The sequence below is a fragment of the Castanea sativa genome, chromosome 8 (genome assembly GCF_040712315.1).
Source record: "Castanea sativa cultivar Marrone di Chiusa Pesio chromosome 8, ASM4071231v1".
Taxonomy (NCBI): Eukaryota; Viridiplantae; Streptophyta; class Magnoliopsida; order Fagales; family Fagaceae; genus Castanea; species Castanea sativa.
Window position 1 is genome coordinate 30,443,649 of NC_134020.1, and position 61,276 is coordinate 30,504,924.

Below are 61,276 nucleotides of genomic sequence, written 5' to 3' on the forward strand. Positions count from 1 at the left end.
CAATAAAAACACCACAATAAAAAAGGTAATGTGAACACAAAATAAAAAATTACTTTTTTTAGCTCATGAACAGTACATCTATCTATAGATGTGCGTATGTGATAATTTAAAAAAATATAAATTTAAATTTCCACCGCGCTTCTTTTTGGTGTTTTGGTGGAGCTAAAATAGCTATATAGCTATTTAGCTCCACTGCTGCAAGTGCTCTAAGTAATGAGTTTGCACTTTGCACATATGCTTGTCCTTGCGCCATATTCCGTACAGGTGAGTTTTCATAAACTTGTCCTTGAAATCTTCTATACACTTACCTTACTAAAATATTAGTTCAAAGATACCGAAAAGAGGGATATGAACTTTGTACGACTCTTTTAGAAACTCCAAAACATGCTAGCTATAAGATTTTTAATGAACTATTAGTTACTTTTGATGTTTCTAAACTTTGAATCCATTGCGGTTGGATGTGAAACTCATATTCGTAAGTATTTTTCCGTTTCTTTTTGCTCAATACAAGCTTGCTTGGTATGAGATGCAGTGAAGCATTGCAGCACATGGATTGGGATCGAAGTCGAAGTGCATTTCAATGAACATGACAAAGGGGTTTTAGTTTTTGCGCGAGCAATAGTCCACCTATGGTGTCTTATTCTTCTCACTCACACTGCGCTGTCAATGAATCACAAAATCCAACATTGGAGCATTGGGTATCTCATTTTCATGTCATAAGGCCAGAATAAATTTATAGTCCAGACATAGTGCAATAATTAACAATATTAATCACACATTCAATGAGACTAAGAGTCCGTTTGGATAGAACTTATTGCTGAAAACTGAAAATTGAAAATACTGTACAAAAATAATTTTTTAATGTGTAAAAATTACTGTTCATCCCAAAAAGTACTGTTCATTGGCCTAAAATCACTGTTCATGGCCAATGAACAGTGACATATGCGCGTGGAAAAAAAAAAAAAAAAAAAACGGGTTGGACGTGGACGTGCTGTGCTATCCAAACGCATTCTAAGTGCTGGTTTGGATCCAGCTTATTAGTGCTGCGTCTGCGTTTTGCTTTTTTTTTTTTTTTTTTTACCCAGCCGTAAGGTTGGACTTTTCAGCCATGAACAGTGCACAAATGCACTGTTCATAGGTCCCACAAATTTTACTTTTCAGCAACTTTTTCATTAAAAATGGGTCCCACGGTACTATTCACACATTTAAAAATTATTTTACTACAGTGTTTTCAATTTTCAGTTTTCAGTTTCAGCAAAATAAGTTCTATCCAAACGGACCCTAAGTATACGTTTGAATACCACTTATTTTGCTGAAAATAATAAAAAAATATTTAAAAATTACTGTTCATGCTTGAAAGTACTGTTCATATGCATGCTTACACTGTTCATGTTCATGGACATGAACAGGGCAATAGGCGCTAGTTAAAAAAAAAAAGATCTTGAAATGTAAAACAAAGCAAACGCAAACGCAAACGCAAACATGGGTTAACCAAACAGACCTTAAGTGTTTGTTTGGCTAGTTTATTTTTTGCCAACTTATTTTGCTATGGGTCATGCTAACAAGTTTTGACACTACTTTTATGGAAAATGAAAAAAACTGTCAAAACATTAATTGTTGTTTTTTCTTTTATTATAAAAACATTCTTTAAATAGATTATTAACAAATGCCCTAAGGGCATCTATTAGCATTTCTCTTTTACTATCCAGTTTATTTTTGCTATTATTCATAGGTCCCACTATACTATTTAACATTTACTTTTATCTACAGTATTTTAAGCAAAAAGTTTTCACTTTCAACAGAATAAGCAGATTCTAAACAAATCCTAAGTCTATTTATTGCTCTATAATTTTTTATATGCACATGTTGATAGAATAACTTCATCACAAATCTACAAAACCAAAGTGGATAAGAGAATCTTTAAACTTTCTAGAAGCACTAGTGTGGGGGTCAAAAACACCCAAAAAGGGAACTATGATGAACTTAATTTATCTACATAAGTAATTTCTAAAAGATGGGAAAAAATCCATAATGGGAAGATCAAACAATAAGATAAAGATAGATGTAGATTGAATCAAGCTTTCATATATGAAGGAACAATGTTTTATGAGATACATGAGAATGATTTAAAGGGTAAAAACTCAGAAGAAAATCTCTCTTAACACTCTAGTTCTAGCTTAAACTTTCTCTCCTTCTTTTTGGACCCCCTCCCCTGTTGCCCTCCTCTTCCTTTTATAGTCACTTTCTCTTATCCTTTAGCTATCTAGCTCCTAGCTGGATTTGGGGATATTTGTCCCATCAAGATTCTATTCTGCCATTTCTTGATCATGAAAGCAGATTTTTGGGAGTATTTCCACTATTCAAGCCAGTCATTCAGTATTTAATGTAGCTAACATTAGGTAAGGGGTATCATTAATGAGAATATGACTGTTTCATTGGGTTCTACATTTTTTTCATCGCGTCCTTCTAGAGAAAGGTGGAAGGAGGATGGTCATATATGAGGAAAGGAGTTGTTATCCAAGATATCTTGATGACCTCGGGAAAAAGGTTCAAGGGGGTTACCTCGATTATGATCTCTGGAGGGTTACCATCCCAGATTTCCACAGTTGTGAATCTAATTGGTTTCTCTTGGTTAGTTTGACATTCCATTTGCAATCATACCTTAAGTTGGGCATGCTTCTCAGGTTTACCTCTTGGGCTTTTCCCTTGGAGTTAAATCAGAGTGGCTAATATTAGGTAAGGGGTATCATTAATGAGAAGATGACTGTTTCATTGGGTTCTGCATTTTTTTCATCACGTCCCTCTGGAGAAAGGTGGAAGAAGGATGGTCATATCTGAGGAAAGGAGTTGTTATCCAAGATATCTTGATGACCTTGGGAAAAAGGTTCAAAGGGGTTACCTCGATCATGATCTTTGGAGGGTTACCATCCCAGATTTCCACGGTTGTGAATCTAATTGGTTTCTCTTGGTTAGTTTGACATTCCATCTGCAATCATACCTTAAGCTGGGCATGCTTCTCAAGTTTACCTCTTGTGTTTTTCCCTTGGAGTTAAATCAAAGTACCCCCACCCCCGGCGGCCCCAACTAGCATAGATTTGTAACAAAATAAAACAGTAGATAAAACATTACACACCTGATTAGATACTAGAATAAGAGAGAAGTCCACAATTTCCAGTAACATTTGAGAATGGAATGTGTGTGAGAGAGGAAAATTAGTTACACCTCTTCCCTTGCAACTCTCTCTCTCCATATTTGGCCAAAACAGCCAATTGCCACACACGTTCGGGTCACACTCGAGACAAAAAAAAAAAAAAAATTGGTGTATATATGCAGGTGAGAGAGTTTTAGAGTGTCTTGGTTTTAATGGGCCAAACCAATACTTTAGCAAGTAGAGGATTGGGCCGTTTTTAATAACTAAAATTGCAAACTTATCTAATTAAAGGTTGTCTATGATATAGTAAAAATTCATACTATTAATTATAAGGTGCACTAGAAGGACCCAATATTAACAATGTGGTGATCGCTATCTAATATTGTGTCACTAAAATACACTCCAACCAATCCATGTTTTATTAAATACACAAGACAATGACTATTGTAGCCCACGACATTAAAAAACGCTAACACATTTGTCAACTTTCATAACACTGATGTGAAATGGATCCAGAGCTTAGAGTTTGCTGTAATGTTTACCAAACAATAAATGCCATCCTTCAGCAATAATCTCCTTTGTAGTTTCGTTCCTTATAACCACGACTGTTCCAAAGTAACCACCTCTCTGTCCCAAAGCCCTTGAGGTGATTTCTAACTCATCCTGAAATTTGCCATATAGGGAGATCAATTGCAAAAACAAATCTCAAGCCAAAGGCTGTGAAAATGCTCTCAATGTGAACTAAAAACCTTATTACTCTACTTTTTTTAGTTTTTCCTCTTCCAAGTTCCAACACTAGAAAAGCCAATAGGATTGCCAAATGATTCAATCTGTCCTTCATATTGAAAGGTAGAAAACTTGAGAATTGAATGTCGACACCTAGGGACCATATTCTAAACCAAAATTTTAATTTTTAAGAACATGCTTAAAAGGTTGAGATTGTGTCTAGTGCATCAGTGCACTTGACATGTTAGGATGTGGATACATGTCCAATTTTGGACATGTGTCCATATCTTAATACGTTTAGTTTTAAACATGTGTCGAGAGATGCATTGGACACAAGCCGTTTCCATGCTTAAATGCACATTTCCATGCTTAAATGCACATTTAAGGTAATGTATATGTTGGCTCATTAACATTGTTATTGTCTGGTTCTCTCACGATTGTTCACCAAATTGTAATAAAGCTAGAGATTGTTTTATGACAACACATGCACAGTGTAATTAAAAGACATATATATCAACCAAATACATGTTAAACACTTGAGGATGTTTTAAAATGAAAGCTAGCTTACATCAGGCCTCGCAGTTGAAAGAAATGAGATCGATATGTGCACTGAAACATTAAAGGGAAGACCCTCTACCTGGACTACACAACCGCCAGCTATATCTACAATATTTGCAATTGCACCTGAAGCCAACTTTCTGGTCCTATCCTGCAAATACCAATCCCATTATTAAAAAAATCATTTTTTATTGATTTTTTTTTTTGAGAAATTTTTTATTGATTCTGATCATTTAAAAGGGTATAAAAAATGTTTAATTACCATTTTGGTCTCTGGCATGTGTTTAGTAAATGTTTAGTCCCCAATCTTGTGGTATTATGCAAATTAATCTCAACTGTTAGATTGTAGAAGAAATATATTGACGTGACTAATAGTAATATTAATTTTGATCCAACATGGAATGTCATGTGGTCTTAATTTTCAAAATAAAATATTAAAAAAATAAATAAACATCAAATGACATGTGGCATTTATATATTTATTTATTTTTAGAAAATGAAAACCTGTTTAAAATAACTCACTGAAATTAGGATCACAAATCCCTAATCCTAGCTCCATCAAGACCACAAAACAACACTTCAAATCTCTTCCATCCTAAGACCCTAGTTTCATTTCTTTCCCTCTCTTTGTATCGATTTATCTTGTCGAGTAACAATTAATAGAGGAAAGAAGAAATTGCTCATCCAATGGTTTTTTTAGTAACATCATATTTTCTTTAAAACATAGACTATATAATTTCATATACAAAGACAGTAATAATATGTGCATAATACTAGAATATATAGTTTCATATATAAATAAAATCATAATAAATGTCTATTAATAATTAATACAATTATCAAATTCATATTTAGACAAAATAAATAAATAAATAATCATATCATGTTAAACTTTTCAATGTATTACACATGTTACTGACTCGTAATTATCAAAAACAAAGTGTTAAAAAAAATAGTCCAAGATAAAGGTTTGGCTTCAACAGTCCGACCACTAATAGGAAAATAGCATATATTCTGTCTTACGTAATGCACACAACTCACTTGAGTAGATGGGTCAAGTGAGTCATAGATACATATGTGTAATACCCCACATAATTTTTATTTAAGAGTTTTCTTTAAAATATAATTTGCTGCATAATGCGCTTTCTTTTAATCGTTATCATTAATTACCTACTAAGCCTTCACATCTTATAATACATGTTTCAGAATGTATGAAGAGATAGTCGTTTATTCTAAGAGCAAGAGGCTAAGAAGGTGTTTTCCTCGAGTTAGAAGACGTACAATCAAGAGACAATCAGATTATTCAAGGTAAGATTTCTCTCAATTAGAAACAAGAAAAAATTAGAATTTTATTAGGTTATTTAGAAATTTGATTTTGATCCTAAGATTTATATTCTAACGTTTAGATTTTCCGCTGGATTAGATATTAGATTTGAGTCAGTGGGATTTCACGAATCATTATTTTTGTTTAAGTCTTCCATTGGATTTATACATATAATCCTAGATTGAAGTCAAACAATTCGGCCATTCTTCTTCCATTGAATTGGTGTATATATATAATGGTTAAAGAAGAAGTCAAAGAAGGAGGGGCTACTGTCCTGTTGGATTTGTGTGTGTTTATATATAAAGGTTAAAGAAGAAGTCAAAGAAGGTGGCTATTGTGTTTTGCCTCTGAGACTTGCCTTGAGATTATGCTAGAAGTCAAATAATTCGGCTGTGGTTTCACTGCTTCTGGGACTATATATATGACTTGTTTGGGGTTATGTATATTAACTTAAACTCTAAAACATTAGCTGCTGCCTCTGCGTTCTGATAAATTCAAGGGAAAACACATATTTGTTTTGGGTAGAGATACTTTGCATTAGTGCTATCATTTAGTTCAGGAAAGTATTTTACTAGTGAGTCAGTTTTTATAGTTTAGTGAAATTTATATTTTGTAGAGGATATTGAGTAATTTCCATAATTGATTATAGGTTCGATTTAAGAGTGTCTTGAGGCTCTTTGGAGATTATTTTGGCTGGATTTTCAGAGTGATTCGAGTGTGGTAAGTAATTATGCATAATATGCACAAGTTTTGTTCTTTAGGTTCTTAGAAGTTAAAGATTTTCAAAGTTATATTTTTAAGCTTACATTTTTTAAAAGTTTATCAAAAAAAAGCATTTTTACACTATTGAAAGAGAAATTTTAATTGGCTTTTCAAATAATGTTTTAAAATAAATTTTGAATTTTAAATAACGTTTTGAATGTCTAAAACCCATTTAAAAGATGATTTTTAACTAAACTATTTTCTGAAAATAATTGAGTTTCAAAGTAAGTTTTCTAGAAAGATTTTTGTTCTTTAAATTGTTTCAAACCAAGTGATTTCGAAATCATATTCTTGTTTTTTTTCAAATGGTATTTAAGACGTTCCTTTTAGTAAACTGGATTTTCAAACTTATTCAAGAATTGTAAAAAAATACTTATATAAACTCTTCAGTTCCTATTCGTTCCCTAAGAGAGTCAAGCATCTTTTGATTTATGTTTCAATTTGATATTGTGATATTCAATATATCTTTATTGTTGGAACAATTGTTAATATTGAGAAAACTATTATATGCTGTATAAACTTTATTGTTTGTGATATGTGACTCAAAATGAGTGTTTTTAGAATTGATCAGATATATATGTGTAAATCCGCTCACAAGATCAGATGAGAATATGTGTTGATCCCTCACCAAGCAGTGCTGGTTAGATGTTGGTATCCGCTCACAGGATTGTATGTGAGAATATGTGATGTGTATATGTGACACTGTGCTCTGATCAATTATTTGTATGTGTTTCCAAAAGATTTTAAGATATGATTATATGTGTATTAAGTGATTCTTTACATGTTTTGAAAACTATATTGGATATTTTGAGTGTAATTGTGAAATTAAACTCGTGTCTTGCTTGACTCTATTCCGTTGTGTATTCTGTATAATTACTTACTAGATGTGTGGCTCACCCCATCAATTAATATTTTCAGATTAAAGTATAGTTGAGAATTAGAACCTTTGGACCGCTTGTGAGGTGCAAGGTAGAGCGTGGAAGTTGTAGGCGGCTTCAGTGTTACTTGAAGACTCATAAAATTTTAGTTACCTTTATTTTGTAGTTCACATTCAATTTGTGGAGTTTATTTTCAATTTGTGGAGTTTTGAAAAGATTATTAGTTATTATTATTTTTATTTTCCGCTTAGACTTCACAACTTTTTGGAGATTATTATAAATTGTGAATTTTAGTTATTATAAGAGGTTTATCAGAAGCATTGTTTATTTGGAGTTTTATTGAATTAAGTTTAAATAAATTATGTTTATTGAGCTAAGTAAGGTTAGCAAGTTAGTCAGGTATCTAAATTCATGTTTCATGGATTTGGGTCCTGACAATATGACAATAACTAATTAATGTCTTCTTATCATTGGTAGTTGGAGCCAAACTTAATCTATCCAAGAAATGAAATTCAAAATCAACAATAGGGAAAGTCAAAATTTGAAATGGCTCAAAAGAACAAGTCCTTAATATCAAAGACAAATCAAATTCATATTTGATATATGTGGCTGGGTACAAATTCACAATGGTAAAATTCAAGAAAGCAAAAGCTTTAGGAACTTTAGTATGGATCGCCATTTGGTCTCAACTAGAACCAAAAAAAAAAAATGAAATGGATATTATGTGGCGTTTGGTACGGGGAATCCACATTACTCCTGGCATTTAGATTCCCAGGAATGTAGCTATTCCTATGTTTGGTTTCATTGGGAGATTCCTAGGAATGTGAGATGATAATGTTTGGTGTATTCCCAGGAATCTTAAATGAATTATTTGTTTTTCTCATTTTGTCCTTAAATTTGAATGTGAAGTACCAAGCCCATTAAAAAAAAAAATCTTCCTTTAAATAAATAATGAAAAAATATATATAAACTATTAATTAGTCCTTTAAAAAAAATATCTTATTCTATATAGATAGATAAAAAAACATTATATAAACTATCAATTAGCAACACATTCATTAAAACTGTGATCTAACATTTCAAAATGACAAGAATAATACAAAAATAACTATTAGCAGAGTTATGTATCCTGTTTATGTTGTTTTGGCAGGAAAAGATAAAGACAAGAGAGAAGATATTGATAATTTGTTTTATAGTTTATCTTAATTGCTTAAATGATAAGGAAAAATGGTTAAAATTGTCAATTTATAAAAAATACAATTTCTTTTAAGTTTGAGAATCTGGATTCCCACCTGTTTGAGAATCTTAATTCCTACTGAGGGGGGTTTAAGGATTCCCTTGACATCTGATTCCATAGCGTAATTTGCAACCAAACATGGGAATCTTTAAACATTCCTGAAAATCCTAAAACATTACCCGTACCAAACGCCACCTTATTGTTTATCACGTTAGCTTTTATCATCCACCACCTAATGATATGGATCATTTTGAAATAATACCAAAACCTTTATGGACTAAAAAATACCACACATTTGAAATATTAAGGATCATTTTGACACATAACAAAAACATTAGGGATCAAAATAAAAATTAAACAAAAACAAAACATTTAAAAGCCTATAGTTTATAAGGTATAACTAAACAATTCCTTATTATTAAAAAAATAACAAATTAAATACTATAGTTTCAAAAGTAACCATAAAAATCAGTAAAAGAAGTAGAATTTAGTCATTTACAGCCCTTTGTAAAAATTGTGCCCAAAACTTTGAACGGTTAAAAGTTATATTTTTTAGCATATTTGTTGTGAGTGCTCTACTGATTATTTGATTAGAAGAAAAAAAAATTGATTATTTAAATAAAAGCAAAAAATGTGAAATGCAAGTGATTCGGCAAAGTGCGTTGAGTTGAGACTTGAGAGATATGATCTCTTATGGCCTGTTTGGAAGTTTAGAGAGGGAGGAGAGTAGATGAGAGGAGAGTAGTGGGGATGAGAGTAGAGTGAAATGATTACCCTCCATCTTGTTTGGATGTTTTTAAAATTAGTAAGGGGGAAGGGAGTAATTAGCCCTTCTCCTTGTTTGGATGTTTTTAAAATTGGGATGGAGAGGAGAGGAAATGATTAAATAGACAAATTTACCCATATTTGAAAATAAATTGCAACATTGGTCTATGATTAATTGGTTTGTAATTTTGTTAATTTAAAAAGGGTAAATTGGAGAATTCATTTGGTCAATAATTTATCTACTCTACTCTCTCTCCAAATCTCTCCAATTTGGGGGAATTAAAAATGAGGGGTTAAAGGTAGTTGAAACCCCCCCAAACCCCTCCAAATCCCTCCCCCTCCTTCCTTAAAAAACTTCCAAATAAGGGATTTAAATTACTCTCCCTCCCTCTACTCTACTCTCCCTTTTTTTTTAACATCCAAACAGGCCATTACAGTGAGGCGAGGAGGGACACTAAAAGTACTGGACACGAAGCCGGGTTCGACCTGGTCAACCCAGATGTCTCCGAGGGCAAAGTCCTCATAGAAACTGAACTCCTAGCCTGTTTGTTATCTTATTTTAAACTCACATTTTTATATTTTAAACAATTTTACACATATTTTTACATATTTTTCATCCACACAAATTTAAAAAATTTACAAAAATTTCGTCTCAAACTTCTTTACCAAATACCCGCTTCACTATCTTTATTTATTTGGTTTTTATTTTGTTTTTGGGTTCCCAATTCCAAGCTCTCTTTTTCATTTCCTAGGCTTCTCATTGGAACACCGCAATTAGAATATATATATAATATAGGGAGTAGGGTCCCAGCAATGATACACAAAATTCGACGGTTCTTTTGTTTTTGTCTCCATAGAATAGACTTTCTAATCACGCGGGTCACTAAAGTGAAAAACCTTTTTCTTTTCTTTATGGTCTCAACGTGTCTGATTTTGATTGCGGAGGGGTAAGTGTTACGTGAATCCAACGTTAAAGAAAAAGTGGTAGATTTATGTCAAAATAACTCATAAACATAACCAGTCAAAATCTATCATGCAAAATAATTAGATTGTTAGATTGTGGTGCTAATTAAAATTTGTCAAAAGTTTTAGCAAAGCAACAAGAAATTGATATATCATTGTCACTGGATGGATAAATAACAGAGTTTGACTTACTTCTAATATTTTTTTAGAGGGCAGAGCTTGTGTCTTGTGAAAATTTTCACTGAACACAGCAGAATTTGGACACATGTCCCTAATCCAACATGTCTAGTGAAAACTTTCACTGGACACATGGTACACAATTTTTGAGAAAGAATTTCTTTTTGTTTTAATGATATATTGCCACATTACCTACTAATTAAATAAAAGAAAATGTTAAATTTAAAAGGTATTAGAAGTAAGTCATACTCTAAATAGTAAATAGTGAGGTCCTGTGACTCCTACCACTACCACTAACATGAATGGACCTAGCTAGAACTCATAGGCTTGAAGTCTAAGTTATTTATTAATTCCTCTTGTCATACCTTACATTGTTCAAGCCAACCTGGTTGCTGCTTATTTTGATACTAAAATTATTAGTATAGAATGCTTCATCACGTGTCCAAATTTTCTGTAATACTCATCTTACTCTATTTTATATTCTACAAATTAAAAAATAACACCTGTCAAACTATTTAATAAATTTATATATTTTCTTATTTGCAATAGGACTAAACTCATTCCTCAGCTCTCTTCTCTAGTCAATCCCGTCCTCTCTTGCCATTCCATGTACCATAGGGTTTGGCAATGATGGTTGGCCATGATTGGAGGTGTTGATGGTGTCAATAAAATTGACACCAGTAGAGGTGGGTGGTGGTGATGTTGGTGGTAAATTGATGGGTGGTGGTGGTGAAATTGACACAAATTTAGCATTTAATTAAATAGGTCGACATGTGTCATATTATTATTTGTACTGCATAAAATGGTGCAAGGAAAGTAGTAAAAAAGATTTGGACTCACTACATGACATCCTAATTTGTGGGTCTAATTTCTATTTTTTAATAGTCTAAGAAGCTCAAGAGTTGAGGCAATAGTTATAAACCAGGCCTAGTCCAACTGTTCATTACCAATAACCAGTTGAATCAATACCTAAACCAATTTGGTTGTTTAGTTGGACCATTTATGCTATTGAATCGATAAAACACAGTCAGTCTTTTGCAACCCGTGCAATCCAAATAGGTTATTCTTGTATCTTTAGTCTTTACAAATGTAATTCCTGTATTGCTATATATGGAATCATATATTTTAGCATTAAGCATTTATTATGATTGTGCTGGTATATGGAACTATATATTTTACTATTTGAAGAAAATATAATATATACTAAGATTCTTATGGAGAGTTTAAATATAGAATAAAATTTAAATTTAATTTAAAATATATTAGAATAATAATGTGTAAAATTGTAATTTGTAAGGCTTTAAAAATTTATGTGACACAATATTATAAAGTCAACCAAACGAGTCCAAATTTTCTGTCTCACTTTTCTTACTCTACTCTATACTCCACCAATAAAAACTTGCCATGTGTTCACCTAATTAATTAAATACTATTATTATTGACTTATTAATGCTACATTTATTAATTAATAGTAGTATTTAATTAATTAGGTGAACACGTGACAAGTTTTTATTGGTGGAGTATAGAGTGGAATAGGAAAAATAGGACAGAAGATTTGGACTCCAACCAAACATCAAATGTCTTTGATTATATATATAAAATGTCTTTGACAACTTACGCTGAATTTGAAATTGCATTAAAAAACAAAACTATACATTTTTCATATCTATAAACCAAGAAAGGACTTACAATGGGCTTCTCCACTTGAGGAAGAAAGAAGAGAGTGACCATAGGGGTGTTGGCATAGTTTAAATTTACTAAGTTATCAATTAACTGCATGACAAGTAGCGCCACACACTATTTTCAAACCCAGACCAGACCAAGAGGTCAGACTATGAAAATCGAGAACCTTGATGAAAATCGATTTTTTAAGCATAAAGAACCGAATTTTTTTGTTAATTCTGTGAACCCCTAAAACCGAGATTGGACCGCACGAACCGGTGGCAAGAACCATGCAGTCCAACCCCTTATCAATTTTTTTTTAAAAAAAAAACAACTTAACACAATTTTATTCTATTTAATTAAATTATCCATCTCTTATAAGGAATAAAAAAAATTATAATTAAAATCCTTCAAAGATATTCAACTTTACTTCAAAAATTAATCATAAATTTTAATGTTTTCATGGTTATTATTTTATTTTATTAACTTTCTTATTTAATTATTAAATTATGCTTGAAAATCATTAAATTTTCCTCACATATATGGATATATTAGTCAATTTTGCTAGTTTTATGAATTTAATATCTATATTTAGGCTTTAATTAATTATGACATCATTACGGTTCGACCTCGACTCAACCTCGGTTCGACATCAAAAACCTTGAACCTCTCCCTTTTACGGTTCAATAAACAATCCAAGTTTCAAAACCACGCCACAAGGAGATTACATTTGTAAAGCTACAAGAACAAGTACATAAGGCAAATTTGCAAGTTCTCATGGCAGTCATTGGTGCACAAAATAAAGACAAGTTGCATGGTGGCGATTTTTCCAAAATATGAAATATTACAACAAGTGTCATAGAAGTCCAAAGGAAGGGGGAAAAGATCATCTCCATTTCAAATCTTGCCCATTTCACTTACCTGTTCCTAGAAATTGTTAACCTAGACCTTGAGTTTTTTTTTTTTTTAAAGTTATTTGCATCTATCTTTAGTTGTTATTTACATTTCCTCCATTCGAGCATTGAAAATCCTCTTAATTAGGACATTATTGAACCACATTTTCTTAACCACGAAGTCAAATAATTCACCCTAGTCCACAAAAGGTTATTTCGAAGTTTGTCATATGGCATTCAAACCACTTGTACGTCGAAAGAGTAAAAATTAAAATACTTGGAACCTCGAAGAAGTACAACCCATTGACTCCTTTAAGATAACTGGTTGCAGCACATTGTTGTGGACGTAGAACTGCATTTCAATGAACATGACAAAGAGGGCAGTAGTTGTTCTGTTTTTGCATGAACAATAACCCAGCTATGATGTCTTATTCGTCTCACTCACACTTCATTATGAATAATGAGTTTGCATATACGCTTGTCCTCGCACCAAATTTCGTACAGGTGAGTTTTCATAATCTTGTCTTTGAAAATCTTCTATACACTTATCTGACTAAAATTTTAATTCAAAGATATCAAAAAGAGAGATATGAACTTTGAACGTCTCCGTTTGAAACATCAAAACATGTTAATTAAGCTACAAGATTCTTAATGAGCTATCAGTTACTTTTGATGTTTCTAAACTTTGAAAATTACAGCTGTTCTCTTTTTGAATCCTTTGCGGCTGGATGTTCACTCATATTCGTAAGTATTTTTCCTTTTTTTTTTTTTTTTTTTTGGTTCAATACAAGCTTGCTTTGTATGAGATGCACTGACGCATTGCAGCACATGGTTGGGATCGAAGTCGAAGTGCATTTCAATGAACATGACAAAGGGGTTTTAGTTTTTGCCTGAGCACCAGTCCACCTATGGTGTTTTATTCTTCTCACTCACACTTTGCTGTCAATGAATCACAAATCCAACATTGGGGCATTGGGTATCTCTTTTTCAGGTCAAAAGGCCAGCATAAATATATAGTCTCCAGACATAGTGCAATAGAGTAATGCAATAACTAACAATCATATACTACATCAATCACACATTCAATAATATTAAGTCTATTTATTACTCCCTATAATTTTTTATATGCACATGTTGATAGAATAACTACATCAAAAATGTACAAAACCAAAGTGGATAAGAGAATCTTTAAACTCTCTAGAATCGCTAGTGTAAGGGTCAAAAACACCCAAAGAGGGAACTGTGATGGAAGTAATTGATTTACACAATTAATTTCTAAAAGATGGGAAAAAAAATCCACAATAGGAAGATCAAATAGTAAGATAAAGATAGATGTAGACTAAATCAAGCTTTCATATATGAAGGAACAATGTTCCTGAGATACATGAGAAGGATTTAAAGGGTAAAAACTTAGGTAAGAAATCTCATTAATGCGGAGGTGACTGTTTCATTGGGTTTAGCATTTTTTTCGTCGTGTCCCTTGAGAGAAAGGTGGAAAGAGGATGGTAATGTCTAAGGAAAGAAGCTGTTATCCAAGATACCTTGATGACCTCAAGAAGAAGGTTCAAGGAGGTTACCTTGGTTATGATCCATGGTTGTGAATCTAATTGGTTTCTATTAGTTAGTCTGACGTTCCATCTGCAATCATACCTTAGGCCGAGCACACTCCTCGAATTTACCCCTCAAGCTTTTCCCCTAGAGTTAAGTCAAAGTCCCAACCCACCCCACAACTACCATAGATTTGTAACAAAATAAAGAAATATTATTAGAAACTAGAATAAGAGAAGTCCACAAGTTCCAATAACATTGAGAATGGAGTGTGTGTGAGAGAGGAAAATTAGTTACACTCTTCCCTTGCAACCCTCTCTCCATATTGGCCCAAACAGCCAATTGCCACACACATTCGGGTCACACCTTAGACAAAAATAAAATAAAATGGTGTATATATACAAGTGAGAGAGTATTAGTGTCTTGGTTTTAATGGGCCAACCCAATACTTCAGCAAGTAGAGGATTGGGCTTTTTATTTTGAGAACTAAAATTGCAAACTCATCTAATTAATCTAATTGAAGGTTGTCTATAGTTAAATAAAAATTCATACTATTAATTATAAGGTGCACTAAAATGACTCAATATTTACAATGTAGTAATCGCTATCTATTATATTATTTTTTTTATGAGAAAAGATCGCCATCTATTATTGTGTCACTAAAATACACTCCAACTAATCCATGTTTTATTAAATACATAAGACAATGACAATGTTAGCCCACGACATAAAAAAACACTAAGACATTTGTCAACTTTCATAACACTGATGTGAAACGGATCTAGAGCTTAGAGTTTGCTGTAATGTTTACCAAACAATGAATGCCGCCCTTCAGCAATAATCTCCCCTGTAGTTTTGTTCCTTATAACCACGACTGTTCCAAAGTAACCACCTCTCTGTCCTAAAGCCCTTGAGGTAATTTCCAACTCATCCTGCAATTTGCCATATAGGGAGATCAATTGCAAAAACACAAATCTCAAGCCAAAGGCTGCGAAAATGCTCCCAATGTGAACTAAAAGCCTTACTATTTACTTTTTTTTAGTTTTTTCTCTTCCAAGTTCCAACACTAGAAGAGCCCATAGGATTGTCAAATTATTCAATTTGTCCTTCATATTGAAAGGTAGAATACTTGAGAATTGAATGTTCAGCACCTAGGGACCATATTCTACACCAAAATTTTAATTTTTAAGAACATGCTTAAATGTTGAGACAGTGTCCAGTGCATCAATGCACTTAACATGTTAGGATATGGACACGTGTCCATATCTTAATATGTTTAGTACACTGATGCTTGCACACAAGCCGTTTCCATGCTTGAATGCATATTTGAGGCAATGTATATATATGTTGGCTCATTAACATTGTTATTGTCTGGTTTTCTCACGATTGTTCACCAAATTGTAAGAAAAGCTAGAGATTGTTTTATGACAACACATGCACAGTCTAATTAAAAGATATATAAATCAACCAAATACATGTTAAACACTGGAAGATGTTTTAAAATGAAGGCTAGCTTACATCAGGCCTCGCAGTTGAAAGAAATGAGATCGATATGTCCACTGAAACATTCATGGGGAGACCCTCTACATGGACTATACAACCGCCAGCTATATCTACAATATTTGCAATTGCACCTGAAGCCAACTTTCCGGTCCTATCCTGCAAATACCAATCCCATACAAAAAAATTTTCATTTTTTATTTTATTTTTTTTTTGGGAAATTTTTTTTATTGATTCTAATCGTTTAAAATGGTAAAAAAATGTTTAATTACCATTTTGGTCTCTAGCATATGGGTTTAGTAAATGTTTAGTTCCTAATCTTGTGATATTATGTCAAACTAGTCTCAACTATTAGATTGTAGAAGAAAAATATTGACGTGACTAATAGTAATATTAATTTTGATCCAACGTAGAATGTCATGTAGTGCCCACGCCACCTTATGGCCACGGTGGTCATCTTGACTTGAAAAAAAAAATTATATATAATAATTTAAAATTTTATGTTTATTTACCTTTAAAACAAATTTTGGGATCACCCTGAATTTTTTTTATGCCAATAAAATTAAATTTTGGCCCATAATTTGAGCAACTTAACAATATATTGGGATCTTTCAAGCAAAAAGGAAAAACTAAAATAAAAATTGAACTAAAATCTAAAGAAAAAAAATTATAATCAAACTACTACAGGTTGGGTAGTAGCTTGATTACTTTGACTAAGCACACTGCCCAATACAACACAATTTTCAACTTTTTATTATTTTTTATTACAGTATTATTTTTCCTCACCAAAAACATATTACTTACTTCTCATTTTTAATTATTTTTTTATTTATTATTAACCACACGTCTTCTGTCTCTTCGATTTTTACACTTCATGCTTTTAAATTTTATCACAGCTTCATCTACACTTTTATATCTACATTTTGCTTTCCTCTTTGTTCGTAACTTCTGTGTCTTTTACCAGTATCAGTGCGACAGTGCCTCTTCTCAAGTTTTGAGTCTCAAATTTCTCAATACGATTTTTTTTTTTTAGCTGTACAGGTACCTTTTTCATTTCTTTTCCTTTCATCTTTTTTTTTTCTTTCTTTTATGGTTTTTTAGTTTCCAGAATGCAAATTTGTTTTAGTTTTAAGAACAATCTTTTTTAAGCACAAACTTCATGCTGGCCGAATCTTGAATTTCGGTTGGTATTTACTGAAACACTCTGAAACGCCCAAAATAGACCGGAATGACCCAAAAAAAATTTCTGAAGTGGAATAGGATGGGTTACTGTTCTGGTTTGTTTACTAGCACGGTATTTTCCGACTGTTATGGCTGGAACGGAATAGAATTAATAACATTGAATCAAACCTAATTATTTAAATGCTAAAAAGAAATAAGATTGTGTAATTTATGCTTTTTAAGGAATACCCTAAACAAAATTCCTGAAACCACCACGGATGTCATGTGGCCTTAATTTAAAAATAAAAATAAAAAGAATTGGATGACATGTGGCATTCATATATTTATTTATTTTTAGAAAATGAAAACCTATTTAAAATAACTCACTGAAATTAGGATCTCAAAAAAATTGACAAGACCACAAAAAAACACTTTAAATTTCTTCCATCCTAAGACCTAAGTTTCATTTCTTTCCCTCTTTTTTGTATCGATTTATCTTGTCGAGTAACAATAGAGGAAAGAAAAAATCACTCATCCAATGGTTTTTTTAGTAAAATCTATAATTTATATTCAAACTCTCTGTTAGAATCTTGCTACATCATATTTTCTTTAAATAATAGACTATAAAATTTCATATACAAAGAAAATAATAATATGTGCATAATACTAGAATATATAGTTTCATATATATATATATATATATATATATATATATATATATATATAATCATTATAAATATCTATTAATAATTAACATTATTATCAAATTCATATTTAGGCAAAAAAATAAAAGAAAAAAAAATCATATTACGTTAAACTTTTCAATGTATTACACATGTTACTGACAAGAAATTATCAAAAACAAAGTGTTGAAAAAAAAAATAGTCCAAGAAAAAGGTTTGTCTTCAATCACCAATAGGAAAATAACATGTATTCTGTCTTATGTAATGCACATAACTCACTTGATTAGTTGGGTTAAGTGAGTCATGAATGCATATGACAATAACTAATGTCTTCTTCTCATTGGTAGTAGGAGCCAAACTTTGTCTGTCCAAGGAATGAAGGTCAAAATCAACAATAGGGAAAGTCAAAATTTGAAATTGCTCCAAAGAACAACTAGTACTTGAAATACCAACTACATATCAAATTGCACATAACTCACTTGACTAGTTAGGTTAATTGAGTCATTAATGCATATGACAATAACTAATGTCTTCTTCTCATTGGTAGTTGAAGCCAAACTTTATAACCATCACACACCCTTAGTACAATAGTCATTCTACAAGTATAAACGCTTGTGGAGTGTGGGGGGTAAGGGCTGGAGTTTAAGTCTCTAGGAGGGAGTTTTACATATAAATACACTTAAATTAGGCTAAAGTAGAATTTCTATCTTGTATAAGAAAAAAAAAATACAAATCAAATATGAATTTGATATGTGGCCGGATACAAATTCACAATGGTAAAATTTTAAGAAAGCAAAAGCTTTAGGAACTTCAGTACGGATCCCCATTTGGTCTTAACTAGAACCTAAAATAAAATAAAATAAAATTGACAATTGCAACCGCAACCGCAATCGCAATCGTGCAACACCAAAATTTCTCATCCACTTACTGCCCAAAAATCTCACTTATACAATATCCGCTCTTTGTGCTCTTTAGTTGATTCTTGGTAATTCAATCTCAAATGTTCTCTATCAATCAAGTTAGGAATTTGTTGGTTCCAAGTAGCTCAATTAGGAAAGTTTATGATGGTTGAATAAGAGATCTGAAATTCAATCCCCGCCTATACCAAAAATCGATTGGTGTCTTAATCTGATAATAAATAACACCAAAACGTTATGGACTAAAAAGTATCACACATTTGAAATATTAGGGACCATTTTGACACATAACAAAAACATTAGGGATCAAAATAATAATTAAACAAAAACAAAACATTTGAAAGCCTATAGTTTATAAGATATAACTCAATAGGTCCTTATTGTTCTAAAAATAACAAATTAAATACTACAGTTACAAAATTTACAAATTAACTAGAACATCTTTATGTTTGGGAAAAGTTTGACTCTAAATTTAATGTGGGTTTTAATATAGGTTGATGGGTCAATTTGTTACTCTTTTTTTTCTTTGTTTTTTTTTTTTTACTTCCAGTTTAGATTGTTATTTTTGAAACTATTTAATTTGATTTGTTACCTGTAAAATAAATTTTCACAAACTAAAAATCAGTAAAAGAACTAGAAATTAGTCATTTATAGCACTGTGAAAATTGCGCCCAAAATTTGAGTTGCTAAATCCACATCAGTGGGTGCATAGTAACATATGCCCTAAGGGATTTTTCAAAAAAAATTATCGTGTATTTGTTATTTTATTTTATTTTTTCTCTCTCCATCTCTCTCTTTCTCTCTTTCTCTCTTTCCCAACGATCACAGCAACTCAACAAAGAAGAAGATTTTCCAACCACCAACTCAGCACAACCCAACTATCACCACCGCAACCCAAACCGCCGAAAACCCCATTCCAATTCCAAATCCAAACCAAAATCAATAAAAACTAAATCCAATGAAAAACCCATTAGAAAAATCCAACAGAAACCCACATGAAAAACCCAACGGAAATTAGTGAGATCTGCGGCCAGATCTACCTTGCTGCTGCCGCCGCCGCATCTGCCTTGCTGCCATCGCCAGATCCAACCCAAATGGACTTAGATTGACATGGGTTTGTGTTGAAGTGAAGATTTTTGGTTTGTTTATGGAGTTTTCCAGTGAAGAAATGGGCGAAAGAAGAAAACTTGACCGGTGAAGAAAGATGGGAGAAAGAAGAAAAAGAAAGAAAACTCACCGTGTGTGAGAGAGAGAGAATAGTGTTCAGAAAAGAAAAGGGTGAAAGTGGGTTTTGACTCGAAGCTTGTTGAAATAATAAAAAAAAAAGAATATAACATAACAAACTGATTATAAGATTAGCAATAAAAAAACGGATTATTTAAATAAAAGCAAAAAATATAAAATGAAAGTGGTTCAGCAAAATGAGTTGAGTTGTGAGATATGATATCTTACAGTGAGGCGAGGAGGGACCCTGAAAGTACAGGACACGAAGCCGGGTTCGACCCGGTCAACCCGGATGCCTCGGACGGCAAAGTCCTCGTAGAAACTCGATTCCTGGCCGGCTCGGTGAGGATGGATGGTGAGTCGCGACACGCTCTCCGATTCTTCCGAACTCAGTTTTAGAAACTCCTTAGCCTTCTCCATCTTTATTTATTTGGTTTTTATTTTGTTTTCTGGGTTTCCAATTCCAAGCTCTCTTTCATTCTCTAGACCTCTCATTGGTACACCGCAATTAGAATCTAGGGACAGGGTCCCAGCACTGAATGATACACAAAATTGGACCGTTCTTTTGTTTTTATCCACCTAGACCTTCCGATCACGCGGGTCACTACCGTGAAAAACCTTTTTCTTTTCTTTATGGTCGTAGAGCATCTTCGACGCTTTATTTAAAAAGTAATATTTCACTTTTACCTATTTATTTTTTTAAAATACATTTTTTAATAAATTTTTTATTTTTTTATTTATTTAAATATTATTTTTTTTATTCATTTTTTATCATAATTTATTCTTCCTATATTCATTCTCAATAATTATATTTTTTAATTAAAAGTGTTATATCCACAACATTTTTCACAATACTTTTACAAGAATCACATCAAAATCTTATGTAGAAAGTTGTTACTAGTTCTAATTTGAACCTAACACTGAAATTATTTTTTTACTCAACAATATTAGCTAATAACAATCTATTACTTAAAATTTATTGTGAAAATATTATGGCAGCATTTCTTAATTGCCATTTCATTTTTTTTATATTATTTTTCCTTTCTTATTTTCTTATTTTTCTTTTTATTTTCTTGGTTTTTTCTCCACCACAGTCGTATCCCACTCTTATCTCTATCTACCCTTCTTTTTCTTTTTCTAGTTCACTCTCTCTCTCTCTCTCTCTCTCTCTCTCTCTCTCTTTACTTTTTCTATTTCTACTTGATTCTAGAACACTATCTAGCAGTGATAAGAAATAGAGAAAAAACAAGCGATTGCTTGCTCCACCGTTGATCAAAGGACACAAGTAGGCGCGGAATCGGTGTTCACTATGCCATGCCGCGCCTTCCGCTCTGCCGCCACTCGTCTTCCTCCCCAATGCAGCCTGGATGGGTCAGATGGCTTCTGTCTTCTTTTTTTTTTTTTTTTTTGCTTTTATTGTTATGATTTGATTAATTTTAAGATTGTGTTTTTGAGTTTGTATTTTGATTATGCTTAAGTTTAGAGATGTTTAAGAGAAATGATTGTTGTGTTTGTAGTCGTTGTGAATGTTTGTAGCCGTTGTGAATGTTTGTAGCCATTGTGAATATTTGTAGTTGTTGTGAGATGAGAGAGAAAGAATTGTTTTTTATTGAGTTGTATAATTTTTTTAAGTAGAAAATTTCATATGGAGTTGCTACAGTGTTTTCTATATCTAAATAAGCACTGTAGCAATTTCAAAAAAAAAAAAAAGGGAAAAGTTTTGTGTTTAGAGAGTCTGTTGGAGTGTGAACAATGGGGTTTTCTCTCCAAAAAAATAGATATAGCTAGTCTATTGGAGATGCTCTCAACGCGTCTGATTTTGATTGTGGAGGGGTAGTGTTACGTGAGTCTAACATTCAAGAAAAAGTAGTAGATTTGTGGGTTCCAGTTAGCTCAATTGGTAAAATCTTTGATAATTAAATAAGAGATTTAGGATTCAATCCCCGTTTACACTAAAAACCGATTATTATTTTGGTCTGACAATAAAAGAGCTATCACTAAGAACGAACACTATAAATTAAAACTTTATAATAAAAAAATGGCAAATTTATGTAAAAATAACTCATATCTAGTCACAATATATCATGTAAAATAATTAGATTGTGGTGCTAAAATTAGTCAAAAGTTTTAGCAAAACAACAAGAAATTGATTATCATATTATCATTGTTATTTGACAGATAAATAACGATGTTTTGTGACTCTAACTAGTACCACTAATTACTTAACATGAATGGACCTAGAACTCCTAGACTAGTAGTCTAAGTTATTTATTAATTCCTCTCGTCATTCCTTACATATCTCAAGCCAACCTGGTTGCTGCTTATTTTGAAACTGAAATTATTAGTATAGGATGCTTCATTGCGTATCCAAATTTTCTATAATACTTTTCTTACTCTATTTTATGCTCCACAAATGAAAACATAACATTTATCCAACTATTTAATAAATTTATACATTTTCTTATTTGCAATAAGACTAAACTCATTCCTCAGCTCTCTTTTCTTGTCAATTATGTCATCTCTTGCTATTCCATGTACCATAGGGTTTGACGGTGATGGTTGGCCATGATTGGAAGTGTTGATGGTGTCAACGAATTTGACACCGTTAAGGGTGGGTGATGGTGGTGAAATTGACATAAATTTAACATTTAATTAAATAGTTCAACATGTGTCATATTTTTATTTGTACCACATAAAATGGAGCAAGGAAAGTGGTACAAAAATTTGGACTCACTTCATGACATCCTAATTTGTGGGTTCAATTTCTATTTCCTAATAATCCACAAAGCTTGAGAGTTGAGACAATAGTTATAAACCAGGCCTAGTCCAATTGTTCATACCAATAACTTGTTGAATCAATACCTAAACCAATTTGGTTGTTTAGTTGGATCATTTATGCAATCGAATCGATAAAACATAGCTAGTCTTTTGCAACTCGTGCAATCCAAATAGGTTGTTCTTGTATCCAATGTCATTTATTCCATTCTGTTTTAGCCGAAATGGCCGGAATTTTTCGTGCTGGTGTGCAATCCGGAGCGTTAGTACCATCCATTCCACCTTGGGTCAAATTTTGGTCTGTTTCGGCCATTCCAGTCAATTTCAGCCAGTTTCAGGCGAAATGGGTCTATTTGGATACCGCTTATTGCTGAAAACTAAAAACCGAAAACACTGTAGCAAAATAATTTTTAAATGTGTGAATAGTGCCGTGAGACCCAATTTTAAAAGTTAAAATTGTTGAATTCCGTATTTGTGGGTCCCATAAATAGTGCACGGAACCCACTAAATAAAATGCAAACGCAAACGTATGGGTTTTTTAGTGAAATCTAAACACTCACTACATCTCAAATTAGATGTTCACAAATCCATTCACACATCTAAGGCTTCTATTTTGATAGGAGCTAAAGCTTTAAGTTCACTAGGTAATAATCACAATCCAAAAAGAAATTAAGAGGAGAGAGGAAAATAACAACAATGGCACTGTCTTCAGCAACCTTCATCTGCATACCTGATCTATGCTTTTCTGCTTTTTCCCTTTTATTTTTTTGCTTTATTTTCTTTCTTCACTGCATTGTTTCACTTGATTGTCTTCATGTTTTGTCAAATCTTCAAATTGATTGTCCTCACGTCAAACCTTCAAAGAGCTAAGGGGGTGTTTGGTTCACTCACTCAAATATACATTTTCAGTTTTTAAATAACATTATACACTTTTTTATATATTTTTTCACACACACGTATTTTTACATATGTTTTCAAATAACAAAATACATATTTTTTAATACATGTACCAAACATTCCCTAAGAGTACGAGTCTTCATGTTATTTTTGAAAAATATAATGGCTATGGTTTGGTAAAGTTCTGATTGGTTCTTGTTTTTTTTTTTTTTTTGATGGAGGGTTATTAATACCTACTGCCTACTAGAGTACATTGAATAGAGAGTCTACTTTGTGTAGGCATAGAGCTCTCTAGTTTCTTTATCACACAATTGAGTCATTAATTTATTAAAATAAATTATTAATAATTATGAAATTCTGTGAAAATTAGCTTAATTCATGCAAAAAGAATTATAAAATTATTCAGAAATTTTTTTTTTTATAAAAGTGGGATATATATATTGGTACGCAGAAACATCCTAAAATGGTACGCTAAAATTGGCCAGTATTGAAATATTTTGTTCTATTAAACAAACCGAAACAGGGTTCGAAACGGAATTAATAACATTGTTTGTATCTTTACAAATGTAATCCCTATAATGCTATATATGAAATCCAATATTCTAGCATTAAACATTTATTATGATTGTATTTGTATATGAAACTATATATTTTACTATTGGAAGAAAATATAATATACTAAGATTCTAATGGAGAGTTCAAATATAGAATAAAATTTAAATTTGATTAAAAATATATTAGAATAATGATGTGTGAAATTGTAATTTTAAGGCTTTAAAAACTTATGTGGTACAGTATTATAAGGTCAACCAAAAGTCAAATGTATATATATATATATATATATATATAGAGAGAGAGAGAGAGAGAGAGAGAGAGGTTTCTCTCCTTGAGGAAGAAAGAAGAGAGTGACCACAGAGGTGTTGGCATTGTTTAAATTTACTAAGTTATCAATTAACCGCATGACAAGTAGCGCCACAAAGGGATTACATTTGTAAAGATACAAGAACAAGTACATAGGGCAAATTTGCAAGTTCTCGTGGCAGTCATTGGTGCACAAAAAAAAGAAAAGTTGCATGGTGGCGACTTTTCCAAAATATGAAATATTACAACGAGTGTCATACAAGTCCAAAGGAAGGGGGAAAAAGATCACCTCCATTTCGAATCTTGCCCATTTCATCAATTTTTTGGTATGGATTAGATTATACAAATTTAAAAGTGTACAATTTGCCATATCATTTAAAATTTGAAAAGATGTGTCATATATTGTTACTTAGATCTAGAACATATTGGACCATAAAATGGACAGTTTTTTTGAAATAGAGAGGAAAAGTACAACCATTGACAATTGCGAATCTCAAGTATAAATAGAGGCTTCATTCTCAAGAAAGACACATCCTAGAGAACTAATCTAAACAGAGATCGTTTTAATATTTTTAGTTTCTTAGGAGGTTCTCTTAGTTTCATATAAGGCGTTCATGCCTGTAAAAACTTTCTTGTAAACTTGCTATTAAGTTTAATCAGGTTTATCTTAGTTTAATGCAAATTTTTAGTTGTTGTTGTTAGTCTTTTTAGTGTTCTTTGAGTTTGAACTGTTTAGTATTTAGTGAGTGTTAATGCTTTGAAGGCTGCTTAGATCTGCTTGTAGTCAAATTTAGTGTAATCAGGATTAACTTAACTGCTTGGGATTCAGCGACATTAGATTAGAACTGTTCCTAGAAATTGTTAACTTAGAACTTAAGTTATTTTTTAATTTTTTTGATAAACTAGAACTTAAGTTATTTGCTTCTATCTTTAGTTGTTATTTACATTTCCTCCATTCGAGCATTGAAAATCCTCTTAATTGGGACATTATTGAACCACATTTTCTTAACCCGAATTCAAATAATTCACCCTAGTCCACAGAAGGTTATTTCGAAGCTTTTCATACGGCATTCATACCACTTGTACTTCAAAAGAGTAAAAATTAAAATACTTAGAACCTCAAAGAAGTACAACCCATTGACTCCTTTAAGATAACTGGTTGCAGCACATTGTTGTGGAAGTAGAACTGCATTTCAACGAACATGACAGAGGGCAGTAGTTTTTGCATGAACAATAAACCAGCTATGATGTCTTATTCGTCTCACTCACACTTCATTATGGATTACAAATTCTAATATTGGGTATCTCTTTTTCATGTCATAAGGCCAGCCAATTTTTATATTTATCGTCTATGCAGCTTCCAATATTCAGATCTTCGCTACTATTATAAATTTATAGTCCAGATAATTAAATAATTAACAATCATATACTAAATATCAACTAAACCAGTCCAATCCCCCCTTCCCCCCCAAAAAAAAGGGTCTAAAATAGATAAAATATATCCTTCAGCTATCAGAATAGTTATTCGTCTTTCAACTGAAAAATGAAGATACATTACTCAACTACAACAAGAAAACCAGTGTCTAATGGAATTTAGAACATGCACATGTATCAACTTTCATAACACTACTGTGAATGGATCCAGAGATTAGAGTTTGCTGGCATGTTTACCAAACAATGAATGCCGACCTTCAGCAATAAGCTCCCCTGTTGCTTTGTTCTTTATAAGCACGACTGTTCCAGAGTAACCACCTTTTCGTCCTAAAACCCTTGAGGTAAGCTCTAACTCATCCTGCAATATGCCATACAGGGAGATCAATTGCAAAAGCAAATCTCAAGCCATAAGCTGCAAAGATGCACACAATATGAAACTAAAAGCCTGCTTATTTTACTCATGTGTTTTTCCTCTTCCAACAGAACATGTAACTAAAACACTAGAGGAGCCAATACGATTGCCAAATTATTCAATTTGTACTTCATAGTAATAGGTCGACTACTTGAGAATTGAATGCCAACACCTAGGGACTATATTCTAGATCAAATTTTAAGAATACTTCTAGTCAATTAAAATGCATTGCTAATATGCCAAGAGCCTTGTGACTCAGTGACATTGCCTTGCTCTCCCATGAAGAATTTAGAAAATAATGTGTAATATAAAATTTCAAGGTACAAGTTTAATAATTCATGTTAGAGGTTATTTTTTTTAACTGATTGCTCACTAAACATAATAAATCAAAAGATTGGTTCAAGACTACACATGCACAATCTAATTAAAAGACATATAAATCAACCCAAAACCATGTCAAACACTTGAAGATGTTTTAAAATGCTAGCTAGCTTACATCAAGCTTCGCGGTTGAAAGAAATGAGATTGACATGTCCACTGAAACATTCATGGGGAGACCCTCGACATGGACAACAGCACCACCAACTTCATCAACAAGGTTTGCAATTGCACCTGAAGCCAACTTTCCAGTCCTATCCTGCAAATACCAATCCCAAATAAAGAATTTTTCATTTCTAAACAAAATTTTAGAATTGGATAAATAATTAAACTCTCCATTTCCTAATAGTTTAAACTTTTAGTAAAATTCGTAATTTATCATTCCGGTGGTCATAAGTTCAACCCCGTCTCCATTCTGCGTCTTATTTAAAATTAAAAAAAATTAAAATCTCACATGTTAAACATAGTTATTGGTTAAATAATTAAATTTACCATTTTAACCGCATATGCTTTTGGACGGTGGCTAATTAATCAAAATCAGTGTAAATTGAGGCCAAAATTAGTACAAATGATTAATTTCAATAATCTAGTTTCTGATCCACAAAAAAAAAAGGGCATATTCTTATTCTCTCAGATCATAACTAAGCTCTTGAATAATCCAATTTTCCAACAAAATATAAACATATAAATGCATAACATAACACACAGATTATTTTCAATTATTTACAAACATGTAAAATGAGAAAGTCTTTCAGCAAAATTAAGCGGGTTGAGAGTTGAGATTATCTTACAGTGAGGCGACGAGGGACTTTGAAAGTACAGGACACTAAGCCGGGTTCGACTCGGTCGACTCGGATTCCTCGGAGGGCAAAGTCCTCGTAGAAACTCGGTTCGTGGCCGACTCGGTGAGGGTGGATGGGGAGTCGCGACACGCTCTCCGATTCTTCCGAACTCAGTTCCAGAAACTCTCTAGTCTTTTCCATTTTTTCAGGTTTCCAATTCTAGCTATAGCGACTGTGTCTATTCATTCTCTGTCCGACTTTTCGCGAGAAAAAGCAGATTACGATGCGAGGAGGAATTATACGGTACGGCCACTGACTTCGTGCAACCTATTACTTGAATGAAATCCAGACCGTTTAATGTACATAATACGTTGGGTCCTCAACAAATCATTTATGTACGATAGTGATTATAAGATATGCACATTATTTTTATTTTATTATATTATCAATAGTTTTGACATTTGAAGTGTTATGATTATAACTGAGTTTGGATTGCGTTTACACCCACGTTTTGTGGGTTATTATGAAAATTATGATAAGAGTATTTTTGAAAGGGTCCACATAGATAGTTTCGTGAAGATTCTGGTTATATATATATATGATATTATTCTTACCGTTACTTCGTGTGAAGTTGATAAATTCACACTAAAGGTCATGTTATTATTATCCATCCAGCATGATCATTGTGAAATTAGGTCAACCACTCGATTGCCTCTAATTGGTAGGTCGTCATCCACTCTCGAAGACAACTAATCTTAGGATGAGGTTGTTGCAAAGTGGATTTGAAAGTAATAGAAGGATAAGATAAGACATTCAACCAAAAAAAGAAAAAGTAAGCTTAAGACAATGTCTAAATTTCGTCATTTGGCATGCATAAAGCGTCTGGTGCATCATGCATGGCAAATCGCAATTAGTAAACATCAGATTATGTGATGTCATGTGTCATAGACTATAAATTACTCCTTAAAATATGCTAGTAAGTCATAATTCTTTATTGCATCCTTAAATACCCATACATAAATAAGAAGGGTCACCATTCATTTACCCTCTTAAATGAGTGCTCGAGCCTTTTTTCAGTTACTCGGTCACGAGTTGTCCGCTAGAGGGACAACCTTGCTAGGCCCAAGTTGTGTTTCGGGAGTTGCATTCGAAACTCAACATTGAGTCACGTCGCCTAATGGCTACCGGCATACTTTTAAGCTTACAAAACCATTAAAGCTAAAGTTTAAGAATCATGATAATAGTTGAATAAATATATAATATGCGTTTGATATAATAGTTTTGATTGATAGTTATTATAGTAGTTGAAATAAAGCAAGATGTAAAAGGTGAAGCAATCATATACTCAATGATGTAAATTTAAAGATATGGAAGCAGAGTCACTTATCTTTGTATGGTTTGTAACTCTAGCTATACAGCATCGGTGAGTTGATAGCATTCCAGCAGAATGACTCCAGCGGTGGAGAGGCAGTTTGTCATAATAACTTCCAAATTAAAGGGGAAAAATGGGTGCAACTGGAGGGAAATAGAGTATCTCAAGCTGTGTGTAGAGATTGGTTAAGCTTGGCTCTCTTATCATGCACTTAAATGAGTTTCCCTTTTGACAATGCTCTTTTAGTTGTTATGAAGTTATAAATAGTGTTGCATTCCATGAGAAGGGCTTTTGTATGAAGTATTTGTGCCTTTTAAGAGAAGGGCTTTGCGTAAGATAGATTTGTGCTTTCCATGAGAAGGGCTTTGATATGAGATCTTGGTGCCTATTAGGAGAAGTGCTTTAATATTAGAAGTTTATGCCTTCCATGAGATGTGCTTATAAGAGAGGTGGAGAAGAGTATTGAGATGTGTTTATGGGCAGCAAAAGAATTGGATTTCAAAGTGAGAATGGAGTTCAAAAGAGCCGTGGTGTGCTAAAAGTGTTATAACTCTTTTAAATGGCTAGTTATAACACTTTTAGCCAGGTGTCAAGTGCTGAACACATTGCTGGTGTTTTGCTGAAAATGTTTTTTTATTTTTTGGGTGTTTGTATTTTTGGTCCAAGATTCTATTACAACACATTTTTAGTAAGTAAGAGAATGATTGATTGATAGTTAATGAAGCTTTAGAGATCTAGTCAAAGTCTCATTGTGTTATGACTTAATCTTGGTGAGCAAGAAGAGTATTTAATACTCTGCTCTAGTAGCTGGTAGATGAATATTTGGTCTAATTGTGCCAGATAGCAACTGAGTATTAAAGATATCATGAATATTCTATATATTTGGAGATTAAAGATAGCCAATCAGATTAGGTCATGTGTTTAAGTTGGATTTTAGCTTAAAGTAGTAATAAGATTTATGTAGAATAATAGAATTAGGTTTCTAAATTTGTATAGGAATATCTGGAGATTTGAATGAATAATTATTTGTTCAGCATTTAGATGGCTGGAGATATTGAGTATTTGAATATTAAGTTTTAGGGAAAGAGCAATGGGGAGTTTTATCACGTTAAGTGTTATGTGATAAGAAATGTTTACCGTATGTCACTCGCTACACACGAACTCGTCAGAATTCAGGGAGTTGGAGAAGACACGCTAAGCAACATGTTTTTTTTATCAACTTTAAACCGCTAGAACTTTACTGAACATATCTCTTGGCTCTCCAAACCACGACTCCCAAAATTTTCCCAAAGAGACTCATGAGTTTGGATCATAAGCCAAAGATGAGATGACATATCTTGGGTTTTGTTGTCATTTTGCGTAAATATTGGCTTTTGTTGAAGAAGCTGCTTGTCATGGGTGTAAGAGAGGTAATATGGGTTGTGAGCTTTGATTCATTGCTTGAGCCCAATCCATATGTTGATGTTGATGATGTCGTAGGGTTATGATCCCAATTGATGAAGAGGAAATGTGGACCATGAATTTGCCTCTTAAAGTAAGGATCTTGTGGGCCATGTGAGCCCAATTCATAAGATATAACTTATTTTAGTCTTTAAAAAGATTTACCAAAAAAATCAATAATATATTGATGTAGCGTGGGTTGCCAATGAAGTAGTGCTATGTGGGGTGAAAAAAGAGTCCTCAACAATGAGTCCTAAAATAAAAGGCCTTCTATTTTTCTATTATAAAGTCAACTTGTTTCTTTCACGTGCAAAGTGTAACTCGCAAATTACTCATATATATAAGGACAAAATTTAGTTACAAAATTGAATTTAGCCTAAGGTTATAACCTTATTCAATATTATTAACATTACTATATATTTCAAAAAGTTAACTGTTGAATTACATGTTATTTATACTTTTAATATACATATTAAATTTTGTACTAATCGGATATTATTTACTATATGATTTATAAGATTATATTTTATGCATAATTTTAATTACAAAAACTTGCAATTTAAACAATTTATTGATGACATAGTTATTGATTTTCAATTTTCTAGAAATTTTGTCAGCATAGAAGATGTAATGAGAAAATGTAATCCAATGGTGGATTTGTCAAAATTCACCTCCGATAAAAATATATTGAGTAAGGTTGTAGCCTTAGGCTACAACCAATTTTGTAGATAAATTTTATCCTAAATATAAATAAGATTTTTTTTATGATAATATAAATAAGTTTTTTTTTTTGGAGAAGAAAGACAATGATTATCATTAATGAAGGCCAATAAAATCAACCTATAAAGTAGTAGTGATATCTGGTGGTACATCTTCCATCCAGATTTGGAATTGTGGGGTGGGAATTGCTCATCTCGCAAGCAAGTGAGCTACAATAGTGTCTTTTGCAATGTGGCCGAAGTTGGATAATGAGTGAGTGCCTTCTTTGAGTGCTGTTATGAGGATTTGTGAATCGCCTTCCAAGGTGACCATTCCAAAACCCGTTTCCAAAGCTAGTTCAAGATCTCATCATGCTGCTAAAGCTTCAACCTCAATAGCGGTAAACTTTGGGAAAGAGAGACCATTACCTTACCAAGCTCATCCTTAGTTATCACCCCTACACCAACACAATTTTCTGATTAGAGCACCATCGAAGTTAATCAAATAAGAATTTAAATGTGCACAAATATAACTTACAAAAGACCTTGACATTAAAGCATTTTTTGGTTTCTTTTATACATATAACTCCACCCCAAACCTACTCCCTCGGCTCGAGCTAGCGAGCCCATGGAAAACCCCCAAGCACAATTCAACCTTTTGATTGAGTTCAAATTTCACATATTCCCATATTTCATCATATTTTTTAATATCACCTATCGGATCTTTGATATGTAGACATGAACATAAGGACTGTGTGTCAATATTTATCAATCTCGTTCTCACAATTTAACCGTCTGATTGATCCCACATTTCACCACACCCTACATTTCCCTAATGATCTTCAAAAGGTGTAAATGCACTTTTAGTTCCTATATATTTTTTTAGTCCCTACATTTTAATTTTACCACTTTTAGTCTCTAAACCAATTAAAGCGTGTTATTTTCATCCTTTCCGTCAGTCAACCGACAGAAATAGCTGAGGTGGCAGCTGGAGGCATTAAAATATTATTAAAAAAACGATTTGGCATTTTTTAAATGCCAAAATTAAAAAAAAAGTACTCAATTTTAATTAAAAACAAAAAACAAAAAATTATTTTCTTTCAAACAAAAATTTTACTTTCTTTTAATTAAAATGAATTTTTTTATTCCAATCTTTTTTTTTTAGAAGATCACCACCGAATCAAACCCAAGCAAAAGAATAGAAACCCAGCAAAAGAACATTATTACTTATCATTATTATTGTTCATAAGAACATTACAACTTGTTCTTCGTATTCTTCCCAGATCAAACCTAGCAACCAACACAAATCCAGTAACCAAAAACTCAAACCTAGATCATAAAAAAAAGAAACAGAGACCAAACACAAACACAGACCTAGATCACAAATAGAGATCAAACCCAAATCACAACCCAAGCCAAAATCATCAGCGGATCCAACCACCGATCCATATTCGCAACACCCACATGCAAGCCTCCAAATTTTTCCCATTGTTTTCACGGCATTAAGACCCCATGGCCTCCATGATCAAAACCTCGAAGATCAGCCTCTTGATCTGCTCACTGCTGGTCAATATCAAGTGAGGTAGAAAGAGGTGTGAGAACCACTGATCTCGACTTCACAACCACTGATCTAGGCTCCAATACCGAATTGGTGACTGGGTTTTGTACAATGGAGCCGTAACTACACAGAAACAAAACTATGGGTTTTCTTTCTGGGGTTTCGTACACCTAATCGGCGGACCTTCTTGATGGGTTCGATGGGTCGATGGGTTTTCTTTCTTTGACGGCAACAACGACCTCATCATTGAGTCTTGAACGGGTACGACGACGGCGACCTCATCACTGAGTCTTGAACGAGATTAGAGAGAGTTTGGGCCAGTCAGAGTTTGAATCAGATCAGAGTTTGGCGGATCAGCGAAGATGAGATTTTGAGATTAGAGAGACTTTCCATCCATGGAGGGTGAGGATAAAGAGAGTTTGAGAATAGAGAGAGAAAAGGGTTTTGTTTGTTAAATGTAATTCTGAAAAAAAAAAAAAAAAAAAAAAAAAAAAAAAAAAAGATTGTAGGGACTGACGAGTGTATTGAATTTTAATTTGGGTTAGGGTTTGAGTTGGTGAACTACAATTTTAATTTGTTGTGCTCGTTTGGTGAAAATAATTTTTTTTGCTTGTTTGTTTTTTTATTTTTTTAATTAAAATTGAGTAATTATTTTTTTTTTAATTTTGGCATTTAAAAAATGCCAAATAATTTTTTAATAATATTTTAATGCCTCCGACTGCCACCTTAGCTATTTTCGTCAGTTGATTGACGGAAAGGACGAAAAATAACACGCATTAATTGGTTTAGGAACTAAAAGTGGTAAAATTAAAATGTAGGGACTAATATGGAAAAAAAAGTCAAAATGTAGGGACTAAAAATGTATATACACCTTTTCAAAATGGACGGATGTGATCTCGATTTGTGATTGGCGTGTGATCATTACATGTCACATGCTTAGAAGTTTGACCAAAGTTTAACCAATCCCGCCTAAGATTTAAACTACACCATTTCTAAGATCCAACTATTTGATCTTAATCATGTTCTGCAAGAATTAACCACTCACCATATCCCTCAAGTACGCCAATTGGATCATAAAGTCCGCATGTAAGACACCTAAACACCAAGAAACATTGATCGGACCCAATCTCACAATTTGACCATCTAATTGATTTAAAATGGACCACTTCGCCAACATGGCCTTGACTTAAAAGCATTTATTGGTATCTTTTCTTGTCACACTGTGGTACATGCACAAGTGTGCACAATTGTTCATCATTTGGCATGCATAAAGCTTCTAGTTCATGCCGTGAGGCAAACTTCTCAAATTACAAAAAACCACTAGAGTTTTGAAAGCTTAAAGCGGTTTAGCCAAAGCCTATTGAAGTGTAGCACTTTAATGATGTAATTTTATAAAAAGTAATGAAAATATGAGTTTTTTTTTTTTGTTTGTCATTTTTAACTTTGATATCAAATAAACAGAAATACAAACCACCTAAACTATAAACTAAGAACCTCTCATAATACATTTTGAAGTTTTCACATTTTATATTACATTCACATGTATATACTTAAATTATATGAGTGATTGCCTGAATTGGTTATTAGTTGCAATGTTTTTTATGCGCTGATGCATATGATGTATAAACTCTATTTAAAAATAAATTAATAAAACCTCTCATAATATATTTGAAATTGTCACATTTTATTTTATATTCACTTGTACTAACTTAAATTATATGATTGATTACTTGAATTGGTAGCCAATTGCAATTTTTTTATGTGTTGACGCATATAATGCATAAATCCATTTTAAAAAATAAATTAATAAAACTTCTCATAATAAATTTGAGATAGTCACATTTTATATTACATTCACTTGTACCAACTTAAATTATATGAGTGATTGTCTGAATTGGTTACCAATTGCAACGCTTTTAATGCGCTAATGCGTATGCTGCATAAACCCTATTTAGAATATCAATTAACAAAATCTTTCATAATACATTTGAAATTATCGCATTTTATGTTACATTCACTTTTACCAACCTGAATTATATGAGCGATTGACTGAATCAATTACTAGTTGCAATGCTTTTTATACACTGATGCGTATGTTGTACGAACCCCATTTAGAAAAATTAATTAATTAAACTTCTCATAATACATTTGAAATTGTCACATTTTATATTACATTCACCTGTACCAACTTCAATTATATGAATGATTTCCTAAATTAGTTGCTTGTTGCAATTTTATGTGGTGATGCGTATAATGCATAAACCCATTTAGAAAATAAATTAATAAAACCTCTCATAATACATTTGAAATTGTCACATTTTATATTACATTCACTTGTACCAACTTGAATTATATGAGTGATTGCCTATTGGTTGCCAGTTGCAATGCTTTTTATGCACTGACACGCATGATGCATAAACCCTATTTAGAAAATGAACTATAAAATCTCTCACAATGCATTAGAAATTGTCGCATTTTATATTACATTCACTCGTACCAACTTGAATTGTATTAGTGATTGCCTGAATTGGTTGCCAATTGCAATACTCTTTATGCGCTATCTCGTATGATGCATAAACTCGATCTTTAGAAAATAAATTAATAACGTCTTGATAGAGTTTCTATCTAATTCATTTTGTCATTTTTAAAATACTTTATCCGGTGAGTCTTCTATTATACATTAGTTGAAGTAAATCAAACTTTAGGTTACTCAAGCTAAGCTTATATTATGAGTAAACCTATTACTAAAATTAGGCAAATAACTTATGTGTTGCATAGGATGGCTGCATTTAACAAAAATATTTGTTGGCATTTTGATTTCAATATGGTGATAACTTTCAAATCAACTTTTACTTCCTATTGATATATTGCACATGGTTGATGCTTTGGGAGCGAAATGCTAGGATCATCTAAAGGGAAAATTTACACCAACCTCGCCATCAAAACCCTATAAATATACTCTTTAAGTCATTAAGAAAGGTGGAAAATTATTGAATACTCTATGGAAAATTATTGAATACTCTAGGAGTACTATAAATGCGTACTCCCCCCTTACATGAATTGTGAGTTCCACCATAAATTTAATTAGTGAGACTCACAATTATGTGAGAGGGGAGAATACGCATTTATGGTATTTTGGGAGTACTCAATTATTGAAAAAAATATTGTAAGTCCGAGGTGAAAATCCTAAGTACCCACAATAAAAGGAAGCTTCCTTTAAATGTGTGAGCAATTTTTGTACTCCAGGGAAACTATTTGTTGTACTCCCTGGAAACTTATACTGTCCCACATCGAAGAGAACTTCCTCCACTTTCTGCCTTATAAGCTTTGAAGCGAAGGAGTAGTGGTACAGTAGTGGGGGAAGTTCTCTTCGATGTGGGACAGTATAAGTTTCCAGGGAGTACAACAAATAGTTTCCCTGGAGTACAAAAATTGCTCACACATTTAGCATTGTTCTTACATTTAGGACACGCTTTGTGGAAAAGTGGGCCGTTTAGTATGTGATTTTGAGCAACAATTTTCAGTTTTTAAACAATATTACACATATTTTCACACACTTTTTCATCAACACGTATTTTTAAAAAATACAAACAACGTTATTAGAACAACATTACCGAACACTCCCTACATTTCGAAAAAAACGCAGCAAAAGTAGAAGTAGTGACTTACTTCAAGAACGAAGATGTACATTTGTTTTAATTGATGTAAGAGTTTTACTAATGTGTATTTTAAAGGCATACACTAGTAAATTATTTTAGAAAACTTTAATGAAAATATGAAGAAAAAAAAATACCAATTTTTTAACAACTTTTTTAATTCTTCATAAAAAATATTTTTAAAAATAGGTGATTAATACGTTCTCCAATAATATAAATTAAGTGGACCTTGATTAAGTGGAGCCTTGATGTAATAATTAAAGAATATGCGGCTCTTCTTTCCGGAAATTGGTCTTTATTTTAATGGCAATTGCTCAGGAAGAACACAAAAGTGTGGATTCCCATGCCAATTATGGTGTCCCGTGTGGAGTTGACTTAAAATATGTGCATACCCCAAGAAGCAAGTTGTATTTGTCGTGTGTTTTTGAGCTTTTTTAGCTTTGTAACTCTTAGATTCCTTAACTAAATTCAAGGAGACGATAATGTTATCTAATTACATTCAATCCTACAATACTTTGTTGTCGAATGCAATATATTCTATGGATGATTTGTCAATTTTTCACAAATGAACTGAAAACTATGACAATGATATACATGAAGTTGGTTAAGGTTATAATATTTTCACAACAAATTAGAGGTATTTAGTTGTTATTGGTTCAAATTTGAATTTACTATTGAGATTACTTTTTTACCTCAACAATAAGAGAAATGATATGTCCATAACATTTTCACAATATTTTTACAACAAATCTTAAGTGGCAGGTTGTTATTGGTTATTAATGTTAGGGCAAAAAATAATCTTAGTATTAGGTTCAAATTTGAACCAATAACAAATAATCATCTATGATTTGTTGTGAAAATATTGTAAAAATATTGTGGAGGTAGCATCTCTCAATAAGAGAATAATAAGTAATCATTTCTCTCAATAAGAGAATAATAAGTAACAATTTACCACTTAAAATTTGTTGTGAAATACTATAAAAATATTGTGGACATAATATTTCTCATGTTACACCTCACGACACGTTTTTGGGCTACTGGCTGTGGGTTTAGATTTAAATACCCTTTTCTAAAGAAAGCTGGTTTGGAGAACAATTTTTTCAATTTGCTAAAACTATTCATGACTTATTTAAACTAGAATTTTGTCATTTTATTCTTTTATTTGGACAGAAGAAATTACTAGAAACTAAAAAAGAAAATTCGCAATTATTCTCATCTGAATATTGTTCTCTTTTAAATCTACTTCTACTCCAAGCCATATCATTAGCTTTCTTCCTTTGATCCTTAGAAAATTAAAAAGGTGAGGCGAAGAATGAAAGCAAGCTGTCTGCGCTTCTTTTATGAAAAATTCCTCACTCCAACTATGATTCTTTTTGTTTTATGGGACAGCCCGTACTCATTAGTCATGATTCTCAAACTATTTACTTAGGTAGTTCTTGTCCTTTTTTTTAGAAGAATAAGTTATTGTCCTTAACTATTCATTAACAACCCTCTCCAAAAAATATAAATATATAAACAACAGTTCAATTATATTACTAGCAAAAAAAAATAAAAAAAATAAAAAAAAAGAGTTTCAAATTGCATAATAGAGTGTTGTGTGTAGTATAACTTGCCTCACTCTCCCTCAAAAGTTACCATGACTTTTGAGTGGAGCTTTGATGTACCTTTGTGTTAGAATCTTTTTCCCTTTCTCTTGTGTGTGTGCACTTGTTTCTCGAAAAAAAAAAAAAAACTAAGTTTTTTATTTTTATTTTTTTATATACAAGATAGAAATTCAACTTTAACCCTAGCCCTTGTCTCTACATCCCACACTTCACAAGCACTTATACTTATAGAGTAATCATTACGCTAAGAATGTGTAGTGGTACTAAGTTTTAGTAACTTATAAGAAAAGGGGGGAAAAACTAAGTTTTAATCCCAACATTTAGGTATGTGCTATTACTTTTCAGCTATTCATAAATTAATTAATTGATAATTCCTAATCTTTTTCTTGATAATTTGGGGGAGGAGGTTTTGAAGCTTAGATCTTTTGTTAGAAACACAAATAAGTATTAATTAAGCTACAAAGTTAGTGAAATTAGGTTTAATAAAATTTTCACTAAAACTCCCAAAATATTCCGCAAACATTAAACCCTTTATTTCAGAATTTTGATGGAGGGAATAGAAAAATATTCCCACATTTGAAAGTTTAAGTGAGAAGGAACACTAATTCTTTCATTTTTCCTCAAAATCTCAATTTTACATTCTCCCAAAATTGAGAGGAATTAAAGGAAATGAAATTAGGTTTAATGAAATTTTCACCGAGTTTGATGAAATTTTCACTAAAACTCTCAAAATATCCCACAAACATTAAGCCCTTTATTTTAAAATTGTGGTATAATTATAAGATTGAAGAGTCCAATTAATGGGTATCTTTAGAGTATTTGTTAATGGACAATTTTAGGAAAGTTTTAATATTCCTTTTATGGAAAATATAAGTTGTAAAAAAAACATCACTTATGTGGGGAGTAAAAATAACTTGGTAGGAATATGGGCCGTTGGGTCTTGCTAAGTAAGGCCGACCTGCTCTTGAGTTTAGGGCTTGTGAGTACTTTAAGTCGGCCCATACGCCGAGGATCCGAGGGTCCAGCCGAGGATGGTTTTCCCCTCGGACTGATACTAGAGAACCCGGGACTTCATGGTAAAGGTTAGGGAATGACACGGTCAAGACCAATGGTTAAAGGGGGTGAACCCTTGAATGTCCTAGAAGCACCGATGTTGGAAGAATATCAAAGATAAAGGCTGCTACCTCCACATTAAAGACCCTGCACCTACCACCCTGGCCGCATTAATGGGGAAGTGACACTTGAACAGTGGAAGGGAAACTTCTAGTTACTGTTCAAAGGCACTAAGAAAAGAAATATCTAGGCTAAGGGAGGAATTGGGGGCAACACGTGTATAAAGTATTAAAAAGGGGAGTATTTAAGGGGGGACCTAGAACAGAAACGGGGCGGAACTTTTTGTAACCTGAAAAAGATAAAAAGAAGGAAAGAGAAATTACATAAGAACAGCTCTCGGCTTACGTCCGAGGAGGCCTATTTACATTACTCCTTGTTGTTTCCAGGTACTGGCAATCTTTAATTTGTCATTTAATCCCCATACATTTCTAACCTAGGTTTAAAGCCCACACTCTACAAATTCATATTGTTTAAGGCTCATTGGGCCTGAGCCCGTAACTGTTCTTGGGGCCAGGTGCAATTGTGCACTTACAACTTACTTTTTTCTTTCATTATAAAAATTTTCTAAAATTAATTTCAAAATCAATGCCCTTAGGGCATCCATTAACTTTTCCATAGTTATAATGTTGTCATAAAAAGATTTCATTAATTTCTTTCTATGTTATTCTCAACAAGATTACTTATATTCAATTTCTTTTTATTTTTTTTATTTTAAAATATCCAAACCAGATTACTTAATTTCATTAATTTTGTTTCTTTTCTTTTCTATTCATTACCAAAATACATTCCATTCTATTCCTTTATAATTTACTCATTTCATTTCGTTATGAACTCTAAAGTCTCTTAAGCATCTCTTGATTCATCATTGTTTTCTTGATTGGATGTAGACTTTGAAGCATAGAAGCAAAAATGAAAAATAATACTTACATTTTTTAATTAGATACAAAATAACAGTGTTATTAAATCTATATTGAACCATTGGTTAAACTCTTAAACCTATGAATCAAAGCATTATTCAAAATAATTTGGTGTAAAATACTGGATGTGCAATGATCTCATCTAAACCGTGTAAAATGAGCAATTGTTAATCTTCTTGACCTGCGGATAAAAGAAAGAATACCATGTAAAATTGTGAAAGAAGACTAAACCAAAGTCACTTAACTTTGAAGTCTAAACTAAATTATTGAACTAATGAAGATTGAAAAGATAAACTGATAAAGACATAAAAGTGATAAAGACCGTTAGATGAGAGTTGAGATTGAAGAGATAGAGAGATGGTGATGAGATGAAAAGAGATAAAGTCATAGAGAGATAGTAATAGAAATATAGAAGAGACATATTAATGATAAAGTGATGAACTTTATATATAAAAAAAGAGAGAGAGAGAGAAAAAAAAAAAAAAGGAAAAACTTCTAAACTCTAGAAGAGTCAAAATTTGTCCCAAAAAAAAAAAAAAAAGTTAAATGGAGTATTTTTTTATTGTTATAATTTATTAATTTACCTATATGAAGTATTTTTATTTTATTTTAGTAGCTTTTTATAATTAAAAAAATATATACTCCTATTATTTAATTAATTAATAAACTTATGATTCAATCAATAAACAACAAGTTGAACTAATGAATCAATTTTTCAATCGGGTCAATGATTAATTAATAAACTTACGGTTCAACCAATGAACAACAAGTTGAACTAGTGAATCAATCATTCAATTGGGTCAACCTTTGGTTTTGATAACTATGCAAAATTGTACTACCTAATATATTTTATTGAAAAAAGTAAAAAAAAATTGGTAACTTAACTAATTAACACATTTTGACATTTCAAAAATAAATACCCATCAAATTTCTCTTTCCAACCAACCATCAAATTATAGGAAAATATCTAAGAAATAAAAATCGACACATTTTGATTTAATGATAAAAAATTATTATCCAAGCCTGAGTTAATCTCTTAAGTTGAAATTATTTATAAAAAAATTATCTGAAAATATATTTCATGAGAGAGAGAGAGAGAGAGAGAGAGAGTGTTTATGAATTATGATTATGATGGAGGGTTCCTTTCCTGTCCTTTCCGAGCTTCCGCTTGCATTTCCATTTGTCACTCCTACTTCTACTGTCCCACTGTGTGCTTTTACCTGTTATATCACTCACACTCCCTCCCTCCCCTCTATTCACACACAACCAGCCAAGCCAGCTACTAGTCTATAAGACTACCATATCTATATAGATAGTGATAGAATCTCAGCATGAATCGATTTGCCACCACTCTTTTCGTGCAGTGATGACATCCCATTTCCATTCCCATTCCCATTCCCATTCCCAAACTCGATGTAACCGCGTTTCCAGGTGTCTCCGCCACCCCTCCAAGCCCTTCACCGGCTTCTGCGCCTCGTGCCTCCGCGAGCGCCTCGCTTCCATCGACTCCGCCACCCGCCACGAGATCCCCATTCCGACCGCCTCCTCGTCCTCCGCCGTCCTCCGCCGCACCAAATCTTACACCGCTTCCTCCTCCTCCGCCGTCTCCGACCCTCCCCGCCGTAAATCCTGCGACGTCAGGTCTCGCAACACTCTCTCCGACCTCTTCAGTATCCACGACCACGACCCCGACGCGGTTCCGGCAGGCTTCGAGGTCGAGGAATTAGGGTTTCAGCTGAGGGAAGAGGACGAAAATGAAGAACAACAAGAAGAAGACGAGGATGAAGAAATTAGGGTTTCTGAAGCTCCGAATGTTCAAGAAGACGAGAATGTGGAGTTGAAGACGATGAAAGAGTTCATAGATCTCGAATGGCAGCGCAAGAAGCGCAATGGAGGAATGGACTTCAAGCACATTGTCTGGGAAGCAGCTTCAGTGTTCACCAAGAAATTGAGCAAATGGCGCCGAAAGCAGAACAAGAAGAACACTAAGAGCCATTGCGACACCGTCGATGCCGATATCAACCGCCGCGCGCGGCCGTGGAGGGAGACGCAATCGGAGATAGGGGACTACGGTTTCGGGCGGAGATCTTGTGATACGGACCCAAGGTTATCGGTCGATGCCGCGGCGGCACGGTACTCGTTCGACGAGCCTAGAGCTTCCTGGGATGGCTATCTGATCGGAGCAAGGGCATTTCCGAATCCGAATCCGAGGCAGCTTTCGCCTCTGGTTTCGGTTGTCGAGGATGCTAATCAGAGTCGATTATCGTTGGGTTTAACGAGTCCTCCTCCTCCTCCTCCTGGAGGTTCAGCACAGACAAAAGATTACTATTCGGAAATGTCTAGGACTACGAGGAGGAGGAGCTTTGATCGCTCCAATTCGCATTGTAATAAAGAAGTGGATGACTTGAAATTGATATCCAACGCTAAGGTTTCGCCGGCCACCACGGAGTTATTCTATGGGGCTAAGTTGCTGATTGCAGACCAGAATTTGAGGGACAGCAATGGTTCCGAGAGTGTCGATTCGGGTTCTAAGGACTCTGGTGTTAGTCAGAGCGGTTTCAACAAGTTGAGCAAGTGGCACAAGGTGCGGAATATTTTCAATTTCAAGCCGCATAGGCGGCGAAATGAACGGAATTGTGAGAATGGGAAGGAAGAAAAGTGTGTTGGAGGAAATGTGGTTGATCGTTCCTCCTTTGGTGAGTCTTGGCAGAAACTTAGGAGGGTAGCCAATGGAGAAGCAAATGGAAATGGGTCTGTGAGCCAAAAGCTTATCCGTAGCTATAGTGTTAGCTGTAGGAACCCGTGCAAGGTGGCTGGATTGTTCAATCATGCTGAGACCAAATCCAATGGTGTCAAGAGAAGAGAAGAGGTCATGCTACAACACAGCCGGAGCGCGAGGTATTCGCCAAACCACCTTGATCATAATGGCCTGTTGAGGTTCTATTTGACGCCGTTAAGAAGCTACCGCAGAAGTAAATCGGGAAAGAGTAAGCTAAGGAGCTCGAGTTCTATAGCCAGGACTGTCTTGTGAAGGTGCATCAACTGTTCTTCTAAGACATATCTTGTTGTAAAGACATATATATAAAAATGTGTTTAGTTCTTGTTGTTGGGATAAAAGCACATCATATTGTAGTCTTTTCTCTGATCAATATGCTTTTCTAATAATACCAGCAATGGAATTAGAAAACTGATCACTTTTTGTTTTCCTTGCTCTTGATGGTAATGAGAACTTATATGGAAATATGAAATGTCCAAAGATGCTTGTCATATACCTTGTATTCTAACTTGTCATGATCTGTTTTTTTTTTATGTGGCCAGAACATTTTCGGTTCTTGAAATGATGCAATATTTACTCTAGACAATTTTGAAATTATTGGTAGGTCATGATTTTGGGTAGTGGTGGGCACTGGGAAGTGAAATATGTGTCCAAGTAATCTGCTGGCTCTTTGAATATGAAATGAAAATCATTGTAGAGCAGGAATAGGTGACTACTAGAAGTTTAAGACACCTGATGTAAATTAATGTGATCTTCACCCAATTTAAGTGAGATTATAGTCTAGAGTTTTGTGAGAGATAAGACCGTCTAATTCTTTTATCATTTTAGTTGAACTCACTGATTATTGAAAGATAATGGGGAGTTTAGTCATGCTTATACTTCGTGGGTAGAGTTTTGTTTTGTTTTGTTTTTTTTTACAAGGTTTTTCTAGTTTTCTGCACTGTGTGCCTGCTCTCTTTGTTCCCTCATTTTCATGAGTATTGAAAATGCAGAACAGAGCTTCTAATGGGCAGACAGCTTTCATGAATTAATACAAAGAACTCATTTGAGAAGAACTCCATTAAGATACAAAGATTGCTGACAATCCATCAGAAGCACTGCATCATGAACAACTTTCTTGGCTTAGGAAATTTGGTGAAAACGTCGTCAGCCTTAAAAACCTCTAAGTTATCAAGTTAGATATATGATGACATAAAAATGCAAATTGTACCTTTAATAGATTTTCAGCCAAAAATGTGAAGCCATCAGCCAAAAATAAAGTTTAATAGATTTTCAGCAAAAAGCTTAAAAAATAGTACTATCAGGTAATACACCAGAATAATGTGAAGCCATCTCCTTGGTAACAAAAGGGTGGTGAAGGTTAGAGAGAAGTGGCTGGTCGCAGATGGTGGTGCCGACGGTAGCTGACTAGCTGGGTCCGATTTGGGTCATGATTCAGAACTAGTATGGTCAACTCCAAGAGCTCACAGTGGCATTCGTGATCTCAAAATTGGCTGGGCACGATTCATCTCCTCTCTCTCACTTTCACCACAGATCTTGGTGACGGATCGGTCGAGAGTTGTGTTTGTGATCTAGAATTCTGAATGCATTGATCAGAAAGTGTGGATTTGTGTTTGTGGATCTTAGTCGGTCCGAATTTGTGTTTGTGATTTTGTATCCAGTGAATTTGTGTTGTGATTTGGTTTTTGACAGAGGATCTCATGCTCGAAATTTGGTGGCTTTGCGATGGTATGTGGGTTTTTTTTTTAATAGGAATGCTTATGTGAATTTTTTTATTGTGGATGTCATGCTTGAAAATTGGGCGACAGTGTGCTACTGGAGTTGGAAGAGAGATGTCTTTGTTGATGTCATCCCAACTGATCTCCTTCTCCCCTCTGCTCCTGGTGGCTCCGTCCCAACACAGAGAGAGATGTCTTTGCTACTGGAGTTGGAAAAGGGTATTTGGGTCTTTTGGCTTCGTGACACTGAAGCAAACGTCACGTGGGAGGCATGTGATTGTGCTTTTCGTCTAACATAACAGCAAATTTAACATTAGGGTGCAAAGTGTAACAATGGTCATAGTTTAGGGTGCAAAATGTGCATTCGAAAAGTTTAGGGTGCAAAGTGTAATGTGGGGCATAGTTTAAGGTGGTAAAGTGTAATTTTCCCAAAGATTTAACATTTAGAGTTCTCATTTCATCAACTTGAAGATTTACAAGAAAATCAGAATGACTGAAAATTGCAGCCCAATGGCTGTAGTAATCCAAAAAAAAAAAAAAAAAAAAGACAAAAAACACACTGATTAAAACACAAAAAAAAGTTGAAAAGCAAGATGATGAAATATGGCTTGATCATGTTGCTGTTGCAACGTGCCAATCAGCCCATGTTTCATAGCAACAACTTTTATGTGGAAATAAGTCAACTATCCAGTAAAGTTTGCCTTTAAAAAAGAAATTTTAGACTTTTAGTTTCATACACGACCTGCTTCTATATTTTCATTAACTTTGGATTATAGGCAAATTTTCACATCACAAGACATACCATGCAACTTCTATAAAAAGAAATTAATTGCTTTTTGGTTCTACCAGTACCATCTTCACTTTGATTTTTTTTTTTCAAGCAAATACCCTCAATATGGCTTTATGTATATATAAATTGCAGGCCTCATTCTGTTTAAACTGGAAGACATGATTTATTCCCTTGATATCTTTAATCAGACTAAAAATAAAAACTTTTGAAATTAAGCTTCTGAGAGAAATGACATTGTACTGCAAATTAATGCCGCACCTGCATCTTGCAAGTCAAAGTGACACTAGTACTACCATTACGTATTAGCAGCATATCAGCCCATAAACAGCGAAGTATCCCATGATAGCCATTACTCTCCATGGGACAGCACTAACCATGCTGCTTGTCTGAGGCCAACTGATATATGTCTGCAGCAAGAATTGTAGTTCGCAATAGGTACACGTCCTATCCACTCTTAATAAAGAACAATAGATCATAGCCAAGTATTTGGACTTACTGATATTTGGGATACTTTGCTAAGGGCAAAATCCTTTAAAGGCAGCCACAAGGCCCACAACAAACGAGCATTACATACGTGAAACTAGTAGAAGTTACAGTAGAAGACGACCACCTAAGTCAACCATGGACTGAAAAGAGTTGGATATAATTTCAGGCCGAATGCAGATTGCATTAAGTTGAACAGTTATATTGAGCCCTTTGGTGAGACTACAAAGTTTAAAGCACACATTAACCGGATCTATAAGATATATATGGTACCATTTAAATTATATTATTCTATACATAATACCTACACGGCTACACTTTCGTTACTCTTGGATGGGGACCAGAGGTGAATTCAATTCATATCAATGTGCAATTCATATTAGTAAGAAACTCAGAGGTACTCATTCCTATAAAGCTTATGGCTTAAAAACATCTTTCCCACTCACTAAGCCCCAGGAAGCATGCAGCCAATGATTTCATCAGTACGTGGTGTTCGATAGTTCTTACAAACCAAAACAGAGAGAGACATACAGCAATGAGAGCTCAGCTCCCTTTCCCAATTGCGCACCTTCTAGTTTTCAAACTCTTCTTACCAACTGAGTTTGGGCCCCTAGTTCTTTTGAAAAAAGTCTCTACAAAAATCATAATAGCAGTTTGATAATGCATAAAATTGTTTCTCTTTTCTATAACAAGAACACTGAGCATCAAACAAGAAAGAGGATCCAAAGACATCAAACTTTAAAAACCAAACAGCAGCCAATCAGCTCAAAATTTACACAACGATAAGAGTTTCACAAAACCATTGAACTAATTCCCATTCAGGCTACATTTCATAATAATATAACACAGAACAGCTCTTAATGTTTCACAAGACCATACAACATTCACTCATACTTCACAAAACTATCACTCAACATCATGCCCCTTCTCTTGAAGCTCCTGAATGACCTCATTCCTCATCCTCAACCACAGCTTCTGAGCTTCTTGCTCAAGCTTCTTGTTTTGCAAGTCCTTCTGGTAGTTAAACGCATCCTTATCCGTTTCAACAAACCCTTTTGGACCGATGGTTGTGCCAATCATACCCCCTTTGGCAATGAACTCTTCCATTGCTCCTTCATCACCTGGGTACGGAAACTCTCGCCGCTCATACAGGTGTGCTAACTCTCTTTCTTCTTTGGGGCGAGGCTTTAGCGTCCACCACCCTAACGGTGATGTTTCATTGTAGAGCCACGCGACACCAAATAGCGTGTAAGTGCATAGTAGAGCCTTGCCAATTTGCTTCCAGAAGTAGTAGTCCTCTTTCCCAAGTCCTATTTTCTTCAAATACTTCTGGGCATTCATCGATTTCACCAATTGAAAACCTGAATGCAAATTAGCCAAAAAACAAAGAATCAGCTTATAATGTTTCATTCAAACATTTCACTGAACACTTGGAGGAAAGTACAGTAGTTCACGTCTTTGTCCAACAAATGAGTGAAACCGAGTTAAAAGTAGTAAGAGGAACATTCTGAAACAAATAAACAAAACCAAAACCAAAACCAAAACGAATACGAATACGAGGTGAGAAGAAAACAGTGGTTGAACTAAACATTTCATCGAACAATTGGTGGGCATTGTAATCTTGTTTGTTTAAAAACAATTCCAATAAAAACGTTTTGTTTGGAGTTTTGGAAGATTCAAAGACTAGGTTGTTGAATTCACCTGTTTTGGCTTCTTGATATCGTTTGCGAATCATTGTGATTTGTCAGTGTGAAGTTGAAACTGGAAGCTCGGGGTGCCTTGACAGTACGATGAGGAAAAGGGTCGAATTGGAAATAGCACTAAAACATGAAACTGCTGTAAGTAACTCGCTTTTCCAGATCGTGGAACTGCTGCTTTTGTGTGTGTTCGTGTTCCTCTGTTTTTTTCCCAAGACATAGAGAGGTATTTATATAGAGAGAGGATAGGGAACCAAAAATTAGGATTTTGGATTGTGCTCTATATTTTTTCAGTTTGGCGTTGTGGTGCTGCATAGTTGCAAAGTGACTGGCGTAGTATTTTTCCAAGTTGGCCTCTTTTTTTTAACCGTTCGATCAATTTGTTTCCAGGTGTCATTCATCTATCTGAAAACAGGAGGAAACTGGAGAAATAAAAACTGGAGGTGAGCCGCTCCCAACCCTAAAACATTTGCAGGTGAGAAATAATTCTCTACTCTCATGCGGAATAAACGGTGGAGATATGTTAATCGCATGGGCTTGCTGGTGTCGCTCATCCAGCGGTTGAGATTGTTGCGGTTTTTGTGATGACCGTAGGTGTTACACCTACCACGTAGTGATAATACACATTAATGGCTTTGAATTCCAATATCAATTATTAATCATAGTTAGAGTTTGTTACTTCAACATCCGCGGATAAAATGAAAAGTGGCGAGTCGCACATGTTCATTGCATACAGTTCACAAATCAATAAGTTGTAAAATTAGGTATATGATTGTTGTGTCTCTAAATATATTCTTGTTAGATGCGATACTTTATATTACTTAATTAAATTTAATCAAGAGTGCAATCGGTTAGAAACTAGAATTAAGTTTTATTCAAATTCATATGATTATTTGAAAATAAAAAATAAAAAGTTCCAATTCCATTGGTTATAGCTAGAAACGCACTAATTCAGATTGAATCAAAGTTTACATTTTAGTTTTAATCACAAAACCAAACCCTAACAATTTTATCAGTTGAATCAAGTCTCAAAACCCAACCCCAAAACCATGATCAACACTCAGTAACTCAATAGAATCGAGAAAATGAAATTATCCCTTAGAAAAAAAAAACAAGATTGTGATGCAACCTTGCATATATTTATCTTAATTTTTCTTTGGCTTGTCCAAAATAGTTAAATCATGGTGGACAGAGATTATTTTAGTGTTGTAAGTGCCAGTTTAGCATTTTCATCTTTAGGTCAACTTATTTGCTTAAATTTTCTTTTTGTCTCACTTTTAAGCAAATAAACTAACATTCTTTATAATTAAAAAAAAGCTAATTTATTTCATTTTGTCTCATTGGTTTCTTAAATTAGTTTCCAAAATACAAGATGAAATGCTAAAAATGTGGTTAAAATTGACAGGTAATTCCGTTAAAAACTGTTTTTAAGCACTCCTTACATAACACTTGGTACCAATATCCCCCACATACAAAGTGCACAACAATCAATATTAATATATTACTAAAAGCTGAAGCATAGCGTATAATGCTGCTGCGCTCACATTGAGTCACGTCAATGTCCACGTTATTATTTATTTTCTTTCCATTTTTTTATAATTATTTTTAATATTTTTTATTTCATATTTATACTTCTCCAACTTTTATCCCTCCCTTACATTTTCATCTCTCCACTACTTCTCTAACCTTTCTTCTTCCTTCACCTTCTCATCTCCCCACTACCCTCTACATTAATATCATTCTTCATTTTTCCCTTCATCTTCCTCTATTTTTGTCTCTTCTTATTCACACCCTCTTACTATAAATTTGTTACTATCTCTTTCATTCTATGTGTAGTTTTCTCATACAAAAAAAAAAAGACTCTCTCTCTCTCTCTCTCTCTCTCTCTCTCTCTCTCCCTCAATTTTTGGGTGGATTTTTATTTTTTATTTTTCTTGCATCTTCGCTTTAGGTTGATAATTTTTTATATTCTTTAATGTACTTTAGGTTAATGCGATTCAGTTTTTTTTAATTGTTGTGTTTTTTTTTCTCTCTCTTTGATTGTTAAATGTTATCTTATTGCATTATAAATGATTAAATATAGCATATAAAAATATAATATTATTCTACTACATAGCATGATTTGAATAATTTAATTTGGTAGTTATTGTAATTTGATAGCATGATTTTTATAGTGCTCAATTTAGATGTTAAACTATGAGACTTTATTCATTTTTGTTTATTTTTTAATCATTTGTGGTGGAAAAATTTATTTAGAGAAAAGAAAAGGTTGGCTAAACAAAATTTATTGGATGAGAAACAAATTTTATCTTTCGCAATTTTACTTTAATTATTATTATTATTATTTTATAACAATGCATATATAGAAAGTTAATTCTTAGATTTTACTAATAATTGATTATTTGATAATCTGTTTTGGGTGGACGAAATTATAATTTCTGCAAAGAATATAATCTTAGTAGATTATAAACAACAAATTGTTTTCCTAATTAGTCCAATTAATCATAGTTAAGTTTTATTAATTTTTTTTAGTTACTTTTTTCAGTGTTTTAGATTGTAGGTAGAAAAAATAAGTTTGAGAAAGTTTGTTTAAAACAAAAAGAATAATTTCCAATTTTTATATTCTTTTTAATGATTCACAAAATGTTATAAATAACTTTTATTAAAAAATAAATATTTTAGTTACTTGCCTTTTGAATTTCTGAGAAAATTTTTATTTTTTTTCATTTTAGTAAAACAAAAATTATTAAATTTATGATTGTTCCTATATTACATTTATGATTATTCTTATAATAAATAAAAATATAATTACAAAATAAATTACTCTTTGTTAAATTAGTTTAAATTGTATAAAAAATTTTAATAAAAACCACCATAAAAATAAATATCATGTGCAATGCCCAGGTTTGTGACTAGTTTTTTTGGTAATAGCTGAAGTTAGCTACTTTGATAAAAACTTTCATTTTCACTGAATATCTGTCGATATATCCATATATCTTAAAACACCATGGCCTTAAATGGCCATATTGTGATAATTGAGCTACTTTTTGCTAGGACTTAGCAAGAAAAGAGCTACTGGTTGCAAGTAGTATCTATAGTACAGGTTATCAAGTGAACGCATGCTGGTTAGAGGCTTCAGAGGAAAAATGAAATTCATTGATGCAACAGTAAGTTTTTAGAAACAGTTCTTCTGGTACATTGATATATGAAGGGAAATACATTAAATTAGTATAGTTCACTTTCTTTTGTTCACTCTATTTGATTCTGTTTTACACATCATCTAATAAAAACACTATAAAGAGTGTGATGTTTGAAGGTAACCTCCAATTGAGTTGTATGCATAAGAAAATGAAGCGGACCAAACATACAATGCATTATATAAGCGCTTCATCTAACCACCAGAGTAGCCTATCATCGGAGAGTCCCCAATGGCTTTTTATATGTGTACCAATTTGCAATGACGAGAAAAACTCCCAAATTCAGCACACTCAGCACGGCCAAGAGCCAAAAGAAGTAATCGAGACGACCATAATTTAAATTGTCCGGTATCCATCCAAGCTTCCCATGCCTAGTACTCACTTTGGTAACAACGGTTACAAGTAGAGTGCTCAAGTAGTTCCCAAGTGCCACAGTGGTTAGTGAGAGAGCAGAGCACAAGCTCCTTGTGGCATCAGGTGCTTGCTCATAAAAAAACTCCAACTGCCCAATGACTGTGAAAACTTCTGCACACCCAATGAGGAAATACTGAGGAACTTGCCAAAAGATGGACATAGCAATGTGCTCAAGTTTATAGTAGTTGTGTCTTCTAACAGTCTTAAGTCTTTCAAGTTCCAAAATTGCTGCAGATATCATGGCAAAGATGGATATGACGAGGCCAATGCCCATCCTCTGGAGTTGAGTTAGGCCATTTTTGTGACCAGTGCATTTTCTAGCAACTGGGACAATGATTCGATCATAGATTGGGACCCAAAAAAGGACACTAAGTGTGTTGAATATTGAAAGAGATGCTGGTGGGATTTCGAAGCTTGAGGAACCAATGTGAATATCCATGGTGTTGCCCTGCAACAAAAATAAAGTGCCCATCTGACCACAGACAGTGGAAAAGACGATACCCATGGCCAATATAGGAAGCAACCTTATAATAGCTTTCAGCTCCTCGACTTGGGTAACTGTGCAAAGTCTCCATGGGTCTGCTCCGAACTTTATGTCATCTGTTGGTACCTCCATGGCTGCCTTGTCAAAGAACCTGAAGAATACAACATTATGTAAGGATTCATATAAGTCAGGGAAATAGGGAATGCTAGAATGAAAACAGAATCCACCCAAGAAATGGGGAAAAAAAAAAGTCTTATATTTACACAAAAGCATTATGTGGTATTCAAGTTTGATCTGCATTATGGACATGAAATCCTTACATTTGATTCTCACAGCAATGGGATGGTTGCTGTAATTTTGTAGCATATACTGATTACATTCTAGACATTTAACTGGGGGATTCCTATGGTTTTCTTTTTCCTTACTTTCTGTTTGCTTATGAAGAGAGAATAAAAATTTATAGTTCTGGATCAAGAAATGTTACTTTATTCAGCTAAAGAATTAAGATTAGTAAAATCCTGTCAAACCTGTTGGATGGGAGGTCCTTATCCCAGGAAAAAGCTATGAAACTGTGGAAAACTGATTTCGAACTTCTAACATATTGACTCTCATTGGTAAGCTAAGCTTTTTAGTTTAGAAACTTACTTGAAATCTTTTGTGTGCTCAAGCTTGCGGCTTCCTCTGATAGCAGATTCTGCATCAGCAGTCTCATACAAAACAACAGACTTGTCAGCAGGTACTTCAACCCGGTATTTTCTAATGGATGCTACCACCACCTGACACATTCGTGTCAGAGCGCTACCCCCAGGTTTCTGGTTCCTGTACAACCATGTACCTGAAAAGAAGCTCACTACAGCAATTGCCATGGTCACTGCTGGGATGCAAAAGCCCCATCCCCAACCTATATTATCTTGTATCCACACCAGCAAGGAAGAAGCAATGAGAGCACCAACATTGATTGAAAAATAGAACCAACTGAAGAAAGAAGATTTGTGTTTCTTCTCATCCTCATCAGAATCATCAAATTGATCAGCTCCATATGATGAGACACAAGGTTTAATCCCACCAGTGCCAAGTGCAATTAGGTAAAGTGCTAGAAAACACACTGCAGTTTGTGTAACTGTTGCATGGCAATCTTCTTTTCCAGAACACGTTGGCTTTAGGCCAGGGATGGATGCTGACAGTGTCAAAAGTGTCATCCCCTGGGTAGAATTGAAAAAGATTTCATCATTTAAGGAGCAAGAACACATGACTCAAAGGCAAGATGCTCTGAAAACTTGGGTCAAATTTTTTGAGAATCTGAATTATATATGATTGCAGGCCTGGGTAGAGTTGACAAAAGAGGAATAGAATTCTTCTAATTTCAAATGAAACAGTGTACATGCTGCTTCATCAATTAAAATTCTAAATGACGAGGCATATATAAATCTATAGATTTATGATATTAATTTGAACCATAAAATGAATCTATAGATTTCTTAGTAATTTTTCCCTAGCTATTAGGATATATTTCCTGATGAAGTACAATTACAAACTAGTCTATCAAGTGACACCGAAAGCAGAAATCACTCCTAATTTCAGATACCCCATAATGAATGGAGTGTTGAACTCAGTATGCACTTCACCATAACGACTCTAAAATACACATACAGGCTGCAAAGTTTAAGTTTCAAGTGAACCAAACTTACAATAACATAGATGACGGAGAAAAGGGCAATAGTCCAATATCTTCCAAGATAGGAATCAGCAATGAATGCGCCGATCAATGGGGTGATGTAGCATGTTCCACCCCAATTTGAGACATTGTTAGAAGCAGTAGCACTGTGCTGATGTAGTCGATTCTTAAAGTAAAGAATCAGGTTGGTCCTCATCCCATAGTATGCCAATCTTTCGCAACATTCATTTCCTGTTGATAAAAGTTTAAAAATGATGAACATCTTATCCATAGCATAACTAGATTTACTAGTAATATAAGGAAATGGATTGCACAGTATATACCAAGAATAAATGGACAGGCCTTCCAGGTTCCAGTTTTGCTTTTATCAGCTGGATTTCCATGGTGATCTACGGTCCCATCTTTCGTGTACTTATCATCATCTTCTCCCATGGTTTTTCAGAAACTTCTTGTTTGCTCACTATTCTTAGGGGATTTACTCAAAAGCCAATCAACTCAGAGCTAACTCAGAACTTGAGGTTGAGCTAATAGTACACTAAATAAGAACCACGAAAAAGCATTAATCTATATCTATACATATAAAACTGAAGTTTAGAATTTATTGTTGCTATGTTCGAGTACATAGCAGTCATGTCACTATCATTTTTCCTCTATATGTTTTTTAACATTTACCCATTGAAAGTGACTCAAAAACTCAATTATTTAAAAATCTAAATATCATCTCTCTTTTATTTTTAACTTTCTTTTCATTACTAATTTCCTAATTTATTGTTATACTTTCTTTCTTTATTTTACATTTTCATCTCCCTACTATTTTCTAGTTTCTACCTTAATATCACTTTTCATCTAGCCCTATACCTTCCTTTATTTTGACTTTTTTTATTCTCATACTTTTCCTATAAATTTGACATTCTCTCTTCCATTATATGCATAATTTTCTCTCACAAAAAATGTTATTTCTCTCTCTCTCTCTCTCTCTCTCTCATTTTTTAGTGGATTTCTTTTCTTGCATCTATAATTCAGGTGGATGATATTTTGTGTTAGAATTTGTGGGGACTAGAGGACCGGAGATGGGTAGCTCCATCGTAGCTTTCAACTGTTTTTCTGGAATGAGCATCCACGACCCAAGGAGTGAGATGGTTCGAGGATAGAATGGGAAGTGGCGGAGTGCTCGTGGGGAATATTATGGGTACATATGGGTGTCTCAAAGGTTGAATGGGATCTTTGTAGGAAGTTTCTTGTACATGTCTCACCTGATCCTCCGCATTAAATGGTGAGCAACAACTTTTTCAGCTGCATTAATGAGGAAGTGACTTAAACAGTGGATCCACAACTCAGCAACTCCTTCCACCACCTTCACCAAAAGTCTAAAGGGATAGGTGTCTTAAAGAAGTTGGAGAAAATTATAGATGGAGGGTTGGGATGAAAAAGGCCAGGGAATATAAAAAGAAAAGAAGCTCTCAAATAGGGGCAGCAAGAATGAGGGAGAAAAAATCATAGTGAGAATTGTAACCGAAAGAAAGAGTGAACGGTATCTATAACCATTGAGAACAATTATCCTCGAGCAATATTGTAAAGAACCCATCATCTATTAAATCCTTAGGCATTTAGTCTTTCTTTCCTTATTTGTGTTCTTGGGCGAAGCCCACACTTGTTCATCCCACTCTCTATACAAATCTCTATTGTTTTGGGCTGGATTTAGGAACTCCAACGTCACTTTTTTTGGTGGGCTTGGGCTACGTAATTTCGTGCTCTTACAATATTGTAAAGAACCCATCATCCATTAAATCCTTTGGCATTTAGTCAGGGGCGGAGCCACGTAGTGGCTTGGGGGGGCCGTGGCCCCTGCCAACAAAAAAAAAAAAAAAATCCATTAGAGTATGTATAAAAAATAATTGCCCCCCCCCCCTCCCCCCCATACCCATATCTCCACTATTCTCCCAAGCCCCAACTTTAGTTTTAGGCTTTATGCACTCAAAATAAAACAAAAATTTGGCCCACTTACATTTAAATGCTCAAGTCCAATTTGTCCAAACACTAACAACAAAATTTCATTTTCTCTCAATCTCAAAAATCCCACCCCACGAAATCCCTTATTCTCCCTTTACTTCTTTTTGTCTGTCTTCTTTGATACACTTTCACTTCCCACTCCACTGCCTACCAGCCCCCAAAACTCAGATCAGTCCTTTGTCCACATAGTCCCAACAAAAAAAAAAAAAAAAAAAAAATCCTGACCAATTTTTTCTTTCTTCTTGCTTTCTAAAACAAATCACCCAGCTTATTTCATTGTCAAATTTCAGGTTTTGGAACTTGGTGACTGCCTGGTGAGTTTTCTTCTCTTTCTTAAGCATTAGACATTCATCTCTTTTTAGTGTTTTTTTTTTTTTCCAACCATCTACACCTAAAAATTCACATTCTCTTTATATTTTCGTAGATTTTTAGAGAAATACATGATTGAAGGCATGGGGAGATTGTTTGTGATGAGTCTTGAAGGGAAGATCTAAAGTTATAGGCAGAGGTAGTAGGCATTGCCACACGGCCCACACCTATCTTTGCATTTTGTGAAGACAAAGTTTCTAAGGTAAAATTGTTTTGATTTATTACCTATTTTTTATTAGTTACATATTATGTGGCTATGGGTGTTGTTAAATTGTTTGGTTTATGTTGTGTACCAATACTTGTGTGTTTAATTTTTGTTTTTATTTGAGGGGTTATTATTAATTAAAGTCGTATTAAAAATGGGTTGACTGTTTAAATTATAGTGGAAATTTTGTTTTTTTCTTGAGTATGAATAACGTCCATATAACTAAGTAAAAATTTCTAATTAAAATTTTATTTTTTAAAGTTCTTTTCAGGTTAATTTTTGAGTCATACTCTTAAAGCTAAAAGAATTATGAGCAAATGAAAAACAATTGATGCATTCTTTAAGAAAAAAGATGTTAGCAATTCAAAAATTAGGACACTTGTGGCTGTAGAAACAAATGTTGATACTTCAATGGTTGATGAACACGCCTCCAAATGTTCAAGAATTCAATCTGAAGAGATAGATCATGATTCAGGATCATGTGAACAAATATGTGAATTCCCTATCAACAAACAAGATGAAATCCGACGAGTTTATCTCAAAGAAGGTCCATATCAACCTAAAAATATAGACTATTTATACAACAATGATACTCATCGTTGCCGATTTCAACCTTCATGGTTTGAATCACATTCACATAGGGATTGGTTGGAATACTCACCTTCAATAGATGCGATATATTGTCTACCTTGCTACCTTTTTGGTATGAAACCAATAGGTCGTCCCGGATCAGATGCATTCATTTCAATAGGTTTTAATAATTGGAAAAAGGTGAATGATGGAATGAATTGTCCTTTAATTTGTCATGTAAGGAAAGATCCAAACTCCCCACATAAAATTGCTGTGAAATGTTGCGAGGATTTAAAGAATTATTCATGACGTATTGACAAGCTAATTGAGAAACAAATGTGAAAATAATTAGAGAATAATCGGTTGCGGCTCAAAACCTCAATAGAGTGTGCTCGATGGCTAGCATTCCAAGCTTGTGCTTTTAGAGGTCATGATAAAAGCCTTGATTTAAAAAATAGAGGTAATTTTATTGAATTGATAAAATTCACATCAACTTTCAATGACAAATTAGCTAGTGTTGTCTTGGAAAATGCTCCACGAAATGCCAAATATACATCACCTACATTTCAAAAGGAGATTTTGCATATTCTTGCTAGTAATGTGCGAAATGCTATTCGTGAAGAAATTGGGGATGCAAAATTTTGCATTCTCGTTGATGAAGCCCGGGATGAGTCGAAGAGAGAGAAAATGACCATTATTTTGAGATTTGTTGATAAAAATGGTTTCATTAAAGAGCGTTTCTTTCATGTTGTGCATGTTAGAGATACTACTGCGTTGATCCTAAAGAAGGAGATATGTGCTGTCCTTTCTCGTTACAACCTTCACATTGAGAATATTCAAGGTCAAGGGTATGATGGAGCTAGTAATATGCGTGGTGAATGGAATGGATTAGAAGCTCTAATTCTTAAAGAATGTCCATATGCTTATTATGTACATTGCATGGCTCATAAGCTGCAATTGGCTTTAGTAACATCATCTAGAGAAGTAAAAGTTGTTCATCAATTCTTTGATCATTTGACTAATATTATCAATATTGTCGTTGGTTCTAGTAAGCGTAATGATGAATTGCAATATGCTCAAGGAGAACAAATTGAGAATATGATTGCTTCTAATGAAATTGAGACCGGAAGAGGAGCAAACCAAATTGGTACTTTGCAACGGGCTAGAGATACACGTTGGGGATCTCATTTTCAATCTATTTGTAGTTTGATAAAAATGTTTGATGCAACTTGCAAAGTTATCAATAATATCTCCGAGGAAGGAACTAATTATAAACAACATGTTGATGCCGAGGGAGCTTATCTGGTATTAACATTATTTGAATTTGTTTTAATTTTGTATATGATGAAAGAGATTATGAGAATTACTAATATTCTTTGCCAAGCTTTGCAACAATATTCTCAGGATTTTTTAAATGTTGTGCATTTAGTTTCAACTACAAAATCACTTATTCAAAAGTTGAGAGATGGTGGATGGGAGCCTTTACTTGCTAGTGTTACATCATTTTGTGGACACCATGAAATTGATATTCTTGATTTAAATGCTCGTTACACTAAAGCTCGAGGTAGATACCATCATCAAGATGAAGTTTTAACAACAACAAAACATCATTTAAAAATTAACATATTTATAGTTGCAATAGATTTTCAATTGCAAGAATTGAATAGTAGATTTTATGAGCTAACAGCAGATCTTCTCACTCTTAGTTTAGCATTAAATCCTAAGGATGCTTTTAGATCATTCAAAATTAGTGATATTTGCAATTTGGCTGAAAATTATTATCCTCAAGATTTCACTGAGCATGAAATTTGTCTTTTGAAGCATCAATTGCAACATTATGAACTTGATGTGACAAAGCATCCAGATTTTCAAAATATGGGTACAATATCTGAGCTATGTAAGGGATTAGAAATTTCAAGAAAGTATAAATTCTATCATTTAATTGATAGATTGATTCGTCTTGTGTTGACTCTTCCAGTTTCTACAGCAATTACAAAACGAGCTTTTTCAGCTATGAAACTATTAAAAACAAGATTTCGCAATAGAATGGAGGATAAAATTTTGGCAGATAATATGATAGTTTATATAAAAAAAAAGGATATTATTGGGAATTTCACCATGGAAATGATTATGGATGAATTCTATTCCATGAAAAATCGTCGTCAGACATGATTTTGATGTGAAATGTTTTTTTTTTTTTTGTGTGGATATTTTTGTATATGTCTATAGTGAACTAGACAATTTTTGTATGTTTATTAATGTTTAAGATATATCAAAATTGAAATTTCCATATTTAATAGACTTGTGAGTTATGTTTTTTATATCAATACTTCGAATCGGCCCCCTGCATGTAAAAATTTCTGGCTATGCCCTTGCATTTAGTCTTTCTTTCCCTATTTGTGTCTTCGGGCGAAGCTCACACTTGTTTATCTCACTCTCTATACAAATTTCTATTGTTTTGGGCCGGATTTAGGAACTCCAACGTCATTGTTTTTGGTGGGCTTAGGCTGCGTAATTTCGTGCTCTTATAGAACTCTACTTTGAGTTGATGCGATTTAGTTTTATATTTTATGTTATTATCTTTTTTATTCTCTTTAATTGTTAAATATTATCCTATTGCATTATAAAGACAATATATAAGAATATAATGTTATTCTATTACATAGCATGATTTAGATAATTTGATGTTTATTGATATATCTTTTATTTTTATTCCTTTTCTTCTCATATTATTTTATTTAATATTTAAATTCAACCACATCCTCTATATCACTAAATTAAGCAAGCATAAATCAAGCAAATGGCTAGACTACCTGTTTTTGCACTATACAGCAGAAGGACTGTAAATCTTGGTACATATTTTTGTTGGAGATTGGTGTGAAACTCTCTCTCACACACAACTGCCTTCCTTTATCATACATTATGATTGAGAGAGTCAGAATATTTATGCATATAATCTATAATTTAGATAGCATTCTTTAAATGTGTCTTCTTAAAACTAGGGCTATGCAAGCCAATCCGACCCAATCCGTGCAGGTTCATTAAGTGAGTTGGCTAGGTCGGCTTAGGTAGGTTAGATAGATAATTCAGTAAGTCGGGTTGAATAGTGGGTTAAGATATTTCTAACACGCCAAAACCCTACTTGTCCGCCTATATATATCTACTTTGTCATGGTTCTTGTAAAACCCTCCCTCACATCTTCACCTACTTGATTTCTCTCATCTCTTGCTCTTTCATTTCGTTTATTTTTATTTTTCATTTTCACGTTTCTCTTCCTTAATAAACTCCTGCCCCTCTTTCTAAGATTTTGTTATTATTCTTACTCTATGTGCATGTTTGATTTCAGATTTTAAGATTTTTTTTGTTAGTATAATAAAATTTTTTAGTCATTTTAATATATAAAAAATGTAGATTTGTAATTATTTTCAATAAAAATTTGCAATATTTTCTCTTCTTTTCTTATTTGAGGGGGTAAAAATTTATCCAATTTAATTGAAATAATTTCATTTAGTCAACCTGCCTAACCCGCTTAACTCACCAAGTTGAAACTATTAAGATTTTTAACCAACCCGCTGGATTCAAAGATTGGTGGATTGGCAGCGGATTAAAATTTTTCTAACCCGCATTGGCAGGTTGGTTAAAAAAATTGCCCTCCTCCCACCCAACTGAACCTGCGCACACCCCTACTTAAAACTAATCAAACTCTAACTAGGGAAACCATATTTTCTATCATAATTAAAAATGAGATATTCTTAATAATATAAATTATATCAGAAATAATTTTTTTTAGGGAAATTTTAAAAATGAGATATTCTTCAATACTTAGGTACTGTTCCTTAGATTCCCCTCTTTAGATTCTGCAATGTTGATTTTTTTCTCATGGGATGAACGTATATTTTTTAATGTTTTCCAATAAATATATGATAATGGTAAAAAATATTACAAATGATATCATGAAAAATATGATAAAACTAATTAGCCACTATCATTATGGAGCAGTAGTCTCTGTTCGTCCTATTTTTGTCTCTAAACTATTAAAAAAACTCATTACAAAGTTTATGGACCAAAATAATACTTTACTCAAAAAATAAAAACACGCAACGCACAAGTCTGTGACTAGTCTCTATATATATAAAACCGAAGTCTCTTAAGCTCCCACAATTTTCCACGTCAACACAATATTTAAAGAAAATTGTCATTATTTATTTAAATAAAATTGTCATTTTATTTAAATAAAATTATTTTTATTTAGTCTAAACTTAACAAGGAGTGAAACTCTATCTCTCTGACAAGTTCAACTTAAACTCAAACTCATCATTTTTGTTTAATCCAAACTTAACAAGGAGTGAAACTATATCTTTCCGACAAGTTCAACTTAAACTCAAACCCATCATTTAAAAAAAAAAATAATTTGTTTAGTCCAAACTTAACAAGAAGTGAAACTGTATCTCTCTGACAAGTCCAACTTAAACTCAAACTCATCATTTTTTTTTCAACAAAATTATTTTTGTTTAATCCAAACTTAACAAGAAATGAAACTCTATCTCTCTAACAAGTCTAACTTAAACTCAAACTCAAACTCAAACGTTGATAATTTTTCTTTCCCACAATTTTTCACGTTAGCACAATATTGAAATAAAATTGTCATTTTATTTAAACAAAATTGTCATTTTATTTAAATAAAATTATTTTTATTTAGTCCAAACTTAACAAGGAATGAAACTCTATCTCTCTGACAAGTCCAACTTAAACTCAAACTCATCATTTTTTTAAAACAAAATTATTTTTGTTTAGTCTAAACTTAATAAGGAGTGAAACTTTATTTTTCTGACAAGTCTAACTTAAACTCAAACTCATCATTT

The 61,276-nt window shown here is 33.3% G+C and overlaps 7 protein-coding genes across 7 annotated transcripts; 2 read left to right on the forward strand and 5 right to left on the reverse strand.

Annotated features, from left to right (window-relative positions):
* Positions 1-3,670: 3,670 nt before the first annotated feature.
* On the reverse strand, positions 3,671-10,631 carry LOC142606178 (uncharacterized). The gene is made up of 4 exons (XM_075777567.1): positions 10,557-10,631; positions 9,837-9,938; positions 4,446-4,586; positions 3,671-3,814 (listed from the first exon to the last, which is right to left on the reverse strand). Exons 1-4 carry the CDS (start codon positions 10,629-10,631, stop codon positions 3,671-3,673), a joined length of 462 nt encoding a protein of 153 aa, XP_075633682.1.
* A 4,599-nt stretch (positions 10,632-15,230) lies between these two features.
* Positions 15,231-20,754, reverse strand: LOC142606733 (uncharacterized). The gene is made up of 3 exons (XM_075778071.1): positions 20,358-20,754; positions 16,163-16,303; positions 15,231-15,576 (listed from the first exon to the last, which is right to left on the reverse strand). Exons 1-3 carry the CDS (start codon positions 20,547-20,549, stop codon positions 15,433-15,435), a joined length of 477 nt encoding a protein of 158 aa, XP_075634186.1. The 5' UTR covers positions 20,550-20,754; the 3' UTR covers positions 15,231-15,432.
* A 5,396-nt stretch (positions 20,755-26,150) lies between these two features.
* Positions 26,151-28,049, reverse strand: LOC142605690 (uncharacterized). Its single transcript, XM_075777119.1, has 3 exons — positions 27,678-28,049; positions 27,005-27,145; positions 26,151-26,454 (listed from the first exon to the last, which is right to left on the reverse strand). The coding sequence occupies exons 1-3, from the start codon at positions 27,867-27,869 to the stop codon at positions 26,311-26,313; spliced, it is 477 nt and encodes a 158-aa protein (XP_075633234.1). The 5' UTR covers positions 27,870-28,049; the 3' UTR covers positions 26,151-26,310.
* Positions 28,050-41,211: 13,162 nt separating this feature from the next.
* Positions 41,212-43,295, forward strand: LOC142606262 (protein OCTOPUS-like). The gene has a single exon (XM_075777644.1). The coding sequence runs from the start codon at positions 41,393-41,395 to the stop codon at positions 43,055-43,057; it is 1,665 nt and encodes a 554-aa protein (XP_075633759.1). The 5' UTR covers positions 41,212-41,392; the 3' UTR covers positions 43,058-43,295.
* A 3,205-nt stretch (positions 43,296-46,500) lies between these two features.
* On the reverse strand, positions 46,501-47,976 carry LOC142607032 (uncharacterized). Its single transcript, XM_075778442.1, has 3 exons — positions 47,759-47,976; positions 47,495-47,548; positions 46,501-47,154 (listed from the first exon to the last, which is right to left on the reverse strand). Exons 2-3 carry the CDS (start codon positions 47,526-47,528, stop codon positions 46,700-46,702), a joined length of 489 nt encoding a protein of 162 aa, XP_075634557.1. The 5' UTR covers positions 47,529-47,548; positions 47,759-47,976; the 3' UTR covers positions 46,501-46,699.
* Positions 47,977-50,624: 2,648 nt separating this feature from the next.
* Positions 50,625-53,804, reverse strand: LOC142607149 (protein NRT1/ PTR FAMILY 8.2-like). The gene is made up of 4 exons (XM_075778573.1): positions 53,584-53,804; positions 53,274-53,491; positions 52,231-52,787; positions 50,625-51,736 (listed from the first exon to the last, which is right to left on the reverse strand). Exons 1-4 carry the CDS (start codon positions 53,690-53,692, stop codon positions 50,902-50,904), a joined length of 1,719 nt encoding a protein of 572 aa, XP_075634688.1. The 5' UTR covers positions 53,693-53,804; the 3' UTR covers positions 50,625-50,901.
* Positions 53,805-56,255: 2,451 nt separating this feature from the next.
* Positions 56,256-58,586, forward strand: LOC142606179 (uncharacterized). The gene is made up of 2 exons (XM_075777568.1): positions 56,256-56,391; positions 56,767-58,586. Exons 1-2 carry the CDS (start codon positions 56,256-56,258, stop codon positions 58,584-58,586), a joined length of 1,956 nt encoding a protein of 651 aa, XP_075633683.1.
* The last annotated feature ends 2,690 nt before the right edge of the window (positions 58,587-61,276 follow it).

Bases quoted from the DNA above. Each gene is read 5' to 3' on its own strand.
- LOC142606179 (XM_075777568.1), top strand. From the start codon at position 56,256: ATGGTTGATGAACACGCCTCCAAATGTTCAAGAATTCAATCTGAAGAG. The intron at 56,392-56,766 runs GTCCATATCAAC...GAAAATAATTAG, and splicing joins ACGAGTTTATCTCAAAGAAG to AGAATAATCGGTTGCGGCTC.
- LOC142605690 (XM_075777119.1), bottom strand. From the start codon at position 27,869: ATGGAAAAGACTAGAGAGTTTCTGGAACTGAGTTCGGAAGAATCGGAG. The intron at 27,146-27,677 runs GTAAGATAATCT...TGGTATTTGCAG, and splicing joins AAGTCCCTCGTCGCCTCACT to GATAGGACTGGAAAGTTGGC. The intron at 26,455-27,004 runs GTAAGCTAGCTA...GGCATATTGCAG, and splicing joins TTTCAACCGCGAAGCTTGAT to GATGAGTTAGAGCTTACCTC.
- LOC142607149 (XM_075778573.1), bottom strand. From the start codon at position 53,692: ATGGGAGAAGATGATGATAAGTACACGAAAGATGGGACCGTAGATCAC. The intron at 53,492-53,583 runs GTATATACTGTG...TTTTATCAACAG, and splicing joins GGCCTGTCCATTTATTCTTG to GAAATGAATGTTGCGAAAGA. The intron at 51,737-52,230 runs GTAAGTTTCTAA...TGTATTCTTCAG, and splicing joins GAGCACACAAAAGATTTCAA to GTTCTTTGACAAGGCAGCCA.
- LOC142606733 (XM_075778071.1), bottom strand. From the start codon at position 20,549: ATGGAGAAGGCTAAGGAGTTTCTAAAACTGAGTTCGGAAGAATCGGAG. The intron at 16,304-20,357 runs GTAAGATATCAT...TGGTATTTGCAG, and splicing joins GGGTCCCTCCTCGCCTCACT to GATAGGACCGGAAAGTTGGC. The intron at 15,577-16,162 runs GTAAGCTAGCCT...GGCAAATTGCAG, and splicing joins TTTCAACTGCGAGGCCTGAT to GATGAGTTGGAAATTACCTC.
- LOC142606262 (XM_075777644.1), top strand. From the start codon at position 41,393: ATGACATCCCATTTCCATTCCCATTCCCATTCCCATTCCCAAACTCGA.
- LOC142606178 (XM_075777567.1), bottom strand. From the start codon at position 10,631: ATGTGTCCAAATTCTGCTGTGTTCAGTGAAAATTTTCACAAGACACAA. The intron at 4,587-9,836 runs GTAATGGCCTGT...TGGTATTTGCAG, and splicing joins GTGTCCCTCCTCGCCTCACT to GATAGGACCAGAAAGTTGGC. The intron at 3,815-4,445 runs GTAAGCTAGCTT...GGCAAATTTCAG, and splicing joins TTTCAACTGCGAGGCCTGAT to GATGAGTTAGAAATCACCTC.
- LOC142607032 (XM_075778442.1), bottom strand. From the start codon at position 47,528: ATGATTCGCAAACGATATCAAGAAGCCAAAACAG. The intron at 47,155-47,494 runs GTGAATTCAACA...ATTTGCATTCAG, and splicing joins ATATCAAGAAGCCAAAACAG to GTTTTCAATTGGTGAAATCG.